The 72,089-nt window shown below is 39.8% G+C and overlaps 1 protein-coding gene across 3 annotated transcripts; it reads left to right on the top strand.

Moving 5' to 3' along the window:
* The first annotated feature begins 18,408 nt into the window (after positions 1-18,408).
* uacab (uveal autoantigen with coiled-coil domains and ankyrin repeats b) lies at positions 18,409-68,033 on the top strand. Of its 3 annotated transcripts, none has more exons than XM_077519015.1 (19): positions 18,409-18,538; positions 43,242-43,372; positions 47,912-48,000; positions 48,558-48,622; positions 54,021-54,078; positions 54,165-54,235; positions 54,817-54,923; positions 55,564-55,745; positions 56,030-56,067; positions 56,493-56,546; positions 56,720-56,827; positions 58,434-58,466; positions 60,131-60,220; positions 60,365-60,395; positions 60,507-60,556; positions 60,793-63,483; positions 64,165-64,317; positions 64,552-64,617; positions 65,934-68,033. In XM_077519015.1, exons 1-19 carry the CDS (start codon positions 18,458-18,460, stop codon positions 66,003-66,005), a joined length of 4,170 nt encoding a protein of 1,389 aa, XP_077375141.1. In that variant the 5' UTR covers positions 18,409-18,457; the 3' UTR covers positions 66,006-68,033. The 3 variants fall into 3 exon arrangements, with proteins under 3 accessions (XP_077375141.1, XP_077375143.1, XP_077375142.1); XM_077519016.1 differs by lacking the exon at positions 18,409-18,538 and adding an exon at positions 20,069-20,288; XM_077519017.1 differs by lacking the exon at positions 60,131-60,220.
* Positions 68,034-72,089: the final 4,056 nt, after the last annotated feature.

Genomic DNA, 72,089 nt, shown 5'->3' with positions numbered 1-72,089 from the left:
CATCGGTGTTCTGAAGCATTTGACCCGAAGTTAACATATACAGACTGAACAACAGGGGTCCAAGGACTGACCCTTGAGGGACCCCACATATCATGGCCTTTCGATCAGATTCAAAATTTCCAATAGTCACAAAGTAACTCCTTTCCTCCAAATAGGACCTGAACCATTTAAGAACTGTTCCATTTAATCCCACCCAAGTTTCCAGCCTGTCTAACAGTAGATTATGATCAATCGTGTCAAATGCTGCACTGAGGTCCAACAAGACGAGCACTGATACCTTCCCTGCATCAGTGCTCAATCTTATATCATTCAGTACTTTAATCAGAGCTGTTTCTGTACTGTGATGAGGTCGGAAACCTGACTGGAATTTATCCAAAAGTCCGTTTAAGCTCAAAAAATTGCTGAGTTGATTAAAAACCACTTTTTCAACTATTTTAGTTACGAAGGGAAGGTTTGCGATTGGTCTATAATTTGCTAGCAGGGAGACATCCAGTGTTCTCTTTTTTAGAATGGGCTTGACGGCGGCTACTTTCAGACATTTAGGAAGTTCACCTGATTGAAGTGAGCAATTAATTATTTGCTGTAAATCGATCTGAACAGATTTCACAATGGTTTTGAAAAAGCCAGATGGAATTGTGTCAAGACAACTCGTGGAAGGTTTCAATTGCTGAACCAAGTCTACTACAGTATTTTGATCCACTGAGTCAAATTCTGTCATGGTAATTAAATTATTTCTAGGTGATTTTAAGTGCAGCATCGTTTTGTTATTTTGCTGGTTTGTAACAATGTTTGACCTGATGGCTTGTACTTTTTCACTAAAGTAGCAGGCAAATTCATTGCATTTATCTGTTGAGAGGAGTTCTGGCGCTGTTTGATTTGGGGGATTTGTAAGTTTGTCAACCACGCCAAATAGAGTGCGTGTATTGTTGAGGTTCCTACTAATAATTTCAGAAAAGTGTTGTTGTCTAGCTATTACTAACTCTTGGTTAAAATGACAAAGACATTGTCTGTACAGGTCAAAATGAACTTGGAGTTTAGTTTTTCTCCACTTTCGCTCTGCTTTTCTGCATTTAGATTTCAAAGTCATTATGTTGGTAGTACACCTCCAAGGTGTTTTAGTTCGGGATGAAATGGTCTTAGTTTTAATAGGAGCAACAGCATCCAAAACATTTGAGATTTTTGAGGTGAATTCATCCAGAAGTTCATCAACGGTCTCTGCATTTACAGTTGGTGATGCAGCCATTAATTCCATAAACATGTTGCTTGTATCCTCATTTATGTACCTTTTTTTAATCGAGACAGTAGTTGTTTGAACTTCTGGGATTGTTTGTAATTCAAAAAACACACAGGAATGATCTGAAATAGCCAGATCTTTCACCTCAACAGATAAAATGTCAACACCTTTAGAGATGACGAGATCAAGAATGTGACCTTGATTGTGTGTTGGACCTTTTACATGTTGTGAGAGACCAAAAGTATCAAGTATATTACAAAATTCTTTGGTAGTTTTATCCAAGTTGTTGTCAACATGAATGTTAAAGTCTCCAGTTAAGACCAGATAATCATAGTCGGTACAAATTACTGACAGCATTTCTTCAAATTCCTCCATGAATCTGCCTTTTTGTTTTGGAGGTCTATAAATTATGACAATGACGATGTTTGGTTCACCTTTTACCAAAAGACTAAGATATTCAAATGAATTAAAGCTTCCCAATGAAATTTCTTTACACTGAAATAGAGATTTAAAAATGGCAGCAAGTCCACCACCTTTTTTGCCATTACGACATTTGTTCATGAAACTAAAATTTGTTGGTGTTGCCTCATTGAGAACCGTGTTGCAGGAACCTTCTGTTAGCCATGTTTCACTGAGGAGAAATAAGTCAAGATCATATGTCATAATAATGTCATGAATCAACAATGATTTGTTAACTAGTGATCTTGTATTTAGTAGCGCTAGTCTCACAGTGGCAATCGGAGACGCTGGTTTAGTCAGAGGTTCACAAGCTATACTGACTAGGTTTGTAGCTTCTGACTTATTTCTTCTCATTTCTTTTGCCAACTTTCTATTTCTTGTAATCACAGGAATGCTACAAGCTTCCTTGGGTCCTGACTTATTCTGGGAACACACGTTTTTTATATTGTATATGTAGTCTGGACCCAAAACATATCAGACCGAGCTGTAGTTGAGATTCTCCATAGCCAAAGATGGAGGTCGGCGGGTGGGGAGCTGTATGCTGAGGCTTGGTGGAGTCAGACGATTAGTGGATAGCTGAATGTCAAAAGTACTATTGGTATAGGTACTTGAGTATCGGTGACTACTCAAGAGTTGAGCACCTGTACAGGTATCTGATCTGGTTGGTCTGAAAAAGATGGTATTGAATAAACATCCTTACTTTTGATACATAAAATTTCCTCCCAAAACAATGACAGATGATTTCAAAGAAAGAAAGGAAATACATCTATCCTAATATAGCGGTTCCTTAAAATTGCATAAAAATGTCAAAAAAGAAATGTCATTTTTTATTTTTCTAATATCTTATCCCTGTTTATAAAATGACAAGAGGGCACTGTTGATACCTTGAAATAAGTGCCACCTAATACGACACCCGTTATTGCCCATCTTGAAATAATGCCAAATGTATGATACATACTACATGAAATCTTAGCCCTGTACTTCATGAGTATAATATTTTTTTTTTTTTTCCCAAAAGCCCGAGGTTTTGGATCAAATGCATGCATTGTACGGAAAATCCATTAGAGGGCAGTAATTTTCCATCAGAACTAGTGACCTTGTAAGCTGGCCATGTTTGAGAAAAGAGAGAAACCGGATTTTGAATAAGAGGTTAAAGTAAGAATTTTTATTTATTTATTTATTTTTAATCTGAGACAACATTATAAACAGTTCATGGGTATATACAATTATTAATATTACTCAATGTTTTATAATACGTGTTTTAGTGAAACGATGTTAAAAGTCTATAAAATTTGAAAGAGCACATGCAAGATCATGAAACACTGGATCAGTCAGATGTCATTTTCTTTACTTTTTGGCATTTAACATGTTTTCAAGTCTTCATTGTTCAACTCAACGATTAAAATTCATTACATAAACTGCATGTTAACATTACATAAAAAGACAATTTGTTGTTTTATGTTAGTGTTGCTATGGAGATGCTTTGAAACTGATTAAAGATGGCATTTCAAGCGATAGGAGCTATAGGAAGATGAAGGGGAGGAAGACCCAGAAGAGGACACAAATCAACCAAAAGATACAACACAGAAGCAGCCATCAAGGAGCCAAGTGAAAAGGAAGGACTAACGGTGGAAACGTAAAGAAGACTGAGGAATGGCTTGATTGGACACGTACATCTATTTTAAAATGCTACATGACATTGCAGAGGAAACACACTTGCAGCATGCAAAACACATGCAAAAAGATGGAAATTCAGTTTATTCAGTCAGTCAGTTCATTACTCTCCAATTGATTGATTGATTGACGACAAGTGACAAAGACAGTAAATTCTGGGCATGTTCATGCACAAGGTGCGAGTACAAAAACCCAACACATGAGACAATTAGGAGATTTCTGGCCTTCCACCATCCAAAATAAAATGTTTGCGAACCACAAAATTAAATAAATAAATTAAGCAGAAATGCTCCACCTCCACTGCTAATGTCAGTTCTGTTGGTGGAGTTCTCAATGCTGCGATTAGCAGTTATACTAGTGGGAAACGTTATTTCTGATGTTTGGAAATATAAAAATTGTTGTATATGTCTGTGTATTAATATGTTTTAGTTTGTCTTGAAATTAAGAATTTTTAAGCCTGGTTGTGCTTAAGGTTTTGTTCCTTAGGGATTTATTTATTTATTTATTTATTATTATTTTATTTCTTTATTGTTGCCAAGCGTTTGCTCATGTGGCCTACTTGACTTGAATTAGCAGTAAATGTACATTGAGTTAAGATATTGATTTTGTATGAAATTCAGTTTGTTGGCTTTGAATACAGTGATTTTGTGTGCAACAGTAATACAGTGTTCATTTTTGTGATACAGTACATAAAAAGGAAAAAGTCCAATTTTGGAGGGCTTGGCGAATGCTTGCATAAAACTTGTCGGGTTCATTTCCTCCAGCAAGGTAAAGAACCCCATTAGCGGCTCATGAGAACAAACATGCCTGCCATTATTAGTAGTCTGACTGTGAGGCTTTATTACTTACTGCGATTACTTTGAAATGTGACTGAAATGAAATGGAACTGGCCATTACTGACAGTGCAGCTCAATAATGCACATTCAATATACACAAGAATAGAGGCAGGTGAACTTCATGAGCTGACTTTATTATGTGCTACCGCTGTCTCACTATGCAGGTAATCATCCATAAAATGATGACATTTCATTCATTTATTTCAAGTGGTCTATTCTCTTTATTTCATTTATGTGGGTGTTAGATTATTATTTTTTTCAGCCTTTATGCGCTGCTATGTCTATCTACCATGCCCAGAGCCTCCAGAATCAATAATTCCTGGCCAATTAGCATGGGACTATTCCTTTAATAATTACATATCAAATCTACTTCAGAGTACAAATTAGTGTCAGTAATTTCCTATTCTCTGATTGGCATCTCTTGTGAATGATGCAATTTATTCCAATTTTTTTTTTTTCTCATATTAGTAAATAGTGATTCTGTACTGCTCAGTGGTGTGCTCTAATGTTGCATTTTTATGTTTTATATGTATTGGTAGTTTTGGCAATTGTGACATGATAGCGCTTGTGTTTAGAGGTAAATCCACGAACACTCGTAGGCCCAGGTATCAAATGCACAGCTCACATATTGATGGATTTGTATGTTCTGTTATGGGTGTCACTGTCAGTTCAAAATAATAACACAACAACCTCAAAGCTATATTAAGATTGTGCTGTTTTGATTTGTTTGTAAAATAATAAATCAACATTCAAATAAAATGGTTGGTACATATTTTTTTAAAAGACTTGAGTCCAGTCAAGTTAGTGCTTCATATTCGTAACCAATAGGGGGTGATAACATACTAGAAAGTGGGATGCACTTGATTGTTTGATAAAAAAAAGAAAACAAGAGAAATGCTGAAATTGATTGTTGTGGTTTTGTGCAAGCAGCACCTTTCATTTGCAATCTGGAAATGTTGAACAGTATTTATTTGTGATTGGTGACTGGTCGTCTAGTCGATCCACAGAGTCATTGGAAGGGCAATTTAGCAGCTTGGTGTGAGCGCCACGAGTGAAAATCGAGTCCGTGCTGTCTTTTTGGAGGCTCGAGTTTGCTTTCGCAATTTGTCGTCACTTGTGTAGAAGGAGATTGAGCAGGTGAACAATTCTGATTACAAAATCAATACTACACATCGATCTGACTGCTTACAATCAATTCTCATTGTGTGGGGGAATTTATCAATACAAATGGATTAAACATTTAATACATTCAACTTTGGAGAAGATTCAGTAAATCCAATCTGCAGTCATAATGTCATGTATCTTTGTATGGAAAAATGAAACGTAGGTGACAAATTCTCAAAGTTTGTCAACAGATCAAAAACCTCAATTGACGCCATTGGCAAAGTGTGCCTTTTCATTCAGTACCAGAGGGTGGCGCTGTCTTTGGTTAAGTTACAAGAAAGATTTGTTGAGCTATCCACTCTGACAGACGCCTGCTGCTGCTGCACAAAGAGAAGCTCACTGCCCTGACCTTCCCAAGGGGGGCGCGAGGCTCCATCAAGGGGGAGGCGTTAAACCTCGGGGAACATGCTTTGTTATTTTTTGATTTAGATTTTTTTTTATTGTCCTAGAATAAAGTGCAATTGCACCTCCACTACAGTAGGGGGCAGTGGCGCTCTCATTATTGGCAGAGTGTACGCAGGGAGCATTCGCTCGGTGGTGTAGGGGTTTTGTTTGCACTGAGCATGCGCGCTTTGCACACAGCAAAAAAAAAAAAAACAATAAAAAAAAACAGTACAAATTATTTTATATTTTTGTTTTGCAGGTTAAAGTTTGTTTGTTTGGTTTTTTTTAAATATTGTGCTCCTGAGTTAATGTTGATGATCATTTTGAATGCATTATTATTTATTGATTTTATGTAATTTTATTTTTCCGTATCATATGGTTTGACATGGTCAGTCAAAAAATGTTTACAGTTTAATTAAGGATTTAATTTTATTTTTGAATTTCAGATGCACTTTAAACCTTTTCTGTTACAGTTAATAAAGCTATTCTTTGTTGTAAGTTGGTCCATATTTCTTTTCGTTTTTTATTCTCGTTAATGCAGATACAGTGTTATGCAGAGGTGTGCTTATAATAATTTTATAGACAAATGATACTATTTATAGTCGCGAGGGGGTGGGGTGGGGGCGCAAGAGGTTTTCTTCTTGCTAGGGGGGGCATGGCAGAAAATAATTGAGAAGCACTGCCATAGAGGAAGGCGGCGTGGAAGAACATTGCTGCTCGGGTCAATGCGTAAATTTAAATGTATAGTCCTTTGCAATCACAATATTACAGGGGAAACCTGTTGAATGATAGCTAGTTAATTCATTTCATTTAGGTGCAATCCTGCGAGGGAGAGGCGTACTTGATGAAAGATGAAATATAAAACACTTACTTGAAATATAAAAACATTATTCAAACGGAATATAAGAAAAAAATGGAGCGCAATACTGCTCCGATGTGAGCGCAGATGACTGCGTCTGGTAATGTTGCAAATGTAAGTTGTGCATGGACTGTGGCTTAAACTACTGGCAATATACCAAATACCTATTTGTGCTGTGACTTTCAAGATTGTCAGACCATTTTTTAAGCCACTGGATGGCAGCATCGTGCTATAGCGCCCAATATGAACAAAAGAAGAAGTAAGAACACTGGCCATGAGGCTCTTACCAGAAGGGAGAAGGAAGAAATGGAAAATAGTGACGAAAGGAGTTGACCGTGTTCACGCCCACAACAGTGCAAACGGTAAATTTTTAAATATGCAAACATGTCTGAAAATTACCAACACCCGGTCTAACACACTCCCACAAGCTTCGCTGGATTTGTGCCAGCCACGAAAATACAGCCAATTTTTTAGTTTTAGATTGTAGTAAAAAGTATAATACTTTGTACATCTGCTTTACAATGCATGAATGGTGCGACATTTTCAAGTACCACAGGCCAAATAAGTCGTATTGTGTGTACATGCTAAGGGTGAAGGCAAAGTGTTCCTTTTCTTTTCTTTAATTTTTTTCTTGCCTCAAATTGATAAGTTGGATAACAGCGGGGGTTGAATCATTATTTCAAAAGTGGCAGTGGACATTTTCTCAAGGGTATAACAACTTTTATGAGCAAGCAGTCGTTCTCTCACATTCTACGTCTCTCCTCTGTAGTGGCCAAATAACATAATCAAACTGTAAAACTTTGCTTGAGACAAAATACAATAATTAACAGTGAAGCATAATACTAATTAAATGCCGACTGGCGACACTGAACACATACACACACACACACACAAAAAAATATCACAACGTTCTTGCCAGCAAGCTTATTGCACACAAAAGTGTAAGGGTTTTGAAACATTTGAAAAAAATTGAAACTCCTCCCTCCAAAATGTAAATGCATTTTGGTTCCCTTAGCCCATCATGAAAGCAGACAAACTGCCTTTGTACTTCAAGCGAAGCAAGCTTGTTTTCAATCAAAACAAGACATGGTGGTGAGCGGTTAGCACGTCCGCCTCCCTTATTACCAATTACTGTAAAAGTATTGTCATGCTTCACTTGTTAGATAATTCTGAAGAAGGATTTTAAGAACTTAACCCTGTAAACATCAGAATTTCCTCAAATTCACACTCTTCAGATGATACTAAACATTAATATGTAAAGTGTTTTGGTGGCAAATATTAGTAGACTTACTTAAATTTTGAGATTATTGTAACAGATTTAAAAAGGCAGGACAAAGTGGCCAATATTTCACAGCTCACATTTGGTCAAAAATGAGCAAAAGTAGGCTGAGAACTCTGACTGTGTTTGCCCGAGGCATCCAAATGACAAACTATGGCCCTGGACTGTGCCAGCCAAAATGTGCTAATTTATGGTTCATGCAAGAAGTCATGTGACTTGCACATGTGGCATGACACAGTGGCATGACACTTCATTCGTACGTCGTGATAATATGCTTTAATTGTGTAGAGAGATTCCCTCTCAGCATCTGAATTATTTTCCTCAATCGGTTATTTGGGGATTGTTGAGATGGTGAGTGGAAAGCACAGACCTGGACAAAACCATGATGTGATGTCAAATACATCACAATTGTTGCTCATTTTTAACATTTGAGCAATCTGACCAATGTTTGTTGATGTTTTTTTTGTTTTTTGTTTTTTAACAGTATCTGGAATACGGACATAATGAGTGAGCGGAAAGCTGTACTTGTCACGATGACAGTAGCCATAATTAGCAGTACAAGCCCTCCGCAGGGATAACGTCATGCTAGTAAGGTACATAAACATTAATATTAACTTTTTCTGTGGGGGTGGGGAGGTCACATTTTTCTTCTAGCTCCATTGATCACGTACCAAGCAAACTTTTCAATTTCTTTGCATGAGATTAATCCGAAAATGCAAAATCACAATGCAGCTCAAGTTTGATTTTTTTTTTTTTAATACGCTGTGAACATTAGCTGTGCGCTGAGAAGGTGAGAGCAAAAAAAAAAAAAAAGAAGGTAAGAGCAGTGCAGCTTAAGAGGGAACATTGATCCTATGTCTGGTCCTGCATTTTGAACAAAGCAATTCAATGCTCATGATTATCTGACATGACACTCGATATTTGTGCACTTCTTCCACTCTATAAATGTCCTTGTACCTTTTGTAGTGTAGTCAATACCTGTGTATGGTTATTCTCAGAAGACCCACGTCATAACATAAATTTCATTTAAATTACATTCGGAAAATGGATGGATGGTTAGATGGAGTGCTCCTCTTGGTTCAAACCTTCAAACTTTCATGGTCACTCATGACCATAATGTGGATTATAAAAGAGGTCATATCTGGTAAGAATTATAGAATCACCAGTCTCGCAGGATGTTCATTCTGTTGTTTAATCTTGTCGAACAAAGCAGATCACAGATATGACACAAAACTAACTTTCTGGCTTGAAGAAAGATGGAAAGAAATCAAGAAAAATAAAATGCTGTCGTCAGTAACACTTATTTGGTTAGACCAAGCTGAGGAAACAAATATGGAATCATGAATAAATTAACACAATAATACTTACTTTGTTGCAACACCTCTGGCTTTCATAACCACTGGACATAATGAGTCATAAACAGCACTTTCCATCAATCTGGCTCCGACTTTCCCTGTTTGGAGCTTTGCCATGGACCATTTTCTTCAACAAACATTTTCACTTCCAGACTCTCTGCAGGCCATGATGGCATTGACCTCATGTGTGTTTCCTCAACAAATGTTTTCACACAATATTCCAGCATCATCACCTTGCCCAATGCAGATTCACTATTCATGACTTCAAAGGTTACCATCAGTAACTACGCCAACAGGAAACAAATCCTGCAGTGCCAGATGTGTTCCTCTGCTTCAGCCAATTCATGGCCAGGATCATCTGAATTTTGCCAGAGAGCATATTGATGATCCAAAAGATGATTGGAAGAATGTCATGTGGTCTGATGAAATCAAAACAGAACGTTTTGGTACAAACTCAACATTGTGCATGTTGAGTTGCAACCCAAGATTGATCTGTGTTAAGGAAAGATTGAATGGGGTCATGTCTTGTGCGATTTGGAGCCAAAATATCGTTCCATCAGTGACAGATGAAACGTGGCTGCATCGTCCAGCATGACAATGATCCCAAACACGCTGCTTGGCCAACGAAGTACAAAGTATTGAGTTGAACTTTTATTGTTAACCAAATACTTATTTTCTACCTTACAACTAAATTATTTGAAAATTCTACAATGTCATTTCCATCTCCACTATTAAAGTGTACCTATGATTAAAAATTACAGACGTACTTCATCACTTGTGAGAGAGAGCAAAAATTAATTCCATGGCACTGACACTGTACATGGTTTTCATCAGAGAGCAGCAGTATTGATTGGTAATGTACCATGAGAGATGATAACATGCATTATCCCACTCATAATAGCAGATGATGACAGTAACTGACAAAATTGGCTGCAAACGCATTTCAGCTTGTTAGGTCTGTTCTCTGGTGTGCTTTGTCTCCCCCTAGTGCAGTGTACTAGTGAGCAGTAGGAGGTGCCCTGGAATCACACCTGTCACCTATCAGCAATCAGCAATTATTTAAGGCTGGCTGCAGCAGTCTGCTGGTGCCAACGGATTGTTTGCTTTCTCCCATGTGCCCATCAACTGCCTGTGCTTAGTGTTTGAGTACTTTATGTACTTACGGGTTGTGTCCTTCGCGTTTACCCCTGCTAGAGTAAGTACATTGTTTTGTGTACATTGTATCGAGGTTATTTTGCGTTGTACCTTAAGGCCTACCTAGTAGTGATGGCAAAATGAAGCCCCGTAAAGCAGTGAAGCCCTGCAGTGAAATGCCTCACACACCCGTAGGGGCTTCAAGATGATTCATTTCCTCGACTACGCCATCATGTGGGCAGAAAAATGTATAACATGCTTGGTGCATGCAATAAAATGGTGGGGTGTAAATCATGCTCTAAATACAAAAGAATATATATTTGAAGAGTGTTTTAACATGAATTGTTCGGTGTTACTTTGTCTATGTTTGTGCTTATGCAACAAGTGAAAATGTGAAATAAGGAGGTAAAATAAAGTGCTTATTCATTTTTATTTAAAAACTATTTTTTCCGAAGTTTTTGGACTCGGGCGGTTTCTTTTTTTGCAGAGAATTTCACCTGCTTTGGAAAAAAAACTCGCATGGTACTGATGAAGCAGGGGTGCATCGATATGAGATAGTGTATATTTCTGTGATTCCCAGTACTGAAGGGGACTTTCAACTGTGAACAGAAAAATGTGAATTTTATGTGTTGTCACATTTTATTTTATTTTATTATTGGAATCTGTTAAAATAGTACCGTAATTGCAGTGCATTACCTTCTGATGTGAGATCTGCTCAAAGTGCTCCTAAACATGGGAAAATCTCTTTCTTGCTGGTTCCATCGCAAAAAGAAGCTCGTCAAATCGAATGCCAAAAGCAAAAAAAGTAGCGCAATAAGGGACCCGAAAACACAAAAAGTGAAGGGGAATCCATAGCGTTTCTTTGCCGCTTTTATTTCGAACTACACTCAAACCGAGCGAATCATTTCCTGAATCAGTCACGTGGTACACCTGCTTCGTGGGGCTTCAAACGTCACCACGTACGTCATCAACACACGCATTGACACGCCGTTCATGAACCACTCATCTGCATTACTCGGCACACGCTTCAGGGATTCGACCCGAGAAGCACATCACTACTACCTAGTGTCGAGCAGTTGTGCTGCTTTTTCTCCTTCGCGTTGTGTGAGCGGCTTTTGATTTATTCCACGTGTTGCGTGCGCTTTGTGTTTAATAAACCTTTGTTTGTCTGCTTTTGGGATCCAGTTTACTCCTAAAACAGCTATCCAGTGTGGGCTGTATGGTGAAATTAAAGGGGAAGACAACCCAAAAATTCTTTACAATAATGTTCTATACAGTCCACATTCTGATTTAAAATAGCATTTGTGAAATATGGGTTAAACAGCAAAATCTTTTTTTTTTTTTTTTTTTTTTTTTTGGGCACTTGCTGTCACCTGAAAATGACATCACAATTTCTCATGTTTCACCTGTTTTCTGAAGCTGAACCATGATTTTATTGTGACGTGAGCCCCAAGCAACTGTAATGTCATTTTCAGTTGTCACAAAGTGGCAAAATGTCTGAAAACAGATGGGTTTTTGCTGCTTTACTCAGATTCTACTAACGTAATATTAATCAGCATGCCACGTTTAAAATGGTTAGGTGCACATAGGACTAATGCATATCGTTAAAAAAAACAAACAAACATTTTTTTGGTTGACTTGTCCACATATTCTGATCCCCACGGCAGAAGACCGTAATGTTAAATCTAAGAATAGTTTTCCCTTGCTATAACGCGGTTCACTTTTCACAGCCTTGCTGTATTGCGCTGCTTTTTTTTTTAAGTGCAATTTCACATGCACTTTTTTTTTTACTTTTTTTTTTTTAACAGTAATATGCTTTTTTTTTTTTTTTTTATGTATATATAAAGTTTATGAAGGTTTGACATTGAAAATGCTTAAACAAGAGCAATGTAAGAAAATGTAAATGCCTCGATGAGAAAAGTATATAAACTGTGGTGAGGGGTTTTAAAGCCTTAAAACATTTAAAATAAATGTAAAACATGAAGCTAACTGCTTTGCACATTTCATTTATTGCGGGTATTTTTTTGGAACCTAACCCCAGTGGAAAACAAGGCAACGCTATACTGTGAAATATTTTTTGCCAATTCATCTGATGAGTTATGTTGGTAAAGGCTGAAGAAAAGCGCAACTGTCTGCTTCAATGAGAACGAAGCAAAGTTTAAAAAGACTGCTCCCCACTCACTGCATATAACACATTTCTTTGCACTTCATTTACACATGTGGACATCAGTTAAAAGAAAAACCCACAGTGGCCAATGAAAAGAAACTTGCAAAGGTAAAAGAAAAAAATCATGAAAATTAGTCAGTGAAAATCAGCCATTGCTTGTTTTCCAACAGCGGTCACCGGGGGGGGGGGGGGGGGGGGGACTCATGACACAGGCCTGGACAAAAATTATGGCACAGCTAGAAAAGTTTGATAATTTAAGCGTGGGAACATGTTCTTCCAAGGTGTGTCCTCTGTTTAGCGTCACACAGTCGGAGAGTTGTCTCAGAAGATTAGAAAAGATATAGATGAGCATTTTAAGGGTAAAGGTTACTATAAGACCATCTCCAATATTATACATGATACATTGAATTGTTTTGTGTCGAGACTAAAGCACTAATCTGGACCTCCTTTTTATAATTTGTATATTCTTGTTACGTGGTAAATTGTTGGAACTTGTGAATGCGAAAATCTCCTTTTTCGGAACCTGACAGTGTGGAAGCCTTGGAAACAAATGTGCAGCTTGAGTACCAATCCATGTTGTTAAAACCTCAAGAGGTAGTGGCATGGATTTATTTTATTTGTTGGAGCAAGAAAAGCAATTTGGTCAAGGTCTGTCCTAAAATAGAAACAGTCCATACGTGCCCCTGGGAACCCAGTGATGTTTGAGGTGGAAAACAACATGATAGGACGTGAATGTATTTTGACTCTTTCCTCCGCCAAACGTAATCGCAAGATACCGACATTCAAACATTCTGTACAATTCACTCAAACACATTTTAAGTTGATTGCTGTATGAAGGGAAGTGACTAAAACATAACACCTGAGGATTTAACCTGATTATTGAAGTAATACACACATTAACTCACTAATCAGAAAAGCTCTTGTTTTTTTTTCTGCCTGGATTTTGACAAAATGTTGCAGCAACATCTTATTCAACACTTGCAACACATTTGTTATCCTTTTCCTTATCGTTTTCCCTTACCCGGATGGACAAACATAGTATGTAAATATCATTTAGAGTGAGTTGATTTTTGTGAAAAAAATGTGCAAAATGAGTTCTTGCACTTCATATGGGTTTGTTATTAGCAGTTTTGCACTGTCCTTGAACGTCAGCTTTTATGCATGAGTGCCCTTTGTAGTGGGGACAAAAAGCATGATATATTTTTTGATTTTTTAAGCCCTTTGTTTTTGTTCAAGGATCAATCTTTTATGTATTGATAGACATATGACAAAATATTATGATGTATCAGTCCAGGAAAGAACATACATTATTGTCATAGATTTGTTAAGGAAGTACGTGGTCCTATGTTGCCCCCCTAGTAGCACTGATGAAAAATTGTGTCGACGCCATGATTTAATTTTCTGCTCATCCCTCAGTTAACAGTTAAATAATAATTGCAATGATTATGTGTCACTGATGATGTGGTAAGGGTTTGCTCAATTAAGCATGATTAAAACCTTGAGGGATGGACGTGAATCTTTGTCAAAATAATCTTGAATCATGATAAACTTGTACATAAAAAATAAATACATAAAAAACAAAGGGGCCAGAAATATGATTGGACTCTGGAGTACAGAAAAAGCGTCATGTGGTCCACTGAGTCCAGATTGATGCATAAAAATGTTATGTGCTAAAAAAAAAAAAAAAATTAGGTCAACTGAATCTAGCTCCCCCCCTCCTTGATCGCACATGATGATGATCAGATGGGCTAAAATTGGGAAAGACCGATTGAGTGAGCATAATCGTTTTCACTCATGAATTATCCAAAACAGAGTCCAGACTTCATTATGAATCTTCTTTCTTTTGTATTTTCCCAGTTAAATGGTATCCACGCAGCTCCCATAATACACTGTCACTGTGGCAAGTCACGTAGCAGCTTCCAAATGAGACATGCTTGCATGTGAAGATCTTAAAATGTCATCTAAAATTGTCTTCTTTTGTCCCTGCTAGTTGTAATTGGAGCCATGCTGGCTTATACTCCACTCGATGCGAAAAGTCTGGCTTTGCTGCTTGGTTCCCGCTAGGACTTCCTTAAAGCGATGAAAGACTTATAAAGATAACTAATTTTCCAGTATTGGATTAGGCATTGTGTACAAAGAATAAAAGACTTATTCCCTGAATTTTCTTTTAAACCGATTAAGTATCAAAATAATAAAACACGGTGGAGAACGCCATTATCCTGGTCACGTGATCGGGGTGACGTATCACGTGCGTAAACGAAAGTAGACTTCGGTCATTTCAATGAGAGCTCGCTGACGTAATGGGCAAGAAAAAAAAAACCTCTTCGATCCTAAATACTGCGCCAATTCTGTTCAGAGTAAAATCCTCAGCATGTCGGGTTCCATGTGGGGTTGGGGCGGTGGGTGTTGGACGCTCCTAATGTGGGCTAAAGCATGCTTAACACACATGTAGCATGGCCTGGAAGAGTCAGTTATCCGGATGATTACCGTCCACTTAGACTCGCCGACGGCTGGATCTGCCAGTTTCATCCGGCTTCCGGTTGGAAACAAATCTTTGGCGAGCCCTCCGTGGCTGTACTGCTTTTGAAGAAGTGCTTCTTTACTGTAAGGCGTAAAACCACCTTTGATGTCTGCTTTGGTATGCGATAATTCCTCGTGAGTCTCTTTTTGTCATTTATTCCATATTATTCAATGTGCATTTTACGCACGCGATACATCACGATGATCACGTGACTGTCCAAAATGCCCAATACATAGGCCAACTTAATGCAAAAATATTCATAAAATCAGTGCTATAAAATCATAAACGCACAACGTAAATTGAAAATTTTTTCAGGGAATAGTTTTTCTTAAATCTTGTGTTCCTTTAAGCCAGGTTTGACGCTCACTATACTGTAGTACTAATAATATTTATTTAATGGTGTGTGTCTGTATGTGTGTTGCTTATAAAGTGTGCTGGTTAAACAGCTCAGAGTTTGACCTAAAATTTAATGAACAAAGAAGACATTATTGACAAACAAATTCAAACATGAACCCAAGATGTCCAAACTCCCCTCGCATTGTCATGCTTTACACATGTTACTTCAATAATGTTTACACAAGTGGAAAAGATTTGTTTTCCCCAAGGCCTCTCATTTTGCATTTGCCTCCTCCTCGCCACACAAACGACAGTCATCCTAACGGGTATCCTGCGGCTCCTTAAAAAGTCTTGGCAATGAATCTTCGTCAAGGGGCTCTTAAAGCAGATGCATGTCATTTATGTAAGCAACTTTGGACAATGTGGGCTATTGAGAAAATTGTAAGGTTGGTCTTAAATTTAATTTCTAATGGAGTTAAAACGTCTCCAATTTAACTTGCCTTAAGCTGTAGGAAATCTGCTTCCGCACAGCAGGGCCAATCTGCTTTTCAAATGCGGGAATTAAAGACAGAATCTGCCACCAAAATTAGTTTCACGTTTGATGAATCACATTGCATGTTTTTAATTCATCAACAGTATTTGGATCTACTTCTCCCAGAACACACAAAATGAACTGCACATCAATTTTGTCCATATGGAAGCCGATAAGCTTTCATGTGTTTGCATGGGCAATCATGTGCCCATTATTAGATTTACAATTGCAACCCTTTAGTAAATCAGGGTGGTGAAGGTGAGTTGAATAACAGTTTGTACCTCTCATTTCGTATAATTAAAAATAATAATAATAAAAAAAAGAAGTAAATGTCAATAGTCAAAATGTGTAACTAACACATGAGGCTGAGTCTTAGCTACTGTTGCCACTTCTGTCATATATTCTTAACTCTTTGACTGCCTAAAACATTTAATGAAGTACTCTAAAATCCTAATAAATGCTGCCAAAAACGTAAATTTACGTTTTACTTTTTTTTTTTTTTTTCTCTCTCAATGGGCAGCGTCTTGTGCTGCGCTGCCTTGTCACTAAACAAAAAAATATTAGTGTCAAAGTCACTGTTGTGCGAAAAAATGTATCTTTTCACAAAAAGCTTGTTTTTCTCTTAATGTTTTTGTATTTTCGCTTATGTCACTCCAATGACCTAATTTCAAATGTTGATTACTAACGAACGGAATAAGGTCGAAACATACTTTTTTTTCCCTCATGAAAGAATGGAATCCAATCTTTCATATGGTATCCACCATATTTATGTCATCATACAGCAAAATATTCTGTTTGCTTTGAAAGATGAGTGAAAATGCTCCAAATCGGCTGCCACCGTTGAGGTTTTTTGGATAACGTTTGCCAGTCAAAGAGTTAATGCCCTTTGTTGGTTCTTGTTCTTTGGAAAGAAAAAAAACTAAAGTAAAAGCAAAACATACACGCAGAGCAGGTATTCCTAAGCCCATAACTCACTGAAGGTTGCAAATCAAAATTATGGTAAATACCACTGACCGAGTTAAAAAAAAAAAATGCACGTGAATTCTCCCTCATGTCGTATTTTCGACTGGACAACTGGGAATTTATTTTGGTGCCCGAGTTTACGAGTTGAAGAGAACCTTTCAAGTTTCAACATGGCGGAGAGTGCCTCGGGATTCGTGAATGGCAAGAAATATTAACACTTATCAGGGAGTTGTCATCCACTAAGCAGGTTGTTTTTAGAATCTACACTATTACACACGCATTTCAATGTCCTGTCCTTTACGAATGATTCTTTGCCGTAATTGTTTGGTTTTACGAGCAGATACGACGTCAGCTGCCCTGGCTATTTTGTTGCTATAACAACAAAAGCACATGAACAGAACTCAGTCGTAATTTGGAGTGTCCATCTTTCCTATAGCACATGAAGGCAGGGTTAGTCAAGGTGGATGAACAGTTTAAAATAAGTCCTTGTTGGCATTTTATCAGTTGTTTATTTTCATGTTCCCTGTCTAAAAGATTTTTTTTTTTTATGAATTGTAAAGATTGAGTTATAAATATTGGAAATAAAAATTAAATGATTTGTCTTGGTCTCATGTTTTTATATCATATATTTGGGGAATTTGAGGTCTTTTGGTTTTTCAGTAGGTTGTAGTCTTGTAGATAAATAAGACTAAATATTGATTCTTGTCGTATCTGATTTTCTCCCTGCAGGTTTCTTAAGAATGCATCCGCACTCTGTCATGCAAGGTGACATACCTCCGCAAGGCTGTGTGAGTGCTCGCTGGACACATTCACCCGTCTCCCAGGCCACCTACATTATTACCATTACCACCATCCCGAGTGCACACTTGGATGACATTTTCTCTAGTACTAAGGCCTAAAGTGTTTATCACAGATAAGAGATAAATTTTGAGGGACCCTTTTGAAGCTTAAAGGTCATCCTGAATTTCCTTTTTTGGTTTTGTCCTTTTACAAAGCACACGAAAACGAATTTCACTGATTTTATAAGCTTCCTATAATGTAATGCATTTACTCTTTGTTGTACAGGTCTAAAAAAAATAAAAATTGCACAGGACGTTGTTTGATGTCTTAAGTGTTGTTCCTAAATGAACACAATTCTTATATTTGCATCAAGTGTGTTACACAAAGTTACTGTTGTCAGACACACTTAATGTTACAGACATAAGGCAACATATATAGGCAATGTAGATATAAAGGCTCTGGCCGGAACAACAATGTTGGGCAGATCAGTCTGTTATTTATGACGCCGTCCAAAAACGAGGGCCGTCTTACTCCGCATCCCTCTTTCTTCATTTCCATGGTAACACTGTTGCCATGGAGTTAGCGACGCATTGCACAGCTGGCAGCATTTGGTGGCACATTGGTAAAGATCCAAATCCCGCTGGTTACGACTACTGAGTGACGTCAATATGCATACACTGTTTGCACATTCTATTGGGCATGCTTGTTCATTACTGTGCTTGGCAATACACTGATAGTTACCATCATAAAACAATTGTGAATATTGATCAAAAAGGCAGCATGATGGAATACACGTTACCATGTCTGCTAAATCAGCTAATCTGGATTCAATCGGCATTGGAGCATCCCTGCGTGGAGTTTGTATGTTCTCCCTATTCTTGTGTGGATTTTACTTCCTTTTCCTGCTTTCACTGAAATGTGCTGCTTAAGTTAATTGACTTTGATAGTTTGTTTTACTTGAATATTAACCTTTTCTCCTTTACGCTGAGGTACATTTTGCTTGCATTTTGTATGTATTTATTGCATGTTTATCAGAGACTTCTGTCACATGCCAATACCAGCGCCATTTGACTCCATTTGACCAATCAGAGGGAGCCAGCAGGTAGTCACATGACCACAGACAGTCTTTGTGAAGCCCCACAAAGACGCAGTTATCAAAGTAACTTGTTTATGAAACATGTGTGCTGTCATCGGTGCCTAAGATATTGGCATTTCAGCTTATAAGAACCCTGCTTTGAACTTGTGAGCGATACGAGGCGCTGTCTCTTCCTGTTTGGAAAATGTAATGCTATGTGGAATAAAACCAGCAGGTCAATGATACAGCACGTGAACGCAAAATGCATTTATGCACAATCAAAAGGAGCAGTGAGAAAGAAGAATCTGCAACGTATGCATATCACTGAGGATAAAGATAAAAGAACTTGGTGCTTTTGAGTAATCTAATTAATTGTGTGTCAACATGCCTGGTAATTATTGTGCCATTTCATGTGAGTAAACTTAATTCCAGACCATTTATTATGGTCAAAATTGCCCTGGTTCATGTTATTATTTTTAGCTGATGTAGAAATTTGCCCAAAAATACCTTTCCATGACTCAAACATCTTCTAATTAGCACATTAACACCTTAGCTTTTCACAAGGGATAATATCTTGTCTATAATTAATGTGAGAACGTCATTATTTTACATGAACACTTTACCTTTAAAAACAAATGTTTCCACTTTCTGTGGACTGAAGATGACATCCCCTGTGCTGAGGAAAGAGATAACAACTAATCATGGCTCAGTTTGTTGACCAAACGCAAAAAACAGGTGAGCCGTGATTGGTTCTTACCGATTTCCTCAGCACAGATGATGTCATCTTCGGTCGACAGCAAGTGGACACATTATTTTTATAGGTATTAAGTAATTATTCCTGAAAATATGAAGTCAAGTATACATTTAAAAAAAATATTGACTTCAAGTCACATTGCTGGGAAATTGACTTTTTTTTTTAAATTTTATTTATTTTTTAATTACATTTAGCTGACTCATTCTAAAGTAACAATAATGAGGAAAATCTTGGGCAAATCTGCCATCTCACATTTACCTTAGCTCACAGTAGTTGTGACAAAAGGTACATACAAGCAGCAAAGTAACAAATTCATTCATTACTTTTCACTTCGTGCTGTGATATCCACATAAAACTTGTTTTTAAAAGTTACGGTGTTTTTTTTTGTTTTTGTTTTTTTTCCTTCTGGTGTTTAGGTTTCAGGTAAGTGACGTCACCCTGCATTGTCCCAGGATGTCTCCAACTTCTCCCATCGATACTACAAGGAAGTCCCACCCTTTAACGCAACCGATTGGATGAAAATTAAACCAGCCCGCAAATACTCGCCTCTGATTGGCTGTAGGGGCTGCTCTCTACTGTGATCTGGCTTTGCGGTTTGGAGTCAGGTGGAACTCACCCCGTGGGAGAACAGGATAAAACTTCGTGTTGCCCCACGGGAAGTTGGTTTATTATTTTCTTGTACTGTTGATGATTTTATCAAAGAAAGGAGGAATTTGACAAGCCATTAATTCGAAATGAAGAGTCTCAAGTACAGGCTGAAAAAGCATGAAGTTAACATCACTGTAAGTGGACTTTTTGTTGTTGTTTCTGACGATAGCGACTCTTTTTGTGATAGCTGATTTAGCTTTAGCTTTGTATTCGTGAGCGATGTTCCACCTTCTTGTGGTTTGCGATGTAGTTTGACCTCTGCTGCCAGTCTTCGTCTTGTTCTCACTTTGTTGTTCAAGTAAAATCAGCCTGTGGAGCACCTGCGGTTGTTTCAAGCCAGTCACCTGTTGTGTACGCTCAATATATAGCCTACAACCAAACTTGACTCGACTGGTGTTTCTCTTTCTGAATGATTCTAAGCACCTATTTTGTTTTCTTTTCACCGGGGACATGCTAGCCCGGCTAGTATGCACGTTCTTCACAATGTCCTGCTGTTCGGCCCAGATTCAATGTTCTGACAGACAGGAGGGTGCGTCTGTCAACTACGCCAGAAATGACGAGATTTGCATTACAAAATAGGCCCCTACAACAGTACACTGTATGTTGATTGTTGAATGAATCCTAACCTGACATGAAGGAATGTTGTTCTTGTTCAGGCCAAGGCATCTACATCAAAGACATCAATGTCTACTTATATATCTAAGTCTTGTGATACTTCAAGAGCATGTAAACCAGGGGTGTCAAACTTGTTTTCATCATATGGGTCACATTGCATTTATGCTCGCCCTCAGTGGGCTGGTTATAACGTGAAAACACATGTATACTTAGTTGGGTACATACTTTGCTTTTAAAGTGATTTCACAGTGCTTACAGAGAACAAAATGAAAAACAAGCTGCTTTATGTTTTTGGACACAGGAACACATTCACTAACATTTAAAATGAAACCACAACAGAAAATATCAACATAAACGTTTTCTTTTTAGGAAAGTGAAACAATACATCAATAACTTGGTTGCAAGGGTCAGCATTAATGGTGGTCTGAACAGCCAGTGAAAACTACAGCGGCGGTAGGGCCAACTTATTAATCGGCCAATTTGACAAATTACTTAACTTTACATTTTCTATTTACAACAGCTGCTGCAGTCTGTAAATAATTGCCTAAGTTGTGAATTAATAACAATCTAATACAGCTATCAACATTGTTTACAGTATAAAATCAAGTTTCCCCCCACCATTTTATTAGCCCGGCGGCCTGCCATGCTTTCCTTCTCCTTCTTTTACACACTTAAAGAGAAAACCCACTTCGGTTAATACTAAATTCGTCAATTTTTCAAAGTTTCCCTTCAATCGTCAACAAAACGGCGTCCGTCAACTGATGGATTGACAGACCTTGACGGAATGCCCACCTCTGGTATTTACTTTGTAAAATTCATTTTATTGTGTATTCTACAGGGTCTCCAACATTCCATATAGTCTGGACACGGAAGTAAAAATACAAATGGCCCGATAATCCCATGCATTTATAAAGTTTAAATCAACACTTTCTACATATAATATACAATATTTGATAGTTGTCTTTTATTAACATTTACTTTATCATTTATGAATCATATTTTATTACATCATCTTTTATTACTTTTATATAGTTATCTTTTTGTGCCACCGTACTTGTGGTGATGCAGTGACGAGTTCTGTTGATGTGCTGTGTTATTATCCCTTTTCAGGAGACCTAAAAAAAAAAACCCCGCTGTTTATCGCTGACATTGCATCATCAAAGAAAATAAGCCATTTTTAACACTCAAGATTATTGAATAATCTGTGTAAAAAAAAAATTCTAATAATACTAAAATGACACACAATTACCGTAGTAATAAATAAATAAATAAATACGTAAATAAATAAATTAACACACGTGGGGACTGTCACATAGTAAAGATTTTTTTTAATTGACCAAATTCTGACTTGAGGTATCGATCGGCCAAACGCCAGTGATATGTGGACACCCAAAAAGGCTTAACATTGAGACCTGGGCTGTTTGAATGACATATATGTCGGACAATAATTCATTATCAGTATGTATTCTGATAAACGTGATCAGTATCAGTACAAAATGCATGATAAAATGTTGGGGGAAAGAAAGAAAACCCTGACCTCAGTGTTGTGTAGGCAGTGGGTACAGTGTAGCGTTAGATTTGTGCCATAATTACAAACACATAAGAGAACATTTTGAGCACAAAAGAAATGTTTTTAAATGTCTAGTTGGTCCTCGACTACCGAGCCCAAGAAGGAGCCGTTGAGGCAAGTAAATCATTCATGGACTATGGTAGTCATGAGCCTGCTAAAAATGTAGAGTAGTCCAAAGACGGTGGTTGGTAAGATAAAGTAGTCGAATGGCGGTTTGTCAACTGAAATGCATGCACTCCAACAGAGTAGGTATTTTAATTAGGTTTTTTTGATATGCTACTCTAAAAATTGTAGTATGAACATTCAGTAAAGATTAATGTAACTGAATCAACAATACTGCTTTGTGGTAGTGTCTTCTACAAATAAACAGTAGGTGCACTGCTGGAGGAGCATGGATGTAAACATTACACAACAATACTATGTATACAAACACATCGTACATTTCTTAAAAACATACTACCAGATACTTTGATTGGTATTTTCCAATTGATAGTTGTTTTATTTCATTTGATCCTACATACATAATCATACATAATTTCCATCCATCCATTTTCTTCACCGCTTATTCCTCACATGGGTCGCCGGGAGTGCTGGAGCCTATCTCAGCTGGCTTTGGGCAGTAGGCGGGGTACACCCTGAACTGGGTGCCAGCCAATCGCAACATACATAATTTGATATTTTTTATTTTATCTTTGGCTCTTTCACTGCCATTGACGACTGTATTCGTCAGACAAAAAAGAAAGGCCCACTGCCATTGACAAATAAATTTGTCAAACCCATTTTTAACGGGGAATGCGTTGCTTACAGTCTTTCTCATTTATACTGTGACTTTCAAGGTTGCAGGACATTTTTATTATGCCGCTGGATGGCATCATCGCGGTGGATCATCCAGTTATCCTGTTTTAAAACACGTCTTAAAACACATCTCTATTCTTTGGCTTTTGGTGAACTTTGAGACTTGTTCTTGGTGTTTTGTGGTGTGTATGAGTTTGATGTGCAGTCTACTTATTTATGTATTTATTTATCTCTTTATTCACTACCTCTTATTTACTGATGTAAAATGTATTTACTTGTAAAAAAAAAAAAAACTGTATTCGCACTTCAAAATGTTTGCTTTGTTCTTGTTTACCGCAAAACTGATGTTTGTTTATGTACAGCACTTTGTATACAGCAACACCTGTTCTTAAAGCGCTTTATAAATAAAGTTGAGTTGAGTTGAGTTTAACAAAAGAAGTAGAAGACTGGAGGTGATGCTCTTACCAAATGAGGGAAGGGGAGAAGGAAAAGTCGCCCGACATGACAATTACAGTCAGATGACGCTTGAAGAGTGTCACGTTTCAGTTGGTTTGGGTTTTTGTTTTATTTTGGTGAGTGTTGGTTGTCTGGTGTTCCTGTCTTCTTCCCCAGTCTCGTTATGGTTAACCTTGTCCACCTGCTTGTGTCTTCCCTTCCTGGTGTGTATTGCTGATTGGTTCCTCCTCCCTGCTGTGTCTCCCAGGTGTGTCCTGTTATTGTCATTAGTGTTTGTATAAGGGAGTGGCGTTTGTCTCACGCGGGTGTGGGAGCATTGTTTGATGTTTGTTGTTTGCGGTTTGAAGGTCTGAATGTTTTGTCACAGTGGTGTCTTTATTGCCATAGTCTACCAAGTCTTTATTGCCAAGTCTACCAAGTCCTTATTGCCAAGTCTGCTAAGTCTTCCACGCCAAGTCTTCCACGCCAAGTCTTCCACGCCAAGTCTTCCACGCCAAGTCTTCCACGCCAAGTCTTCCACGCCAAGTCTTCCACGCCAAGTCAGCCACGCCAAGTCAGCCACGCCAAGTCAGCCACGCCAAGTCTTCAAAGTCAGCCATGCCAAGTCTTCAAAGTCAGCCACGCCAAGTCTCTGCCTCACGCCACGCCAAGTCTCTGCCTCACGCCACGCCAAGTCTCTGCCTCACGCCACGCCAAGTCTCTGCCTCACGCCACGCCAAGTCTCTGCCTCACGCCACGCCAATCTCTGCCTCACGCCACGCCAAGTCTCCGCCTCACGCCACGCCAAGTCTCCGCCTCACGCCACGCCAAGTCTCCGCCTCACGCCACGCCAAGTCTCCGCCTCACGCCACGCCAAGTCTCCGCCTCACGCCACGCCAAGTCTCCGCATCACGCCACGCCAAGTCTCCGCATCACGCCACGCCAAGTCTCCGCCATGATCTGTGTCCACGTCCAGCCCAGTCTACTCCCCTTCCGTCTCGTCCAGTCATTCCCCGTCAGAGTTAATAAAGTTCCTTACATCATTCTTCCACTTGGTTTTCCTGTCTGTTTCCTCCCATTTTGGGTCCATCCATACCCCGCACGTAACAGAATGCTCCCACCAACCCGGACCCAGCGGAGGTTCCAAGTCCCCGTTCCGGCTCTGCGCCGGATTCAAGTCCCCGTTCCGGCTCTGCGCCGGATTCAAGTCCCCTTTCCGGCTCCGCGCCGGCCTCAGGACCCCGTTCCGGCACCGCGCCGGCCTCAGGACCCCGTTCCGGCGCCCCGCCGGCTCCAGGCCCTCGTCCCGGCACCTCGGCAGCCCATGAATGCCACGCCTGTGCCGCTGCTGCCGCTTCAGCCCCTGGCCGCTTCGCCTGTGCCGCTGCCGCCGCAGCCCCTGGCCGCTTCGCCTGTGCCGCTGCTGCCGCAGCCCCTGGCCGCTTCGCCTGTGCCGCTGCCGCCGCAGCCCCTGGCCGCTTCGCCTGTGCCGCCTAAGCCCCTGGCGTCTCAGGTCCCCTTGTCGCGGCCAATTGGCATCTCAGGTCCCCTCGTCACGGCAGAGTTGCCGCTTTCTCCAGTTTCCTCGTCTCTGCCCCAGCCAAAGTCCCCAGCTTCCTCGTCTCTGCCCCAGCCAGAGTCCCCAGCTTCCTCATCTCCGCCCCAGCCAGAGTCCCCAGCTTCCTCATCTCCGCCCCTGCCAAAGTCTCCGGTCTTGGGATCCGCCCCGGATAGCGCGGTAATGGCGGCCGACCCGGGACCCAGCGCCAGGCGGCGCAAGAGAAGGGCCCACCGCGGGAACCGGCCCTTGGCGGCGCCACCCCTGTTTTCGCCCCTTGAGCCCGCAATAATGCCGCCTCCTGGGCCGCCTCCCGATCCAGAATTCATGGAGTTTTGTAAGGCAGTTTTCCGCCCCTTGATAGATTCATATTCGTACCCTGATTAGGGGCAGGGTTTAGCTCCCTTCCCGTCCCCGCCCTCCCCGTTTTGGCTTGTTTTTGTTTTAGGGACGTCTGGGAGCCGTCCCTTGGTGGGGGGGTACTGTCACGTTTCAGTTGGTTTGGGTTTTTGTTTTATTTTGGTGAGTGCTGGTTGTCTGGTGTTCCTGTCTTCTTCCCCAGTCTCGTTATGGTTAACCTTGTCCACCTGCTTGTGTCTTCCCTTCCTGGTGTGTATTGCTGATTGGTTCCCCCTCCCTGCTGTGTCTCCCAGGTGTGTCCTGTTATTGTCATTAGTGTTTGTACAAGGGAGTGGTGTTTGTCTCACGCGGGTGTGGGAGCATTGTTTGATGTTTGTTGTTTGCGGTTTGAAGGTCTGAATGTTTTGTCACAGTGGTGTCTTTATTGCCAAAGTCTACCAAGTCTTTATTGCCAAGTCTGCTGTCTTCCACGCCAAGTCTTGCACGCCAAGTCTTGCACGCCAAGTCTTGCACGCCAAGTCTTGCACGCCAAGTCTTGCACGCCAAGTCTTGCACGCCAAGTCTTGCACGCCAAGTCTTCAAAGTCAGCCACGCCAAGTCTTCAAAGTCAGCCACGCCAAGTCTTCAAAGTCAGCCACGCCAAGTCTCTGCCTCACGCCACGCCAAGTCTCTGCCTCACGCCACGCCAAGTCTCTGCCTCACGCCACGCCATGTCTCTGGCTCACGCCACGCCATGTCTCTGGCTCACGCCACGCCATGTCTCTGGCTCACGCCACGCCATGTCTCTGCATCACGCCACGCCATGTCTCTGCATCACGCCACGCCATGTCTCTGCATCACGCCACGACATGTCTCTGCATCACGCCACGCCAATTCTCTGCATCACGCCACGCCAAGTCTCTGCATCACGCCACGCCAAGTCTCTGCATCACGCCACGCCAAGTCTCTGCATCACGCCACGCCAAGTCTCTGCATTACGCCACGCCAAGTCTCTGCATCACGCCACGCCAAGTCTCTGCATCATGCCACGCCAAGTCTCTGCATCACGCCACGCCAAGTCTCCGCCATGATCTGTATCCACGTCCAGCCCAGTCTACTCCCCTTCCGTCTCATCCAGTCCTTCCCCGTCAGAGTTAATAAAGTTCCTTACATCATTCTTCCACTTGGTTTTCCTGTCTGTTTCCTCCCATTTTGGGTCCATCCATTTTGGGTTACCCCGCACGTAACAAAGAGTACTTTTGTCGTACAAAAAAGACAAAGAAGTTGTCATCATTGAGTGATGATGGCGAGTGCAGAGAAAAAGCAAAGATGGTGGTCAAGTGGACAAGCAGCCTGATTTTTTTTTTTCCCCTAACATTTTTTACGGAATAAATAACAGCGGCCGAATCAGCAGATGCTAAGTTGCTAATATACCTAAATAACACTGCAAGGCTTGCATGAAACTGCTGACTTAGATGGTATTTTACACATAAAGGGGAAATAATTAAATAAATCAGAATTATACAAACTTGTAAAGCTTTGTATGATTTACATTTGCAAGCACTTACCAGTGTAAGTGAGGGGGTATTCCGTGTACCAGTGTCACAGAGTTGAAAATAAGCACACCTGAAACGGTAATATCATCTAACCTGTCCGTCTTGCTCATATCATGCCCATTTCATAAAAGTGAGTGTGACATCAAAGTGAGTGTGACTTCTTTTGGACAGAAAGTGGTGGTGGCGGTGGCGGTGGCGGTAGTGGTAGTAGTGATAGTAGTGATCGCTTGGCCAGTTAGATGGCCGTTGCGACCCGTCGTCTGAAGTTGTCTCTATCCTGGGCTTGAAGTAGAAGGTCGGAAAGAGGACTGGTGGCAGCCACTTGTGCTACCCAGGTGAGTTTTGGGCATCCAGGGGGGCGGCGCCAGCCACGAGGAGGAGGGAGAGATGAGTCAGTGAGGAGTTGTTTTGCCGGTATCGAGTTATCCAGGCAGGCCACGTGACCGAGCAGATGAAGTCGCTGCTTATTGATGAGGGTGGAGACCGGTGTTGGATTTCCTGCCCTGGCGTAGATAGTTGCGTTGTCATTGCAGACAAAATCGTACCAGCAGACACGTAGAATACTCTGCAAGCAATGCCTGTGAAATGCGTCCAGGCGGCGTTGCATAACTGCAGAGAGTTGTTGAAATGTTTCGCTAGCGTAGAGTAGGACTGGGATGATGACGGAGTCGAATATGCGGAGTTTGGTGGCCAAGCAGATAGAGGGGCTTGACCACATCCGAGGGAGCCTGCCAAAGGTGTTGCGAGCCAGCTGGAGTCGCCGCAGGATCTCGGGATCGCAGGAACCACTTGTGGCAAACTTTGACCCAAGGTAGTTGAACTCCTCAACGACCCCTACCTCTGACCACGACCAAGTGGTACCAAAGAAGGGACCATCAGCATATCCATCAGCGACTGTAACTTGGTCTTGATCCAGTTGATTTCCAGTCTGAGTGGGACAGCCTCTTCAGAGAAAATCAGCAGAGCATCCGAGAGGGCATCCAGGAAGTGGTGCGCAGGCTGCCGTCGTCGGCGTAGTCAAGGTCAGTCTGCGTGGAGTGGAGACTAGCACCCACCTCTGGGCAGTGAGCGAGGGACGAGGAAACGCAGTAGTCAACAGCAACGTTGAACAAGTTGGGGGCAGCCGCACAGCCCTGCCGCACGCCGAGCTGGTGCGAAACAGCTGTGAGACCATCCCGTCTGCTCGGACTGAACAGACAGACAGAAAGTGGACAGATAAATGTGAGTCCGCCCATTGCAATAGGCTTCTGTCCTGCCAGAGGGGAGCGTGTTCGGGGAATATTCACTTGACATCTTTCTATACTGTTGCAATTAATCCATTCTTATTAATTGCTGCTATGTGGATACAATTAATCAAGCACTCTTATAGATGGACAGTAGCGTGTTCTAATTGCTTGGTCAAGTGGATTTTTTATTTATTTATTTTTTTTAACAGTTGGCCATTTGTAAGTAAAGGGTGAACAATACCCATTCTGGGATACTGTGTCGAATCAGTTCAACCATATTAGTCCATGTACTAATCATCAGTCATTACTCATTCTCCATGGTTCAAGATGTCAAGATGGAGTGTTTTTTTTCCATTCTTGCAAATTACCATGACAAAAGGCGCACAAAGATCTGTGTGGGAAGCTGGTCTGTATTTAAGGACTTAAAAAAAACAACCTTTGAGAAGTAGAGCACAATTATATTCACACTGGGAGTTGAGCCCCCATTTTCTGAAGTGATTTTCAATGAAGGGTTCAAGCAAAATTCTTCCTCTTTTTGTCCTGTGCATTAATTTAAAATCTGTCAGGCTTGATATGAAATACAGGTTTGTTTGTTTTTTTTGTTTGTTTTTTTGTACTGGATAAGTTGTACTGGATACTGCAACTGAAAAACAAGACATGTTTAAATCGCATCCCTTAAAAAAAAAAAAAATAATAATAATAATCTGATGAGAGAGACTGAGAGAGACAGAGAGATATAGAGGCAGAAGGTAGCCCGATAACTTTCCAGGTAGCCTCACCCTTTGATATGAAATACAGGTTGTTTTTTTGTTGTTGTTTTTTTTGTTTTTTGTTTTGTACTGGCTAAGTTGTACTAGATACTGCAACTGAAAAACAAGACATGTTTAAATTACATCCCTTAAAAAAAAATAAAAAAAAAATCTGATGAGAGAGACAGAGACAGACAGTCACTCTAAATCAGCGTATGCCTACACCTCTTTTTGCCAATGCATGTAGCATCTGAAAGAGTCCTTTCCTTTGCTCCCGTTGACAATCTCTTCCAACCCGGCAACCACTTTCTCTCTCTCTTCTCCTCCTCATACTCTTTGTTCTCCTTTTTTTTAAATTTTTTTTTTTATTTTATTTTTTTTTTTAAATCAGTTCACTTGGATTTCTTTTGTGGACCCTCAGAAATTCCACTCTGATTGGGTTTTAAAGAGTTAAGAATGATGGATGTGAAATCACTGTGTTTGTTTTTTCTTTAAACTTAATTACAATCAATGGTAAATTAATTAGAAACCATGGTAAAATGAAAAAAGTAACACATTTCTTAACTAGCGTTGCATTTCGGCTGATTTAAATGAAAAAGCAGGCAAGCCGAGCCATTGGAGCCAAAAGTCATTGGAACCAAAAGTCAAGCAGGCAAAATTGTCACCTTGGAGCGACATCATCTGAAGGTGCTTTTATATTGGTTGCTGCCAGGTGACATCACTCCTGCGTGACACACTTTCAAACGTCATTATTCCAGTTAATAACAAAATAAAATATACTTAAAATCATATTTAAAATCATTCACAAAGGTTCATGACGTATTAAATTAACAAAGACTAAAACAAAAGGACATTTTTGCTATAATTCTAGTTGATTTTAGTTTGATTTTAGTTTTGTAAACATAAAATGTAGTTTCAGTTAATTTTCATTTTTTAAAAAGCATTTTTGTTTTATTTCGTTTGAGTTTTAGTTTTTTCCGTTAGTTTTTGTTAACAAAAATAACCTTGGTGTAGAGCCCTGGAAACATTTCAGTTCAAAAAGTTTGAAGGTCTTGGCCTTAATATGAGGTGCAGGTTGATTTAATGTCCAACGGGGGGGGTGTCTTAGTCCTAAAGTCCTTAAGTCCTAAGAGTGTCTGAAGTAAGCTGGTAAAAGCCAGCCAAATTAAATGTGTAGCACTGAATGTGGGTGTATTTAATTTGAAGCAAGTGGTTTTTTATTTATTTATATATTAACTAACTAACTTCTGTAACTACTGATTTGTAACAAGTGTTTAGCAGTGATAGTTCACACTTGTCTTTACTTACATTTGATAAGATCATAAACTCTCGTAAAACATCCGGGCAACATCCGAGGTTTAGGATACTGTGTAACTTGGGTATAGAATGTGTGTTAGGGTGACAGTCTGTGTTTTTAGGATTAATGTCTGGCTCCACAGGGGCTAACCATGAGGTCATCTCCGGTTTTATGCGTCTGTGTTGCCATGCTGTGCAGGCTAGGAGTGGCATGTTTGCCGCTTTGTGCTATACCAACCATTTACTGTATGTAGATGTGTTTTCATATTCTACACATGATGTATCTTGTCATGTGTGGATGTTTGTAAACAGTAATGAAGACTTGAGATTGAGACTCCACCACTGCTTATGAATGTAGGTACTGAATATTTGAGGCTTTAATACTATTGAGTCGACCCACTTTGGGTGGGCTGCGGATAATATCTCTGCGCACGCATGCACGCGCGCACACACACACACACACACACACACACACGCCCTCTGATGCCCACATACTATATGTCGGCATGCTCAGCAGCAGGGACACACAGGTTCTGCTGATGGAGCAGCAAACTGTTGTGACTTGGCTCAGACTAAGCCTAATCAAGCTGTGCTCTGGGCGTTGTTGTTTTTCTGTCTTTATGGATTAAACATACAGGACAAGTGTTGTTTTTTTTTTCTTTCACCTCACATTTGTGGCAAGTTTGGGCCTTGCTCATACTTGACATGGGCAAATCTTTGTTGCTCCGCGAAGGCATTAGAAAGAAATGAAGTGGTGTATTGTAGACAATTTCTGCAGTTTTTGTTCTATTAGTGTAGTTGAATCTTATTTGGCCTTGAATCCAGTCAGAATGTGTCCTGCAAATATATTGGGCCAAAACCTCATAAGTCACATTTTAATTAGATAATTATTTAAATTTCATTTATCCCCCCCCAAAAAACAAAAAAACAAAAAAAACAAACAAATCTATGCTATTCAGGGCTCCAGACTAACTTTTATTTATTTATTTATTTATTTAGTTTTTAAACTAGGAGCACAGTGGTAAAATTTTAGGGGCAAAAGTAGAAGATTTAGGGGAACACAATATAAATGAACTTGCAAAGTAAATATTCATGCTACTCATTTTCACAATATAACTGATAAATAGGCTGAACTGTGGAGCACTGGAGCAGAAGTACGACTGCAGCAAAAAATATTCATAATAAATAATAACATTTATTATTAAAAAGTAAAAAAATAAAAATCTGGAAACTTACTGGTTTGCGCTAGAGCGAGTAGATGAAAATTTTAGTTGCGCGATGTCAAATTTTAGGGGCAAAATGACCCATTTAGGGGCAGTGCTATTGGTCAGTCCACACGTGTGGGTGTTATTTTTACAAATGATTAACCAATCTAATGTGTTGAAAATGGCCTTTTCTTTTTGATGATGCAATGTTAATAGTTGAGCAAACATGATATTTTTGGGGTCTCCTGAAAAGTGACTATTTTGGAGGTGCAAAGTTTCTGCCCAGCCAGCGATATACATTAATAGGAGATAACAAAACAATGGTATCCCTGGTGCAACATGAAACCTAGTTGCAATCTATTATGGCTTTTCGGGGGTGTAAGTGCTCTAAACTGTCGGAAAATTTAAATGTATAAATGGCAAATCTATTACTTATTGTATCATTCATTTTCCCTCACTGTTAAAATGAACAATTATCCCTTCAAACAGTTCAAGTTCCCACTGAACTTTGAAGTTTGTAATCCTTGCGGAGTTATTTTTATTGCTGAGATGTTTATTGTACCACATAGCTTCTCTAATAACTTGGTGGCGTATATACTACTATGTTACGTAAAACAGGGTGGAGACTTCTCATAAATGTTGTTAGTCACAGGTCCCTTGTTTTGAGTTAGGCAGGTTAGTACATGCTTGACCTCAACTGATCTTTATCTGGTGTCACAGGAATGTAGTAAAATGACTTAAGGGCTTTCCCACCTTATTTCGCATGTATTTCTATGCAGTTTATGTTAAATGCTTAACCCCTCTATGCAGGGCTCGACACTGACCAATTTACCCGCAAATGTGGCCAACTTCACAGTGTGTGCTTACTGTGCTGGTAAAAATTTCATCCGGTCGCACGGCTGAGTACAGCGTTTCCGTTGTATTCATGCAGCAGCGGCGCAGCGCCGCTCCTTCAATCCGACCTGCCGTTCCTTCGAGCCAACTAAAAACAAAACAAAAGAACAAAAAGTGCGCATTTTGTGTGCGCCAGTTCTGAAGACGTTATCCTTCCAGTCAAGAATTGGGGCAAATTTTGCTGTGCCACCACGAGTTTCTGATTGGAGGGTGCTCGTTCCTGGTTGGCTGCTTCCTCGAGCCACTGTAATTGACTTCTTATGAAGTGTGACTTTGGAGCGCGCGTGCAGAAATAACGTGGAAGAGAGTTGACGCTGTATGTACTTGAATGTGGAGATTAAACAAGAAAGTTAATAAAAAGTGAGATGAAATAAAACACCAGACTTCAGTGTGACATCCTGTCTCCTGTAGTTCATTTCGTCTACCCTTTTGGAGCCCACCTTTTTGGGGACGTGCGGCCGTGAGACCGAGCAGGAACGGATAACAAAATAATGCCGTTATTTGCACTGTTAAACATCGGTTTGGCCAAGGAATCCGGAGAATGGGATCAGCGAAACACATGCTTATGAGGCACAATTTAAACTGCCATCAGTTACGCATTTGTACATGGCGGCACGAGATAATTCCACATTGATGGAGGAAGCAAGAAAAAGAACTCAAAATTGATGTGACCGCCGAGCACGCAGTCAAGACGGAGCGGATCCACAACGCTCACGCGCGGTGTAATCCCGGGGGGAGTTTGTCATCATTTTGGGAGGATTAACGAAGGAATTTCAAGTCTCCAACTGCTGTACATTGGTGTAAACTTGGCATTCAAATTAAAGTTCCGAGCAGGCTTTGTGCGCTGGATGAGAGACGGCGAACACACTTTCACCAAACGGGGAGTCAGCGTTGGGCGAGGAAGCCACTGTATATGAATAGATTGTGGACGTATGGGCTCGCGAAAGCCGGCATCATTGCTAAACGAGACTGACTCCCATAATGATGAGCGTGAACCTGGCCTGTTTGAAGGAGAAATTGCTCAGCTGTTCAATTCAGATACAGAAGATGAGGACGTTGATTGATTTGTGAATGAAGACTGATCAAAAAAATAACGTGAGTACGTTGTTAAATCGTTGAATAAAGTAAAACCGAAGTCACTGCTTTGCTCCTGCAACCCGTTTGTTTTAGCAAGCATACGGCAATAACGTGGTGCACTTTTATGTAAAGCGCAAAGTTATTGTATCCCCAGTCTCAGTGTCTTTTTCGCTATCTATCACTGCGTAACACTGCATGGCTGCACTCCTCTCCAGCCCCCAATTGCTTTAATTGGAAAGTTGAGGGAGCTGCAGCTATGATTTAGGAATGGCAGGGCGCCACCGCTGAATGAATACAGCTGCAACGGTGAACTAATACATTGATGTCAATGTAATTGCCATGATAGACTTAGCATTTTGAAGTTGACCCTTGCAGCGTGTGGTGGCGTTGCGGCTCAAGACACCTAGCTTGACCTGGCTAGCACCATCCCGAAATCATATTCAGTCACTAATTAAAGGCGATAAGAAACCGCCAGTTTATTAGTCTGTCATTGTATGATACGGTACAAGTCTCCGGCGTTAGTAACTAGCCACTAATGGGAGTGTAAACACTGACAGAGTTAGGTGAGACGCAAGGTGCATTCAAATGCAGTCAGACGTTAAACCTTAATTGCAAATATTTAAACTAGAGCTCTCAAAAGTAATTGATTAATCGACAAGTAGTCGATTATCAAATGAATCAACTATTTCAATAATTGAATAATGGAGCCATTTTTTAATTTAAAATTGTCCATATCCTCTGATTTCAGCATATCAACAGTAATTGTTCACTGATTTCTGTCATCCTTCATGAAAGAAGACGGCATTTACAAACATCTGTCTTTACTTTGGGGAAACAATGACAGAACTGCTAACAGTACAGTACAATACATAATCACTGGTTACTAAACAGTAATCAAGGGAAAATGCTTTTGTAATACACTTTTTGACATTTTGATTAAAAAAGACCCACCCGAAAATTTAATAAATCTCCATTAATGTAGGAAGGTATTACATTAATGGTAAAAATATTATTACAATATCAGCAAAGTCAAGATTTTTTTCTTGCATTATTCGTTAAATTATTACATTATCGGGTTTTATTATATTTTTTTATTTGAGTTAAGTGCAAACTATATTACATTTTCAGGCGTTTAATTACATTATTAGTAAATTATTACATTATAGCGTGCTACAAGGCTGCTCCAGCCGCTGAGAGTTGAGCAAGGTTTGTTGGAAGTGTCGATTGTCAATGTGTCCTGTAATAATTACTTTGCATTACGGTAGTTCTTTCAGTTAGTTTCTTTATCGGTGCATGAGCAGAGATCCACTCACTGCCAACGAGTTGTTAGGGCACTACAACATATATCACACAGATCTTGCTGAGCTTTTGTCTTGAGAAGAATTGTTAACTGATCAGTGTCTGCCTTTGCTACATGTCAAAGGAAACATGTTAATTTTAGGGGGCTGTGATTTTACTATTTACCACTAGAGGGTACATTAGTCTGACCAGCCAGCAGCAATGCTCTGACCACCAGTAAGCCCCGCCTTGCTTATCCCACTTTGTGTGTACCACACTGTACCCAGAAACATCTGTCCTGAAAAATTTGCAGAAACTCAAAGTAGAGTATGTCGGAAACTATATTATTAACCTCAAGCTTCGATTTATGCAAGAGATGCCCCTACATCGTTTTTTTTTTTTTTTCGATACAGCTAGATTGAGGGGCAATGGCGAGCTGGAGCCTGTCCCATCTGACTTTGGGCAAAAAGTAGACCACACCATAGACTAGTTGCCCTACCCGAGCAGAGTAGTTGATGCAAAACTTATTTTGGGGTACATTTTGTGAGGCTTTTATAACATTTCGGTGATCTGTTTTTATAGCCGCATGACCAAGTGCAGTTAAGATCCTGAATTCAGTTTAATCTGGACTTGCAAGGCAATATAACTGTAGTATGACCTTAAGAAAAACAAGTTTCAGTTGAAAAACGTGCTGAGAAACACTATGGAATAAAACTACCGGTATTTCTTTTTTGTATTTGTTATTACCGTAATGTACTTGATTTACAGCATACATACCTGGCCACCCTGGCAAACAACTACTAGGACTCGCATAGTTTTTGGATATTGTAGTGAACGGATTACAGTTTTATTATGTTATTGTCAAGTCTCTGATCTAGCCAGGGAATTGAGCTCTCAGCGCCCAAGTATATTGCACTAATAAATCAGCATGTCACATTGATTTTCAAGAGCACACAGCTATGTTAATGCAATAGATCACTGGTCCCAGTGATGATAGAATGTACCAACTGGTGATTAGGGTCTAATTTGGGTCTCATCACACACACCAAATGTCATCATATGTGCTGAGTGGAGTAATGTGATACCTTACTGTGATATTGATATCCAAGTTAGTAGGCATAAGATTTGTTAATTTTCCTAAATATTCATCCAATTTATATTTTATTTATCATGAGCAATTAGTGTGTTGTATTCTATAAATCATTTTTTCCAGATTTTTCAGAAAACAAAAAAATCGAACCATTGGCATCATGAGGAGATGATTTAGGCAAAAAAAAAAAAAAAAAAAAAACCTGAAAAAAAAATACCTTAGGCAATTATTTTATGAGGGTGATGATATACAAATTTAACAAAATTATTATTATTGTTATTATTATTATTATTAATAATAATAATAATAATAATAATAGTGTTTTAACTTTATATATTTTTGCAGGGCAAAATTATACATTGTCTTGCCTGAGGTTATTTCACTTTGATAAGCAAATTAAGCATGTTCTTGTTTTGATACGATGGCAGTGAATCCACACATTTTATTTACATAGGTCTTTTTGACACCTTTCAGGTACCCCAAAGGGAACCACCATCTCTGATCCGATTACAAGATGGAGCTATATATCTATACTGTACAAGTATACTTGTGTACTACTGTTTGCTAAGCAACAGAAGTATTCTCAAGCATTTTGCCAAATGTTTACCAATTTTTGCAATGCTCCACCAAGGAAGGAAAGGAGGGGCTAAAAATAGTGTGTGATTTGAATATAACATTTATTTGTGAAAAAAAGAACTTCATTTTTAGTAACAATGTAACACTGCTTTAAACACATGAAATAAAACAAATTAAATAGTTGATATACTGTCCCCTGATTTGCTGGTATCATTTATTGTCAGAGTGAATAATATGAATGAATATGAATAAAGATTAAAAACATGCAAGTAAGGTATAAATGCTTTTAAATCCAGGTTTAAAAACTATGCTCTTTGCATAGTTCATAGCTCGTTGCATCAAGCAGAATTAAAGCGGAAATTAACCACCGGTTCCCAAAACTCGAAATTGCTGATACTTTCCGGTCGTCTGTTTGTCTATCCATCCCGCGTACCCCTCCCTGCGTGCTGCACTCCCCTCCTTTCCAGCCTTGAAGGAGAGGCACCTAAGATTTAGGAGTGGCTTACCACCGCTATAAAATTAATGTAGAGGAAACGCTGAATATGTTTTCATAATTCTTAAATCCTCCCACCAAAATGAATGTGGTGTATTTGATAGTGATTGATAGGGCTGCTCGATTATGGAAAAAATAATAATCACGATTATTGTTGTAATAATTGAAATCACGATTATTAAAAACGATTATGTTTTTGTTCAAAGCAAAAAAAATGTTTAAACATTTGAAAATATTAAGACAAATGAAAAAAAAAATATGTAAGCTCATTTTGGACCAAACAGACTTTATAATGATAAATTATTATTTATGTTAGCAAAAATTTAAAGTTGGGGTGAAGCGTGTGCAATATGACTTGTGAGGTGCTAACAACTTCACAAATTTCAGGTATTTTTTGGAACCTAACCCCAGCGGAAAACGAGGGAACACTGTACATCAGACTCGAGGTGTATTTTCATCAACAATAAAGTTTTGCATGGTTTATTGATCATGTTTGTGTAACTAATTGGTAAAAAATATACCATTAAAAACTCAAACTTCTTTTTGACTATTTATTTACTGTCGACTGTCGCCGTAGTTGTTGTTTTTCACTTCTGCCATGCGTGACACGCGCAGCGAGCAGTGTTTTTTAAAACATTTGTTTTTGCTTGTTTCAGACCTTAACGAGCCACTTAATTGTCTGATTGACGGTGATGTGCGAAGACGCCGCTCCCTCCTAAAGTGAATGCTCGGCACATTATAGTGGGAAAGGGGGGGAGGGGCGGCTTGTCGTTACCGGCTGTCAATAAAGACTCGGTTCCTATCGTTCACATTCAAATGACTCGATTCGTTCATCATTAATCAACTCAACGCAGCTGAAAAGGCGGACAAACCAGCGTCCGGTTTCGGGTTGCGCATGACGGCTAACACTGCTGTTAGTCGCTGTTAGCTAGCAGTCACGGCTAAACTCTGGCAACGGGCGCCAAACAATACAACGTCAGCATAATTATGTCTTAGCCTCTTACCTGGGGCTTGAACGTAACTTCAGGACTAAATTGTGTTACTGACGTCTGGCCCAACAGTGTGGTTCATTTTCATTGCCATTGTTCACAAACTCCAAAAAGAGGCGCACATCTTAAGCCCCGATGACACGCTTCCAGTAACAACTTCAAAATAAAAGTGATACAATGCATCCATCCATCCATCCATTTTCTTGACCGCTTATTCCTCACAAGGGTCGCGGTGGGTGCTGGCGCCTATCTCAGCTGGCTCTGGGCAGTAGTCAGGGGACACCCTGGACTGGTTGCCAGCCAATCGCAGGGCACACAGAGACGAACAACCAACCACACTCACAAGCACACCTAGGGACAATTTGGAGCGCCCGATTAACCTGCCATGCATGTCTTTGGAATGTGGGAGGAGACCGGAGTACCCGGAGAAGACCCACGCGGGCACGGGGAGAACATGCAAACTCCGCCCAGGAAGGTCCGAGCCTGGACTCGAACCGGAGTCCTCAGAACTGGGAGGCGGACGTGCTAACCACTCGCCCATACAATGCATTGATCTACATATACTACTTGGTAATGTAAGGTTTATTTTGAAATTTGAAAGGTTTATTTTGAAGTTTCTCACAGCCCCGTGTACTGTCATGCATACTGCCGTTAGCTTGACTACGACTATCTCAGCCGAGGCAGAAATGTCGTTTCAGCCCTAGTATTAATAATCGTTTTTGTACGATTATGCCTATTTTGTAATCGTGGAGGGTAATAATCTAAATCGTAATTGAATTTCGATTAATTGCGCAGCCCTAGTGATTGATTTAATATAAACCATATATCTATTTGAAAAGGTATTATTACTAACACTTTTAACAAGCTGCCTCGCTCTTCCCCATCAAACTTTGACATTTCATACCATAATGTCATAGATCATAAATAGATATATACAGTATGCCTACTATGACCATTTTCAACACTATCGTCATAACCTTGTGAAACCACATCTGTAACATCAGTAGTTTGGCAGTGTCAGTTTACATATTAGTCTTCAGCTTTATGCTTGTGTCCTGGCAGGGGGCTGTTATTAGATTACTGTCTTTCTATTTGTTGCCAGTGATTTCATCCATCAGGACATGAGAGACCTGTTAGTCCAGCTCAGAGAGAGGCAGGAAACCAAAGTGTCAGGAAGAATTACAGCCTGCACCGAGGGGTTGATAGCACGAGTAAAGGATGACAGAGACCTCACGCTGAAATATTTCCGGGCAAAAAGAATGTGTGAATAGTTAAACACCTTGGATGTGTCAGGTGATGTTATGTTGCCAAGGTCACTGTGTTTAAATAGTAATTTGATATGGTGAAATGCTCCCTTTTTTGATGGAAACAAGGCATATATAATGATGTCTTTCAAACAAGAACATGCAACAGTGTTATTACTTGTCCCTTCAAAAACAAAGGTGTGAGCAGTATTTAATTATTTTGGTGATTGTTGAAATAATAATAATAATAATAATAATAATAATAATAATTGATTAACTAAACTTTATATCTGAACCATCATAATAGAACCTCGAGCAAAAAGTATGGAATCACCAGTCTTGGACGAGCACTCACTCAGACATTTTATTCTGCAGATCAAACTCGGATAAAAAGCATGAAACAGTCGTTAGGCCATTCCAAAGTGCAACATCTTGGCTTTCAGAAACACTAAAAGAAATGAACATAAAAACAAACAAAAAACAAACATTGTGCTGGTCAGTAAATGTTACTTTTTATAGAGCAAGTGCAGGGAAATGAATATGGAATCACTCCATTCTGAGGGAAAAAATTATGAAATCATGAAAAACAGACAAAGAAAAAAACAATCAAAACACATCACTAGTATTTAGTTGCACCACCTCTTGCAGTCTCTTGAGGCATGGACTTGATGAGTGACAAACAGTATTCGTCATCAATCTGGTGCCAACTCTCTTTGATTGCATTTACACCAGATCATCTTTGCAGGTCGGAGCCTTGCTGTGGACCATTTATTTCAATTTCCACCACAGGTTTTCAATTGGGTTGAGATCTGGGCTATTTGCAGGCCATGACATTGACTGGATGCGTCTTTCTCCAAGGAATGCTTTCACAGTTTTTGCTCTGTGGCTTGATGCATTGTTATCTTGGAAAATGATTTCATCACCAAACATTTTTCTCTTGAAGGGATAAGAAAGCTGTCCAAAATGTCAATGTAAACTTGTGCAATTTTAGAAAATTTAACCACAGCCATCTCCCCAGTGCCTTTGCCTGGCATGCAGCCCCATACAATCAAGGACTGTGGGAATTTTGATGTTTTATTTAGGCAGTCCTCTGTAAATCTCACTGGAACGGCACCAAACAAAAGTTCCAGCGTTATCACCATGTCCAATGCAGATTTGTGACTCATCACTGGTGATTCCATACTTTATGCTTGGGGTTGTGTAAAAAGCTTTTCCTTCACAGTTGAGGAGGCAATATCCTTTTTATCGTGTTTTGCTAAAATGTTGTTACTCAGGATGGGCATAACAATTGTTAAGAAGTCATATGATTGTGTGTTGTGTCTTGAAGCAATACAAATGTAACAAATACAAAACTCTAAGTTGAAATATTTACTTGTTTGAACACATTTGAGTCTTGGTGAGAGAAATATCCGAAATGCATTGTAGGACGTGCACCACCTTCACTAAAACAAGCACCAAGGAAAAACACACGAATGAAGTTTCTTAATGTTGTTGCTCTGACACCCCATCCGCCACCAGTACAAGTACGTTGATTTACAAGGATGTGGTAGTGAGGAACTGCTTTGACATTACTAGTTTGTGTGCTTGTAATCCACAATGGATGGATATTATATGGTACAAGTTTACTGAAAATGTGTGTTGTATTTGTCTATATTGCAGCTAAGCTCTCCTCAAAAGTAACAAGGTTGTTTTTTTGGTTGCTAACAGTCCTATTATAACTAGTACATAAACAGACTGACTAACAAATACACACACAATCAACTCGCCTGAGATATTTACGTGATGTGCTCTACTGTATGTTGTGTGACTAGGTGCCATTTTGGCACCTTTGTCTCCATGCTAGGCTGAGCAGCTTTCGTAAATTGACACCCACTTCTTCATATGTCATTGCATGTGTTGTTGAGGAGGATTGTACATGTTTGTGGATCTGATGGCCACTCGGTTTACACCACTTCTGAGCAGAAGCCAGTAACACGAGTCGGCTCTGACGACCTGAAAATTTTGTCAGTTAACTATCCTCCTCATCTCTTTCACTCTTATTTTTACATGACTTTTCACGTAATTAGGGATGCACGATAATGCTATTTTCAACCGATACCGATAAACCAATAATTTAGAGGTGCCGATGTCGATAACCGATAAGTGAGCAAAATTGTTTGCAAAATTAATTTGTATACAAATATGCTTTCAAGTGCTACTATAAGTCTAACAAATACATTGAAACATTGTATAAACTTTGTACAATGTTTCATTGTATGTAAAGCACCATGAAGCTTAATTTTATTGATATGAGCCACAAACATAACAGATGGACCAACGTTGCATGTCTATAATTATTGATGGATTTCTTTATTATCTGGTTTATCTGTATGAAATCAAATTGCCGATAATTATCAGCAGATTTCTCTATTATCTGGTTTATCTGTTTGACGTCAAAATGGTCGATAAGTGCCGATAATTATCGACCACCGATATCGTGCATCACTACATGTAATCAAGTGAACTCTGAACTCTGTCTGTGACGTTATTAGTTTGTAACTGAGCTGCAGTCTCAGACAGCTGGTTGTAAAAAGGTTGACTTTTAACCTTGCTACCGTGGAACTCTGATCGCGGGGCTTTGCAAAAGCACCTCCCTCTCTCTCTCGTTGGAGGGTCAACAGCAGCCTTTGCCCAGCTAATATGCTATGAGTGTCAATGCCAGGACCCTTTTCAAATGTGCAAACCCTAATCCCCCTCTGACATTATTTGCAGATGAAAACAAGTAAGGGATACGGTGGGGGCTGTAATGTAAGCAGTGTCTTTTGACGGCCTTCTTTCGTGCTGGGAGTGGAGACTATATAGCCATTACTCACAGTGCAGTAATGTGCAGAATGTATTCTTGGCTCCTGTCTTCCAATCAGTCACTATAGAAAGGTTTGCAAGTCAAAAAAAGAGGTAGCCAGTCTGCTTGCTGTCTGCACCACTGCTATTTACTAGGGAGGGGGTGATATTTTAAACTGTAGAGCCCACATATTTACCCCATTGAGCTTGACTGACCTTGCCATTTGTTGAGGGTTAAGGCTGACAGTGAAAAGAAGCTGGGAAAGAGAGAGGCTCTCTTAATAAGCAGTCTGCTTCCAGGGTCTGCAGGCAGACTGAAAGCAGTCCAGAGAAGAGGAGGAAGACTGTCAAAAAGAAAACTGAGTAAGGCAACTCGTGTAAGATTTTGACGAGCGTGGCGGAAGACATTTGGTGGAGTTGAGAAGTAGCCAAGCTGAGCTGACTTTCCCCCCCGAGGAGGAGTTGCAGTTGCCGGCCAGGGCAGGTCCCAAGGCTGGCAGGGGCTGGCCCTACTGCTTCTCCACCTCCATTTCTTTCCTCCTCTTCCACTCTTCCTTATCCTCCCTTTAAGAATCGACTGCTGTGCAGTGCTGAACTTACAGGTAGAGCCTGTAAGGAACCCAGGAATGCTTGAATATTCCTCAAATGAAGAACACTCCAGAGGATGAGCCTTTCATAAGAGGACCTCTGCTCCAAACTTTTTTTTTTCTTGCACTCACTGGTTGAGTGCATGTACGAGAATTTTATACTTTTTTTTTGCCCTCAATTTTTGTTTTTGTTTTTTTAAACCGGAACGCTGGCAACCTTTTCGGTAGCACGGTGCAAGGACCAGCTCCACTCACCCAAGATGAGCCGCTGGCTGAAATGCACCTCCATGCACTTTGTAGGTACTCCTTTCTAAAAACAACTAATAAATGCTGCTTGTTTCATCCCTGTATAAAAGAAAAATGCTGTGATTGACCTAATGATGGTAAATGGCAAAATGATTCTAAATGTTAATATGTTTTGGTGGTTGGCAGCCAAATCCAACAAACAAGTTTCCATTCTCACTCGCCGTAATTTACTTAATATACAAAGTGTATCACAGTGTTATATTTCACCTGGCTTTGTATGTGTTTGTGCCTCTACAACATTGTTCATTTATTTTAAACTACGCAATTACAAAAAAAGGTTTGTAGCTCCCAATCACTGATACGTTTACGCTGTTAAACTATTTTCTAAACAATCATTGTCCAATACTACATCTCCGATAGCTGTGTGTTGTTTTTGTTGTTGTTGTTAGAACACAGACTGGAACAAGTACGATGATCGGCTGATGAAGGCAGTGGAACGAGGTGAAGTGGACAAGACGGCTGCTGTTTTGAACAAGAAGGGTATCATCCCAACAAAGCTTGACGTGGAGGGACGCTCTGCGTAAGTAAACAGACACGCACATTTCCATACTCAAGACAAGCTCACGCCCAGTCAGTCTGTTGACATACAGAAATAGTTCCTTTACAAAACACTTCCAATGTTCAATGCCAAAACAGTAACAACAACATTTTCTTGCTCCATCTCTTATATAGATGGTATTTTTTTTTAAACTGTTAGCTCAGCTCTGAACTGCTTACTCAGAAATAGTTTGATACCTTTGTTTATGACCTCAAGGCTTCATCTCCCGATTTGACCCCCTAAAAATTGCAATAAAATCCTCATGGTGATGTAGGTTTCACATTTCATATTTAAACCTTCATCCAACTGTTTTAGATTCTTGCATCTCAGTTGAACACTACAACAGTGCTTTATATATAACGTGTCCCATTAAATGGCCATCTGCCTCTGGAGGTCAGTGTTGGAGTTGGTTTAAAGAATGTTTGTGGCCTCTCGAGGCTTGACCACACTGGCTATGCACTGTTTGGATAGTTCTCACAGGAAATGACTGCCCAAAAATTCATCTTAGATCTATTGTGGTGTTCACTACATCAAGCCAGACAGATGTTTTTGCTCAGATGAACTCTCTTACTGGAATCAGTTGACATCGTGAATGGCCATATTTTTCATGGTTAAATTTTTGTCAGGGAACCTCCCAGTTTTCTGCAAGCAAAGCTAGGAAAACTTAACTCCATGTCTCATGAAATGAATGCAGTATAATCCTCAATATATTGTGTCAGTCACTGGCCTCTTTTAGATTCAATGTGAAAAAGATTTATAATATCTTAACACTTTAGAAGCTCTCAATCCCACAATCATTTTCAGCCATCTATGTAACTTGCTTTTTTGGAACTGCTGCATAAAATGGCAAAATATTCAGTATGATGTTATTGTCATTTCTCATAACAATGTGCTGGAAGTACTGATACTGATGAGTACTGTAATGTGGGTGCTGGGTTGGAATACAGTATAAGAAAAGAGTTCATCATACTGTTGCCAGGTCTGCCTAAAACAAAAATCAACCACAACTGCTACTCAGCAAGTCTACATTTAGTTCAGTGGGCCACACAGACAAACACTTGTCTATGGCAATCTGGCTGCTGCAGAAGCCGTGAAAGAATGTTGAATGGTGACCGGTGGCACTGGTTATTAAAGACTACTCTGTAGGGGAAATTAATTACATATTGCTAACTCATCAATTAAATTTTATTCGTGCTGCATTAGTATTATGTAGAAGTAATTCATTTAGGCATCCAGCTGGGTAAACACAGTTAATGCCTGCTTTGGCATTAGTAGACTAATTCGCCACACCTGCTTAAAAAGTGTTGATGTGATCGCATGCTAACAAGGAGTCAGTTGCTAAAATCAATTTGATAGCACTTTAACAGTTTAACAGTTTAACAATATTTATTCAATTTATAAAAAGATGCGAACCTGCACAATGTCTTGTGGCAGTAAGATGCTTTCATACAGCATCATCTCATGGCCCATTCTCCTGTCAATATTCTCAAAATAATAACAAATGAAAACAGCCATATGTCGACTGTTCGTTTTGTGCATTTTCACCTAATTCCCCTAAAAAATTCAAAACATTTGGATGGAAACCCCAATAATGTCAAGCCACATTTTGCACTTTAAAATAGCTTGATCTCATATTAAAAGTGTGCAAGTACTAGACTGGCCTGCCAAGCAGTCCAGACATGTCTCCCATTGAAAATATGTGGCACAATATAAAGTGCAAAATATGACAATGGAGAACCCCGGACTATTGAGCAAATTAAGCAAGAATGGGAAAGAATTTCGCCTGCAAGGCTTCAACTGTCCTCAGTTTCCACATGTGTATTGAGTGTTGATAAAAGGAAAGATGATGCAACACAGGGCTAAACATCCCTATGACCCATTTTTTTGGAATGTATTGCAGGCACCAAATCCATCCATCCATCCATCCATCCTGCGCCAAGGAATTCTGTCCCCAAACGTTCTGAACAGAATCAGTGACAAAGGGCAACCTTGGCGGAGTCCAACTCTCACTGAAAACGAATCTGACTTACAATGCGGACCAAACTCTGACATCGGTCATACAGGGACCGAACAGCCTGATTTAGGGGGTTCGGTACCCCGTACTCCCGAAACACCCCCCCACAGGGCTCCCCGAGGGACACGGTCGAACGCCTTCTCCAAGTCCACAAAACGCATGTAGACTGTTTGCGCTAACTCCCATGCACCCTTGAGGACCCTGCCGAGGGTGTAGAGCTGGTCCATTGTTCCACGGCCATGACGAAAACCACACTGCTCCTCCTGAATCCGACATTTGACTTCCCAACTGACCCTCCTCCCCAGCACCCCTGAATAGACCTGACCAGGGAGACTGAGGAGTGTGATCCCTCTATACTTGGAACACACCCTCCGGTCCCCCTTTATAAAAAGGGGGACCACCACCCCGGTCTGCCAATCCAGAGGTACTGTCCCCGACGTCCATGCGATGTTGTAGAGGTGTCAACCACCACAGCCCCACAACATCCAGGGCCTTTAGGAACTCCGGGTGGATCTCATCTACCCCTGGGGCCTTCCCACCGAGGAGCTTTCCTGACACCTCAGAAACTTCGACCCCAGAGATAAGAGATCCCACCTCATAGGCCCCAGTCTCTGCTTCCTCAAAGGAAGGCGTATTGGTGTAATTGAGGAGGTTGTCGAAGTATTCTTCCTACCGACTAATGACGTCCCGAGTCGAGGTCAACAGCTGTCATTGTCCACTTGAGTGTTGAAGTCCCCCAGCAGAACGACGTCCCCAGGGGAAGCGCTCTCAAGCACACCCTCCAAGGACTCCAAAATGGATGGGTACTCAGAACTGCTGTTTGGTGCATAGGCACACATAACAGTCAGGAATGGTCCCCCCCCACCCGAAGGTGGAGTTAAACTACCCTCTCGTCTACCAGGGTGAACCCCAACGTACAGGCGCCAACACGGGGGGCAATAAGTCTGCCTTGGGCTCATTCCCCGCCAGAGAGGTGACATTCCTTGTCCCAAGAGGCAGCTTCTGTAGTTGGGGATCGGTCCGCCAAGGCCCCTGATACACCCGATCCCTTTTGGCCAATCTCACTGGTGGTGAGCCCATGGGAAGGAGCACCCATGTTGTCTCTTCGGACTGTGACCGGCCAGGCCCCATGGGTACAAGCCCGACCAGCAGGCGCTCGCCAATGAGCCCCACCTCCAGGCCTGGCTCCAGAGGGGGACCCCGGTGACCCGCATCCGGGCAAGGAAAGCGTCTGTCCATATATTTTTATTATCTTAAGAGGTCTATGAGCCGTGCGTTGTCTAGTCCCTCACCTAGGACCTGTTTGCCATGGGTATAAAGCCCCAGACAATTTTGCACCTATTTGCCTGGTGGTGGTTTGTATGGAAGTCACAAGCAAACGCAATATAATATGCCGTTTGTTTACACCTTGTAAAGGAAGCATTTGCATTGTGTTGTACTGGGGAAACATCCGAAATGACCAGATGTTCGGAATTGTCAATTAACTTTGGTGTCTTAAGAGAAAAAAGTGTTTTGACATTGCATACAGGACTTTGCCAGGGTTATGCGAAGGAAATATGGGCGTTACCAAATCAAATTTAATACACACCTTTTGAGACATTTTTTAAGTTGGTGTATCGGCGTACATATCATGTTATTGAAGGAGCCTCCCCATTCTCTAGAGGTTAAGCTACAGTATTTACTCTGGTTAACCAATCTCTGTCCACAGTCTAAAAATAGCCACCATATCCTGTAGACTACCAACCATAAAGCTGCCCAAATAGCATGTGGGACAACAAAATGACATCACTGACTGTGTGGTCTTAAAGCTCAGAATTATGTTTAGCCTTTTTACGAAGCAGGTTTGTTGAGTAGCAGCAGGCATCTATTTTAACTTTTATCTATATCTTTATGTTCAGATATTAACATTCTTGGCAGCCATAAGGTGCCTTAACATTCTTTGTGTGGAGTCAAATGACTTGCGTCCCTCCTCAAACTAGTTTCTGCTTCTGAGGTGTTTACTTGGTGAGGTAGAGACCCTCCAGTGCTCCTCCAAGAAGCAGCCTCTCTGGGCCATCATCACTGCTTTTAATACTCAGATGGGTGTTGAGGTGACAGCCATGCTGTCGCCTTGGCAGATACCTTGGGGTTAGTGTATAAACAGATTCATGTGACTAGATGTGTTATGGACTGAGGTCAGTTTACACACCACAAATGCTTTATTGAGCAGCCAGTGGGCTCTCTTTACTACTTTGGGTTAAGTCATTGCAGAGAGTCACAAATCTTTACTGTCCATAGTGGTCATTAAATGCATGTATATAAGACTGCATTTGATCTCATCTTTTTGGAATCATTACGACTGTATTCCTCCAGAATAATTTCATACCACAATAAAAGAAACAAATTAAAACAAAGGTAAGTTCAAACGCTTGTGAACGTACAGGAAATTATGCAAAGAAGTGTACGCACATTGACATTGGCCCTTGTTGCCATGGCTTTATAAAGTATCATATCTCTGTATTTCCAAGGTTTCATCTGGCCGCAACACGAGGACACTTGGACTGTCTTAATCTCATCCTGTCACACAGTGCAGATGTCACTGCAACTGATGCCACTGGTGAGTATCTGTATACTACTACTGTGCAGTGTTTTACTTGACTTGCACCTTTGAGATGTGCAGTATTTCACAATCAAGTTCAAATGGCTGTCTCCTTATACATTATATAACTTGACTAGGGCAATTACAGGGTCTGTGGAGCTTTGGCTGATGGGTATGTCAGCTTTCCAGACGGTTAATGCATGCAGCTGTCTTCGTAATGGGTCTTTCATGACCTCAGCACATCTACAGTATTATTTTCCACTCTCAACCTTGTTCATGCATACCTGCTGTGACAGTTAACAATATAACCAACAATTGTTAAGTATTAATATACACTATACATTGCTCTCACAGAGCTTCCTGTTCTTTTCTTCTATATTACATATTATCAACCTCAAATTTATGAAAGGAACGTCTGCTCATAACATCGTAGTTTGCTTTTAGACACAACTCATACAACTGTGAACCAAAGCAATGGCTGCTGCTCAGAAAATATTTTTATGAATAATTTTTATTTTGTTCCCAGTCAATTCCTGATGTTGGTTAATTTTTTTTATTATTATTTTTTTCTATAGGTAAAAATGCTCTTCATCTGGCTTCAAGAAATGGCCATTCGCTGTGTGTGCAAAAACTCCTTCAGGTAGAGTGATTTGGTATTTTAAGGTTCTAATTTTTTATCATGTGATGGCAAGATTGTTTTTGTCATTCCATTCTATTTCCTTTTGATGAAACAAAAAATAAACATGAGCAATTGCATGTTAATGCTAATTAGCTGAGGTCATAGTTCAAATAGGACAGGTAACGTTAATCTCATGTATGTACATTAACAACCTATCACAATATTGAGGCACTTACTTAATGCATGTCCACATTAATTCAATTTGTGGAGGAACTCTAACATATATCAACCTTTTATTTAACCAGATAAAAACCCTTTGCGATCAAAATCTCTTTTACAAGGGTTACCTGGCCAAGAGGTGAACAGCACACATCATTAAAACTGAGGCTATACATACAATACATTTCAATTAGTGCTGTTAGGCGATTAAAAAAAATAATGTAATTAATTACAGGATTTTTAATTAATCTAATCTATTTTAATCTCATGTCTGCTAAAGTTACCCAAATAAAGAATTTGAATTCTAGGACATTATAAAATTGTAGTGCATGACTAATACATTGAATACACCAAGAAGAGAGGATTTGAAATCCACATTTCTATGGTTTAAGTGCACTTCATAAATGAAATTCAAATGAAAATGTTTAAGCACATCAACAAACCAATTAGGTCATGTATTATTTAAAAAATTAATCTAAACTTCAATTTTGTTCAAAATTTTTTTGAACCAAGTTCAATCTGAACTTCCACAAGCTGATGTTCCTTGTATGGATGGCATGAGATGAACTGATAATAGGCCTGGTGGTTTTTGAACTAAACTAACAAACTGGTAATCAGGAAAAGTTAGAGGTTAGAAGGAGAGGTTAACAAAAATCTAAAGCTACAATATTGGGTCATAACAACTCAAACCCAAAAGAGGAACGGGGGCTACAGTATCAACTCCTCTATATATACTGTAAAGTTTTGCTATACCTTGAACTGCCAGGGGTGGGCTGCTCTTGTTCGGACTTGCTGTTTAGAACTTCAGAGTGGTCGAGCGAACACTAATCGTGATTCGTCAGACTCCCTGTCAGTTTCATCTCAGAATGTAGCTCTACAGTCTCATCGGTTCAGGCGGGGGGAAATTAAGACTGATCCCGAGGTTTGATAGTGGCCCCGGAGCCGCTTGGGGCCCGCATAACCCAAAAGCTCTGGGACCGAAAGCTTTTCAACGGTGTATGTCCTGTCGCTCCATGACGTTACGTTCCGGAGATAGAGGGCCGACAAACCCGCTATTTACACTGAATAGGAATCACAGGCGGGGTAAATTTTTATCATCGGTCTACTGGAGGTCTTTGAGCGCCCGTATCTTCCGAACTGTACATCCTACCGGGGACATAAAGGCATCCCCAGACAGACTCGTCTCGGTGATAGCTTTCCAACAATGTCGTGGAGCGATAGCGGTCCACCATGTTGATCTAGCTTGTAGACTCCGTGCTTAAAGGGATCGTTCGGATTTTTTAACATGAATCTCAATTTCATTCTCACCTCCAGTGTGTGCGATCAGCACTGACTTACCCCTGACAGCGTTCTGTGACACGAGTTCTGGTCTGGTGTTGGACGAGAGGAAAATAGTCCAGCAAGCTGCCTGGGGTCTTGGAAATAAAGCGTTTTTCTTCTAAAAACGATTTGTGTTCAAAAGCGTGATACATTTCCATCACAATGCTCCTTTTCTGAAAAAAGTCAGACACCATTACCGCTAGCCACTAATTTTCTGTTCGTTCGTATCACTGCGCGTCGCCCTGTAGACGGCTAACCGACCGCGCGTAATTAATCTAGATTAACGGTTTAAACTCACAGCCTTAATTTCACTCCATTTAGCAAATGTTGATTTACTGATATAAAATTTGTTTACTTGTAAAAAAAAAAAAAAAAAAAAAAAAAACTAAACAAAAACTTGTATACGTACTTCAAAATGTTTGCTTTGTTGTCATTTTGTTACCTTGTTCTTTACTGCACAACTGATTTATGTTTCATGTACAGCACTTTGTATACAGCAATGCCTGTTCTTAAAGCTCTTTATAAATAAAGTTGAGTTGAGTATGTCTTAAAATAAAGTGCATACATGTTATAGAACAGATAACAAATCATAAACACAGGCACTGCTGAGTGGTCTCAGTTATTGATCGGAAGGCTAGTGTAAAGTGTAATAGGCTCTGAGAGCTTTACTTCAGTCTGTTAGGAGTTCCAGGCTGTGGGGGCAGCAAAACTGAATGCTCTCTTCCCCAGTTCAGTTCTGACATGAGGAACAAAAACCTGGCAGAGAATGTCACAGGACTGTAATGCATAATATCCTGCAGTTCTCTGTATAAAAGTCCTTAAATAAAACTGAGCCATATCAAGAAGGGCCTTTTAAATAAGTCAGCCAGTGAGTTTACCTACGTGCATTTAAGGAAGGTAAACCCGGTTAACGTGTTGCATTCCCCTTCGTCTGTCCATTAGCGTGCGTCTTAAATGTAGGTGGCCAAAACATGCCTGATTACAATTAAACTGCACTAAAATGCTAATCACCATAGGGTGCTGGGACTGCATAAATGAAATACAACCTTGTCTTTTTAACAGATGTGTTGATTGATCTGTGGCGAGTGTGTCTCAGACGGTAGAGCCAGTCGCCCAGTGACTGGAAGGTCCGATGTTCGATTGCCGCTCTCTCCAAGTTGTGCATTGTGTCCTTGGGCAAGACACTTCACACACGTTTCCTCCAGTGCCACTCACACTGATGTGTGAACGGTGCAAATGTTTGGTGGTGCACACACTGGCAGGCTCGCTTTCTTCAAGCCTGTCCTAGGGCACTGTGGCTACTAACGTAGTTTGCCACCACCAGGGTTTGGATTGTTCACTTTGAGCAGCTGTATGGTAGTACAACTAATGTTTGTTGCGGCTTCTCACATCATTTGTGTTATTATGCATTTGTGCATTATTGACCTTGAGGCCTTACACTCATAGCATTTTTCCTTTCAATTCCTTGAAATAATTCTTGCAAAATAACTCAATTTGTGGCTACTGCCTACTGTGTGCATTTACTTGTGTGTTTACAAAGAGGCTGTAGTCTTGTTCCCTCATTTATATGTAGCCCTCTTCTCCTAAATATCCCTTTCCCACGTGGCAGTGATTTAACAGAGGTCATGCCTGTCCTGTAGATTTCCAAAGTGTTGACAAGCCTTACAGCCCTGCTGTCCATTCTGGGTATCGTCAGCGCTCCAGACATAGCAGCACGATGCCAGCAATCTCAGTCTCAACCACCACGGTCTAACTTCATCATTGTCGTGTAGGATATCCCCCCCTCAAACGTCAGCTCCCCCTGCTAACCTGCTCACGCTATCTCCCCCTCCCCCATGGTCATTTGAGCATGATGCTCAATTTTGACCCTTGTTACCAGAGAGAAGTGGATTTTTATAGTGCATATGGGATAGGGGAGTGTCAGTGCTCACTGGCGAACTACCCAGCAACATCGGGACTGCTTCTGACCTGATGGCTGTCAAAGCAAGTCCTCTTCACCACAGTGAAACAGTGTCTTGCGGTGACTAAATGAAAAGTCTTACTCATTGTGTCATAGCCCCATTTACCCTGACTTGACATGCTAGCTGCCTCACATTTCACCACCACCCTCCCCAAATAATTGCTTTTGGCAAATCGTCTGGAACACGCTTTATTTACAATGTTAGTAGTAGTAGGCTACGTGAACTAATTTATTTAAAGTTTTTTATTAATTACAAATATATCTTTTTTTTTTTTTTTGCCAGCAATTTCGCATGACAGGAAGAGCAATTATATGGGCTTCCTTTATAATGCAGAAGTTACAGTAAACCTGTGTATCCATCCATAGTGAGTCATACAGCTTAATGAGTCATGGCCAGAAGAGCGCATCATTATTTCAGTCTTCATACTTTTTGTGACATTTTTGTTTGGTGGTGAGATGTGAGATTTTTGTAATGTAAAATGCTTTCACATTAATAATATACAACCGTTTTACGTTTATGTATTTTGAACAATCCCATATCTCATATTGCTTGTCTGTCTTCATTATTTAGCTGCTGTTTCAAAATACAGTAATGCATGGAGATAGAATGTGCCACTTCTTTTTAATGCATTTCTACCACCTGCAGATATTGTTGGGAAATGAATAAAAATACTTTATTTCTTCTTAGTTACCAATTTTTATTTTTCTATTTTATAGAAACATTTTTTATTGCCTTGTGTGCCAAAAAATAAACAAGCGACATTGCACTTTCCTAAGAATGTTGATATTTTTAATGGTGCAATGATTAATCAATACCTAGGTGCTAATTGTTTCTTATAATCGATTAATCATATCGAAACATGTTTAATTTAACATTGTCCAAAAGCTTGTAATTTCAGCCTCACAGCAGTAAATATGTTCAGATTTCTGTCGACTTCCAAGAAAGCAGACTTATTATCTTTGTGCTGAATCAAAATGTTTATAAACACCTGTTTTTATTTTGGAAAACAATTAGCATTTATGTGTATTATTTATTTTACATGTCATGGGCCAAACAAGTAACTGAATCATAATTTTTTATTTCTATACTGTCAATTTGAAATAATGTGCTCTTTTTCAGTTAAGGGTATTTATCCGATTAATCACCCAAAATAATGGTAATCATTGCCCATTTTATAAGAGCTAAACACAGTTTGAGAGTCCATGGGAGAAATGGCTGCATTTTGTGCAACCTACATTTTTGTACTGTTGATTATAAAAGAACGGAAAAAGGCAGAAAGGAGAGTCTATTTGATCATTTGGCGGATTCTGTGTTTAATTATATTTATGTGAGAACAGAGTTTGAAAGTCAGTGGTCATATGACCCTGGTCTGATTTGAGATTCAACTATAGGATAGTGGGTCAAAAGCAGGACCTCAGACATGGAATCAAGAAGTCTTAGTCATTGACACTGTGCAATTTTAATTTCTATTTTTTGTAATTTTGCTTTTCTTTTATCTGTATTTATATTTTTTTAAATGTATTAAATGTAGACATCGGTACGAATCAAGGCTTAATCATTGTAGCTTCATTGGTACCTCTTTGCATTATTCAGTACGCAAGCTGTAGCTCTAATTTTCAAAAAGGTTGGTGACCCCTTCTGTACAGACAGATGCTACTATGATTGCAGTAGTTCATATGCAAGGACCCAGACTTTGTAATGTTCTGCAGCGGGGGGGCAATAGTTATTAGAGAAATGCGAGTCTGCTTCCTGACTACAACCAAGGAGCTCCTGGTAGTATAATGAAGTCAATTTCATTTTTACACAGTACAGTAAACCTGATCATTAATGTCAATTCTCCAATGTTTTAAAGTGCAACATGAAGTGCTATTGCCGTAGTGTGTTACTGTCTCTAGTAAGCTTTTGTTTTACTTTTCTAGCATAACTGTCCAGTTGGAAACGTGGACCTTCAAGGAAGAACAGCTCTACATGATGCTGGTAAGGGTCTTCATGTACAGTATGTATGTTTTTTAGTAAGTAGTGTCTAGCTGACTGAGTGGATGGCAATATTGTTTTCTCCACAGTTATGGCAGGTTGCTCATCCAGTGTGAAACTACTCTGCGACAGTGGTGCTTCTGTCAATGCCAGTGATTTTGTAAGAAATTATCATTATTATTATTAATCTAGCCACCACTTATCCTCACAAGTGTCATTGCCTTTTTATTTAAATGTGTCTGACAGTTTGATACAACATTTTCTAATGGTGAATGTTATTTTGAATTTGTTTATGATGATTGTTTCCTACCACTTGGTAAGGTGGCTTCAGTTCAGAAAACTTTGACAAACTGACATTTATTGCCTAACATAGACTAATAAAAAAAGACCAACAGCAACAACCAGTACGACACTGAACATTTATAAAAACGGGGAAAATCTCAAATATAGAAATGAAATTCAAAAAAGATGTTCTAGCAACGTAGGAATGATATAAAACATGCATATGAAAATTACAAATGACGGTACGTATAACTTTAAGAACATAAACAAATAATTGCTTCTTCAAAAGCTTGTTGCTTGTTTATCCCTGTTTCCAAATACTGCCACCAGCACAAAGCATTGCAAAAATGTACTCTTGGAATTGATGAGCCTTTTGTGTTTTAAAATGAAAGAGTGTATTGTTGCTGTCCATTTAAGTGATTGGTTGGTGTGAATGTGTGTGTCATGTCTATTCTGTAGGATGGCAGAACTCCTCTGGTGCTTGCAACCCAAATGTGTCATCCACGCATCTGTCAGCTACTTGTAGAGCGAGGGGCTGATATCTCTGTGCGGGACAAACAAAAAAAGTAGGAGTCACAGTTGTCTGCATGAATAGCCATTTTGTGAGAGCCTGAGCTCACACTGATATGCAAAATAATACTTGTTGAAATGTTCATGTTCTCTACCCATAATCTGTGTCAACAACACATTTCCAATGATGATAGTAAAAAGGGTCTTGATTTGTGGGTCAGGCAATCACATATTAACACAAATATCGCTGGCAACGTTGTGCTGAAACCTTATACCTCCAAAATCGTCACTTTTCAGGAGACCCGAAAAACAGCATGCTTGTTCAACCATTAACATTGCATCATCAAAGAGAGCAAGCAATTTTCAACACTTTTTAGATTGGTCACTAATTCGTAAAAATGTCCCCCACATGTGTGGGACTATAGACCAGTAGTCTAGATTTTTGAGAAATTATGGAATTTGTCAAATTGGGATTTATGAGATTTTGGTCCGACACCAGCGATATTTAGGTTATTGTTACTGCCGAATAGTCTACAATACAACAAAGCTGATGTATTTTTGGCGAAGGCCACATGTCACTTCCCACTAAAATTTGCTTAGTTTAATATTATAGTCATTTTGTAATTAAATTGTATGTATGATGCTTGTTACCTTAGGGTAGTAATGGCTAAAGCTATTTTTTCCCATCAACCTTAGAACAGCACTCATTCTGGGTTGCGAGTATGGCTGCAAAGATGCTGTGGAGGTGTTGTTAAAGAGTGGAGCTGATGTGATGGACGTGGACAGCTTGGGTCATGATGCTTTCCATTACGCTCGGCTCAGCAAGAACCCAGAGCTTGTTTCATTGGTCAAAGGCTACCTGGAGAAAGCTAGCAAAGGTGAGAATATGTGAGCGTCACTGGATGTATGCAAAAAGCACAGCACATGTGTCCATCGAGACATTCTAAGGATATTTAGGAGGGTAATTTGAGGAATTCCATGCCCGAATCAGGGGTGGCGAAAAACAACAATTACTATTCGCCCTTCATTGATGGGAGAAGTCAGTGCACACAACTTTGAAAGTATGTGGTTTTATAACGCTGGTATCTTTTACTGTTTACCACTTAAATTATTTTACTTTTTGGACAAAGATTAATTCTGAAATGTGTTTGACTCTTCACAGAAAAAGAAGCAGCAAAAGTAGAACAGTGGAGGAGACAGGTAATGTGGCATGCAAGGAATTGGCTTAAACAAAAAAAAAAAAATCAAACGCATTTCACTCATGATTCTTTTATACTACTGATGGGTACCTATAATATACATAGTACTCACTACTACGCACACGTTTCAAAGGCTCTTCAAGGGGTTTCTTTCCTTTTTTTCCCCCCAATATTTACCAATATTTTGTAATTGCTTTCTCACAAATCTCAATTAACGCACCCTTCCTTTTAATAGCCGTTACTGCTATATCATAAACTGGATCATTGTTTTTGATGTGTTGCATAATGTTTGCACATTTCTGCAATCACTTCACATTTCAAATAATCTTGAAGCCTTTTGAAAGATTGTGTACATTTTCTTTCTGATTTAGTGAAGCTCGTTATTGCTGATTAAATAATATATAAATATTATTGTCCATTCCTCAGTCGATGGAGCGCTCTGACGCCATGGAGGTTAACAGAAGGGATCATATTATACTTGTAAGCAAAATCTTTTCTCATTCATTTTATTGCAATAACAGATGCAAATTAATAATATATCTCATGTTAGTCGTGTCTGTCACATTGTGGTAATTTTTCTTTAATCTTTGAGCGACCAATATTTGGTTTGGTTTAAGTTGTTGGAGGTGCTTATTTCTGGCTTTGTATTTCAGGACCTGGAGAGGCAGAACGAGTCCCTGCAGGAAACTCTCAGGAAGTACCATTTGGAGCAGAGGGCCCTGTTAGATAAGGTCAATCTGTTACAACAGCAGCTCACACAGGTAAATGCTTGTCATAGCATCCACCTAAGTTTTGTAGGACCAAGAGTTCAAAACTAAAAACAACAATATGTGTATGCAATTATTGATGTACAAACCTTAATTACCCTTAAGTTGGAATGTAGAGCAAAAAAAAGAAGGAAAAAAAGGAATATAATTTGTAAATCCTTTTCAAGCTATATTCAGTGGAATATTATTTGATGGTGGCCATTTTGCATCTTGCTGTCGACTGAAAATGACGTCACAGTTGCCTTAGGGCTCAGTTTGTGAATGTCACATGACCAAACCCAGAGAGCAGGTGATTGGTCATTGCAAGCATTAAATTCAAAATGAGAGAATATTTACAAACAAAAAATATGTGAATCAGTTTGAACAATAAATATCCTGTCTTAAGGTTTTTATCCCCCCCCCTGTTGAGCAGTTATGTTAATCAATTACTTAATTTGAGGAGCAAATCTCTAATTTGGAGAATTTTTATAATAAACAGTTGTTTTCCTTTTTCGTTATAATCAAGGTTTTTTATTAAATTCACAGAGTAGAGCAGCGAATTGTCTGTTCTTGTGTATAAACTTTCTATGGGGCAATTTCAAACACAAATGTAAATAATTTACAGTTTAAACTTAGTAGTCTCAATGGTTTGTATAGTATTTTAGTAAAACAAAATTGATTAAAAAAATAAAGTAATATCTACTGTAATTTTGAGAACATTTATTCTGCGGTCCTCAAAAGTCAAAATCAAAACTCAGGACTCTATTGTGAAAGCAAACAAATGACGCTACTTATATTATTTTTTTTTTAGCCTTTGTTTGTTTGTTTTGTTTTCTGTTTTTTTAACTTTGTAGGCCACTCTTCTTGGCTGGCATATGCTGTAGCAGAATTAAATTCATTTCCAGTTCCGTTTAGCAACTATGATTTTCTATCCAGTGGCCAGACACTTAGTCAATTAAATTACCTGCTATTATACTCTTCAAAGTTGGATATTCTCCGCTTTAACGCGCTACCAGCCAGACGTCTATGAAAAGTGTACTCAATGACCCAAACACGTACTTAATTATGGTCTTAAACGATTGTGCGTTAATCTTAGGTTAGCTTAGCAATTAGGACAATACTTACCTAAAGTGTAGCCAATTATGTCCTTTAGCAAGCCTTTTTGCATCAACTGATATGCCTTCTCTCAAATAAGAGATGAAATGTCTTCTAAGACAAACAGAGCACTCCAGTTGCAATGGATTCAATGCCCTGAGAAAGCTTTGAGAGACCGTTTCGATGGTTCAGATATCAAAAAACATAAAAGTACGTTTTGCTATTAAATCTTTTAAGATGAGGAGCAAAATGCAAATTTTGACTTTCAAACAGCAATGAAAAACTGCTTATTTCGAACTTCTTTTTTTTTTTTTTAGTAGTGTATATGCTACCAGTATGTATATAGATGTGTGATAAAATGTATTCATTTTGCGTGAAGAAACGGAACAGCATTTTCTAGATTTGTAGATCAGGGGAAAAATATTTTGCTGATAGTAAGATGTGGAGAAAATAGCTTTAAACTACTTTGACATTTTGAGAGAGCACTCCTTCATTTGGCTCTGGCTAATTCCTTTTCTATTTACAGGAAAAGAAGACAGTAGAAGACTCCCACAGAGAGGTACAGTGTGAACAAAAATGAGCATTTGGCTATTTAGGCTTTTTTTTTTTTTAACACGTTATGCTAGATGACATCTTAATAAGTTTCCTAAAGAGATACTTGTTCGTGTTTTTTGTTTTGTTTTTTTGGTTGTTTTTTTTTTGTATAGCACACTGTCATATTTTGTTTGTAATGAATTTAAAAATGTGGTTAATTTTCATTCTCATTTAGTAATTTTAAAGGAGCATTGTGGACTTTTTTACTTGCGACTGCCACAGGTGCAGTCTATGTTAAAAAGTCAGGGCTATTTGTACTCATCCGTGCATTAGTGGAACATACATGATGTAGACAAAGCTTTAACATTAATATTTTCAACTCCACATTGCACCTTTAAAGATAATTGTTTTGTTTTGTTTTGAATTGTACATGTATTAATTAAGCATGTGATGTGATAACCCAGATAGAGATGTCACATGAGTGCAGCATGCCGTGTTTTCTGGCTCGAAATAAGTCTTAAGTCAAGCCCCAGCAGCCACAATGATTATTCATACTTTGCATTGCGGAATCTTGCCGCCAACATACTAACGGACAACTTCCAAATAAAAGCTTAATCAATGACGACATGGAAATCCATACTTTGTCAGGGTTTTATTTATTAGTGTGTGCCGCAGCGTGTTGGAGGCATGTTTCCGTAAATCAAAGTATGTCCAGTTGTTGTAGCGGTTGGCTTTACTTCAATCTTTTCAGCTGGAATTGCTAAATCAAATAAATAAATATTTACAGACCGAGAGTTTAACTGTGAATGTGGCCATACCATGACTTTCTTCATCTTCGTTTTAGTTTCTCTTTTCTTGAAACATGCATTTGGGATTGTCAACAAATGCCAGGAATAAGTTGCCACTAGTATTACATGTGTTTAAAATGATTAAGTGACCAGCAATATGACACACTTACAACATTTCCGTGATTAGTGCCAAATTGCCAATATGGGGATGCATCCATTCAATTGAAAATTCCGCTATAAAAGTGAAATAAATCAATATAGATATATGTATTTGTATGTGTTTTTCAGGTTTTGGTGGTTTTCCAAGCTAAAATTATTGCTTCTATACTCATGTTAGTTTGCCCAGTGTCCCTTTAAATTCAGTATAGAACATCTTATTGGTACACATCAAAGCAGGTGGATTAGCCTATGAAATATGATTTAATCCTGACTTTGATGTGCCCCCTGCGTGTGTCTATTTGATTAAAAAGCCTATAAATATTGTTTGAACCGGACAGGCACCAAAACGATTAAGAATTGGTGTTGTACAAACATCTTGGCTGTCACATCTATCACAGTCCACCCACATCAACTATCAGGAGTCAGACATACGCCTAAAATGACAGTTTCTTGTTCCAAGCCAGATGTGAAAAAATATGGATATTCTTCCTATCAAATCCTGTTCTTTTTCCTCTTCTTTTATTCATGACATGTCCAGTTCTGATAAAAAAAAATACACTTATTGTAGCTGGCAGAGTCAGCATTTTTTAAAAGGTGTTGATGGTAGTTTAATTAATTTGCATTAACCCATGCACTGAGTTTAATTATTTTTGCATTAACCCATGCAAAAGTCAGTGCTAATCTGAAAATGGTCGCTGCTAAACTTAATTGTTCTTTTTTGTTGTTTTTTTCATTGTATCAGAAGGAGCAATTAAAGGTGTTACTTAGTGCCAACGAACGAGAAGGGTCACGAGGCTTGGAGACTGTCAAGGTCCAGCTCAAAAGCACTATGGTCTGTGAATGTATACAGATCATTTAATAATATCTCCTAAAAGGAAACTGTTAAAGTGTATTTTGCTCAGATATTCCTTTTTTGTGTAATATTTTTTTTACATGTCGTTCACATATTCAAATATATTGTTCTTTGTATTTGCAGGGGGACTACTCTGGACAGTCAGTGATCAAAGGTTGAGTTGAATTATCTTTCATGAAAATAGGCTCTTACTGATATTGATATAGTTCTCTGAATTGAGATTCACTTGTTTTAAATTGTTAATTAAATGTGTGCTATTTTACAGGAAAAGAGAACATTCTGGTTAAGCAAGCTTATAGCCTGGATTCGGATCAGGTAAGCCAAGTTATTTAAACAACTGTCCGTGAGTCTTCAGTGTGGTGGTTGCCTTTAGGTCTCAGTGAGGAGAATTTATTTTCACAAGATAATTGAAAATATTAATCAGTTTGAAAACAAGTCCAAATCTGTTACTTAGAATTGATGTGTGGGTTTTATTACCTGTCCCAAAATCAGAGATTGCCTCCTTAGTTTGGCTAACTCTTATATCATGCGTTTATCACTTCTCCTGCCAGAAACTCCAGAATCCAGCAATTTCACGCTCACTGTCCAAACCATTCGAGAAAGGTCTCTCTGGTGAAATTGATGTCATCCGTCATGAGTTGGAGATGCTCAGAAGAAAACAACAAGCAACCGAGGAAGAGGGGGTGCGACTTCACTCGGCTCTGAGCCGAAAAAATCGCGAGTGTCAAGAACTGGTTCAGAACAGAGATCTCATCCAGAAACAGGCTGACCAGCAAGTTCAAGAACTCGAGGATGCCTTGGGAGATGTCCAGAAGAGGATGCTTGATTCAGAATGCAAGGTTAAACAGCTGCAGGCCCATGTGGTTGCAGTGAAGGAACACTTTGGAGGCCAGGCCACAGAAGAGCTTCGTGCTCAACTTCAGGATATCAAAGCCAAGTATGAAGGGGCTTCAGCTGAGGTGGGTCGGGTTCGTAATCGTCTTAAACAGAGTGAGAAGGCATTGGAGGAGTACAAAAACAGTGAAAGCCAGCTGGCAACTGAATCTGAACGGTTAAAGGAAGAGCTCGGAGCTGTGACTGCAGAGAGAGATGAACTTTCAGAAACTGTCCTTGCAGTGGAAACTCAGTTAAAGGGAGCGCAGTCTAAGCAGAGCAACATGGTTCCAGCTGAGAAATTTGACAACATGAAAAACCTATTGACCAATGCAGTCGATGAAAAGGAACGGCAGCTTGCTGAGCTGAGAGACGACTATGATCGTGTCCTCGAGGAGGTGGCGGAGCTCCATCGAAAGCTCGATAATCCGACCCAGGGAGGAGCAGGTGCAGTGTCCTCTGAGGAACAACAAAGGATTCAGACTGCCCTGGAAGAGCAGAACATCTCACTGAAAAGGAAACTACATGATGTCACTGCAAAAAGCCAGACACTTATTCATGAGATGGAGGAGAGTGAGGAAGAGCGGGAGATACTGCAAGAGAAGCTAGAGGAGCTGAATAGCAGGCTTGAGGCTGACTTCATCCCGATCAAGGAACATGAGGAGGTTCGAGTGAGAATGGTATCCGCTGTGGAGGAGCTGGAAGACAAACTCGTGGAAGCCAGCGAGCGTTTTGGCAAAGCGGAGGCACAAGTCCAACTGCTTCAAACTGAGAGGGGGATGCTTCAGGAGAATATTAACAATCTGCAAGGTACCAAAGAAAAACAGCAGAGTGAAATGGAAGCCCTGAAGACTCGGAATGTTGAAGTGATGAAGAAATTTGAACTTTTACAGTCAAGGTGTGACGACAGAGACCAGCGGTGTGCACAGTTGACAGCACAGAGTCAGACTTTGAAACAGAGCTTAGAAGGAGACTATGTCCTGAGACAACAGTATGAGCAACTGAGGATAGAGTTAACCTCTACTATAGAGAGTGTCAAGGTTGAGAAATTAAATTTGGAGTCCACTGGTAAAGAATGTAGAGAGGAATTAATGAATGTGAAAGAAGGAAACGCCAAGTTACAGGAAAAGTTAGAAAAGGTTCTGTTAGAGATGAAAAATGACTATATAAGTGTGAAGGATCACAAATGTATCACAGAAAAGATGAGTGCTGCTGTGGTGCAGGCAGAGAATAGAGCAAACCAACTGTCAGCGGTGCATGTATCCGCCCAGGAGGAAAATGTGAAGCTGACACAAGAACTGGAAGCTCAAAAGATAGAACTTGATACCATAATGGAGGCTATTCAGTCCAAGTTCGTCCCAATGACAGCCGTTGAGGAAAAAGAAAACTCCTACAACACCCAAATCAAGGAGTTGAAGGTTAAACTGTTGGAATTGGAGGAGAAGTATAACAAAGAGAAGTCTGAAAGAGAGAATAACAAACTGGAGAAAGAGAAACTGAAAGTTGAGATTGAATCTGTTCAACAAAGACTTGACACTGCACTTGTCACTGGTGAGAAACGCAAGGGATATGAGGAAGAGTTCAAGGGCCGGTATGAGGCGATGTCTCTGAAGTTAACCAGTCTGGAGAAGAAGCACAATGAGGTCAATCTTGAGAAAAGTGAGCTTGAAAACAAGAATGTCCTGTGCAGCGCTCAAATCCAGAATCTCCAGGACCGCCTAAAATCGGAGCTGACACGCATTGCAACCTATGACACTGAACTGAAGGCTCTTCATGATGCTATGCAGCACACCCAGGCGGATTGCAAGAAAGCACGAGAGGCTCAGCAGGTGGAGGCCCAGAAGGTTTGTGCTCTGCAGAAGGAAGTTCAGGAACTCCACAGAGAACAGGCATCTCTGCTGCAGGAGCACGCCAAGGCCAGTGAAACCCTGGAGACTGAAGTCACTCGGCTTCGAATGGCGCTTCGAGAAGAGGAAGAGAACAGTGGCCAGAGGGCTGAAGATGTTTCAGCCCTACAGTCTGAACTTCTCCAAGCCACTCAAGCTCTCGAAGAACTTCGCTTCAAGGAAAGTCATTTGACCCAAATGAAGAAGGAGAAGCAGCACCTGGAGGAGGAAGCTACCAACTTGACAAACAAGCTGTTGAGTTTAACAGAAGAATGTAAAGCGGTCCACCGGGAGGCAACTCAGGCAAGGGAGGGTGAGAGCAAGGCCAGGAAAGAGATGGATGCCGTTCATGAGAAGGGACAGGCCATTGAACGAGAAATTAGGGAGCTGAAAGAACGCTATGATGAGTCACTCAGCACCATTGGTGATCTTCAAAGAAGGATTCAGACCTCATCGCAGCTGACTGAAGCCAAAGACAAGAAGGTAAACATTAAGTCACAATGAGCATTACTCAACTGCAGTGCTTCATGTATGCTTATTTTAAAGACATAATCAGATTCTCAAAATTGTTGCGTTCATATCATGACAAGTAAGTAACATGTCTGGGAGATCATTGTTGTGTAGTTCAAATTCATGGTTTCATTAGGTGAAATGCATGCACACAATCTTTCTCAACACAGTCATGATGTAGTCGGGAACAATCATAAAATACAAAAGCAGTGAACATAAGTATTACGAGATTTTTCTGTCATTTTGCTTTTTATGCAAATTGATGTTGGTGAAAATCGCTCTGATTGGCTGTTGGCCATGCAATGCAAATCAGTTGTTACTTTTCTTCGTCCATCCATCCAGTAATGTCCAACCCTAGTACAGATGCTTAACAGGTGTTGTCTTAATACACAAACGTTTCTCATGTGTGCGTGCATGCAGCAATGTGATTCGCTGGTTAAAATGTCAGTGACACAGACACCAGAAAAATATCAGTTATTTTAGTTACTTTGTTGAGTAATTAGTTTTACAAAGCAGTAACTCGGTTGCTATTTGAATTACTTTTTATAAGTAATTTGTAACTGTAACTAATTTTGTAGTGTAATGTGCCCAACGCTGGTTCTGTGTTGTTATTGTGTAATCAATCCATTTTCTTAATACTTCTGCTTGTGTCAGATCACAGAGTTGCTAAGTGACGTGGAGCGACTGAAACAAGCACTGAATGGTTTGTCCCAGCTGGCGTACACAAGCAACACCCCAAATAAAAGGCAGATGCAACACATCGATACTCTCCAAGGCCAAATCAAGAATCTTCAGCAACAGCTGGCTGTGAGTGCATCCACATCACACACTTTGTCTTGGGACATATTTGAATAAGCTCATTTTTCTTATTGAAAGGGGACTTAATGACTTAATGTTGACTTAATGTTTAACCCCAGTCTGTATTATCTAATAACTTGGACTGACAACATGGCTGAAGTTCAAATTGGATGATGCTGTATACTAACAGCCCTAATGTATTGAAGTACTAATCTTGTGTTTTCTCTGTGTCTGTTTATTTAGGATGCTGAGAGGCAACACAGAGAGGTGGTTTCCATTTATCGAACACACCTCCTCAGTGCAGCGCAGGTTAGTGGTCTTTAAGTAAAATATACTGTACCTTATTAAACATTTGATATGGTGATAAACCAAAGTAATGTATATTTATCTAAAATGATTTTAGTTAAAATTGTCTTGTGTTATTCAGTCCTTTTGACTGAGTGCACCTTTTTGGTAGTGCCAGTATGCATCAAGCTTTTGTCTTGTTCAAATGTGTTTAGTTTGCTCCAGTAGCATTTCTGACATGTTTTATTGCATGATGTGCTTTTGCAGCTAAATATCCATCCAGCTATCCATTTTCTATAGTGTTTGTCCTTGTTAGAGTCTTGGGTTAGTTGGACTCTATCCCGGCTGACTTACAGGCGGGTTACACAATGGAGTCATTGTCTGTCATTTCCACAGAGCATCCAGACAAACAACCATTCACACCCAGATTCCTCTACTAAGTAGAATGTAGTCTCCAATTAACCTAACATTCATGGTTTTGGAGTGATCCAGAGTGCTCAGTGAGAACCCATGCAGGCCAGAAAAGAAATATGCAAACTCCAAGATTCAATCCTGAACCTTAGAACTCTGAGACAGGGATATGGACCATTAGGTGCTTGTGCTGGCCCAGTCAAATATAATTATTTATTTTATCAATTAGCTAAAAAATAAATAAAATAAGAAAAATGATAAATTTCAATGGAATTCTATATTATCATAATCATAATTATTTGTTTGTCAAGCAGCATTCTAGTTCATTTTCTCGAAGTGAGGCACAGCACTGTTTGTGTGGCTCTTTCACGCTGACATCACTCCTTGCGTGCCTGCAAGTGAATGTAGTGTGTTTCTCTGCATGATGTGCAACAGAAATATACAGCAGAGTGGGTTGAATTTCCACTTGAGTGTAACAAGTAAGTCATGTGTAAAATAAATAAGTTTGATGCTGTAGCGCAAATCATAATCTGATAGACAGAGGCTGACTATAACAAAGCGAGCCTATTTTCCCTGTTCTTGCTGAACTATTGTATCTACCATTTGATAGAAACACATTTCTTCATGAACAGTAAAACGGCTGCATTCTTGCTTGTTTGTCCACATTTTCATTTACAGGCTACTTTCAAGTTCATGACAAATTATATAATATTTTAGGAACCTTTCACATTCTGGGGCAGGAAAAGGTGTGGTTCTGTTACGTTTGATGGAAAAAGTAGCTCCAAGTGGTAGAAAAAATACATATAACATTAAGACAATGGTTCAAATTCACAATTGATGATTATTCAATGTATAATAGTGCATTAGTATTAATGTGAAGTCTCAATAAGTATTCGTCTGAAAGTGTATTTTATTTTTTATTTGTATAGGGCCACATGGATGAGGACGTCCAAGCTGCCTTGCTACAGATCATCCGCATGAGACAAGAGTTTGTGTGTTAAAGTTTTCTTCAGCATAATGTGACACTACTACCTGCAGACTCAAATTCAGCATTCTCACACCCCCACAACAGTGTCACGCTTCACACTGCATTATGTCATCCAGATGAGAGCTCTGCAAATGGACTGTTATTAAATCCTCTTTTATGTGAAGTATGCTGAAAACCAACCATTTACACATACATCTTCTACAGATGGTTAAAAAGGGTACACACATACCATCTTAAAGGATTTTTTTTGTTTGTGACTTGACAAATAACCAGCAAAAAAAGGCAAATGTATGCTTAATTCTCATATAGTGTGTAGTGTACTCAAGATCACACACCAATATCACGACTGACAAGTGCAAATCTCAGCACCAAATTTAGACGCTGTTGTAGTACTGAGGCTGACCTGTAGAGGCAGTATCGTTATAAAGGGTGTCCAGGCTGGCAGAAAATACAAAGAGTAGCAGTAGAACAAGAAATGTAAGAATATAGGTTCATACTATTATCGTATCTGATAATCCCGGTTGCAGTGCGTTCTAGATATTGTTGTGATGGAGGAACTTACAGATGCATTGTACAGTAAAAACGCCCAACACGAACAGTTGTTTCTCTTTTTGTGTCGGGCAATGGTATGAAATTCTAGTTGCTTCCTTAGTGTCACATTCTTGTCTGTGCATTGGCCCTGTCAGTCAATTGGACCTCTGCATATATTTTTCTTTTCCTCAGAAGAGAAAAAAAGATTTTTGAATTGGGCCTGATAATTCGTATGTGTTTACCTTGACAATCAAATAACACAGGACTAGTTTAAGATGGCCACTATGAAAAATTAACTAAGAGATACAATTTAATAGATTTTGATAGATCTTATATTTACTGTACAGTTCACCCCTCAAACACATTGATCACTTCCCACATTCCTCCCTAACACTCAGTCATGAGCCCTGTGACATGATGTTGTGTGCTCAGTCAACATTTCAAGGACTCACAGTTAGAACATTACAAATACAGATATATTCAAATTATATGTGTAGGTTTGGATCCTCGTATCTCAATATGTGCTTGTCTCTCCTTCAACAACAGCGCTAAAGAGTGGCAAAATGTGTTTTTGTGATTAAAAAAAAATAATAACAGCGAGGACAAGCAAAATGCTTCCCATCACCTGTTAAGCATTTCTTGCTGTTTCAGGTCATTTCAGGCATAACGCTAAAGAAGTCATCCAACCTGAAAATGACTCACCATTCTAGTAGATCGACTACTGGGCTCATTTAGCAATTGCAGTGGTTTGTTGTTTTGGGTAATGCTGCATTTGAGTCATGGAGGTGAGTGTGTGAGAGAAAATCTTTCTTGCTGTGTAGTTATTGCGGTGGCTGGTCATCTCCTTATTGAAACCTGAGTGCCCTCTAGTGGTCAGACTTGGCAGGCCAAGTTAATAGAATGTTGACTCCGTGTGTGGGAGGGGGACACTTTTTGCCTTGGAAGCTGCTTATATCGGAAACCTTGAGATTTTGTCAATAAAATATTGCAAGAGGAAAATTCTGGCAAATCCCAAGGACAACGGCTACAGCGCCTTCCTCCACTGAAGCGGCTGCGTGTGCCCCCTCTGGGTGTTGTGTGTTGTGATTGTTGAGCGAGTCTCTTGTGCCTTTTCACTGACTTTTTCATTGCTTTGTACTACTTTGATGAGTGTACTAAAATGTGACAGTTGCAACGTTCAGCAGGTCTGGAAGTAGAATGGCGCAACACAATTGTTGAGCAGCATGTACTGAATAATAGGATGACATTCTAATACATTAGAACAAATCCATGACGAGATACAGTAAGTTAACCTCCTAAAACTGAATTATTTGAAGCACTCCTGTCTTTTCCTGTGAGCTTAACACTCTCAACAAGTTACTCACTCTGTTTTTATACTTTGGCCTAATTTCTTCAGATTTTTAGGATGATTTTTTACTCCCTCAACCATCAACCAAGGCTATATTAAATGTGTTAATACAACTATTTGTGTTTGTGAGTAAATCAATAAAAGTGCCTAACATAGAAACTATGTTATTGTTTGGTCTATTTTTATTGCCTGGCTAGTTCCTCAAGACACACGAGCTTCTAACCATGAGTTATCATGTACAGTTGCCCTTAAATGCAGATTTAAATCACATCTGTCTATTTTTATTGCCTGTTCCATCCATCCATCCCTCCATCTTCATCAATAGCAAATGGAACCTATCTCAGCAGAGAGATACCCTGGACTTGATGCAAGCAAATCACACATAAATGCTGACTTGTTTCCCCAACTTACTTGCTGGGTCGGTGTGGATTTTGAGCAGATTGGGTTACATTTTGCCCAAGCTTGGGTTAATTATTTTGACCCAAGTTTTCGGTGGGCTGAAGAGCTGTAGCTAGTTGCCATTTGTGAGTTTTTTGTTTTTTTTGTACTGAAATGGAAAGTGGGAGAACTCAACACAGGAGGATCTGAGGGCTGAGATTTTAACCTTTGACCTCCTGACTATAAAAGGCTGATGTGCTCACCACAACCTGCCAGTTACCGTCCCAAACTGTTTATTGTTACAGTATTTTTTTTATTACCTGTTTTTGTAGTGTTCTCGTCACTAGTTTTCTTTGAATAGGAAATCTGATAGTCACCCACGGGACTCAGCAGCCTTAAACATTCAACTCACCTTGTTGTAGAGCAATGACTTTTTTTGCTATCAAAGGTTATCAATGTGGAGAAACGTCAATGATTTCACTTCAAGTCTCTAAAATTAACTTGTTACTTTCAACTACATGCAGGCACCGATGCACACAGAAGGCCTGTGGGAAAATGGATTTCATATGGTTTCACTTTCAATGTAATCAAGCCAGGAATGAGAGTGAGTCGCTCTCTGGCATGCTGCGCTTACTTTTTCTCTTTCAGTTTGCCTTTTTATTGCTTTGTCTCCTGCATGCTCTGTCTCATCTCAAGGTTTATTTTTCATCAAAGTGCTCCCATGCTCACGTGTTCATTGCTTATTTCAACCAATTCCTATCTTGCATACACATAAAGCTGGCTTTTGTAAACTATTACAAACAGATCTTTGTGGCTCAAAAAAATAACCAAGACTGCTTGACAGTGCAAGTACACACTCATCAGCTGGAGTGTTGTACAAGTACCTGTCCACTAAACATGTGCACAGTTTCTGTCTGAAGTAATACTTCTCCCGGTTTTGTCTTGCCGGTTATGTCAAATTTTGGCACAAAGCAAATTATCGACAACAGGTGAGGTCCCACTCCTATTCATTTTGGTACCTAATTGGTGAGACAGTCTTCCAATTAATACAACCAACATAGGTCGTTTTGAAATGTGCCAAATTACGACCAAGTGTTACTACAGGGGTAGTTTACCTAGCCCTATCGGCCATGTAAATAGCGCAAAAATAGTAAAGTGAACCATAAGTGTAGTTACTGGGACTCGAACCTGGGTGGTGTGGTCGCGAAGCAAGTGTCTATCCGACTGAGCTAACAGGCCTGTAATTTTATGTGTTGACTATATTTTTTTGTAACGTCAACCATACTACAACAGCCTCTTAAAATTAGTGTTCTATGTAAAGACGTAACGTGTGCGACCTCACTGAAAGCCTAATACTAATGACGATTTGACATACATGTCAACAATTCCTGCTTTCACATCTGAATATCATAGGAAATGTAGTCCAACTATCCACTGCCGTCACCAGTTGTTAGAAAACGCAAGATGAGCTTTAAAAGCGTTATATTTCCAATGTTAGAATGTGTGACCGGTGTGAAGTAAACGGCACAGACAGCCTCCGTTAGCTGTCATTAGAGACCGAGCAAAAAAATTTGGATATGGGTATGCTCACTCCCAATAATGTGAAGTATGGTCTCTCTGAGGCACTGTAGTGCACATGCTTCAAAATTGTTGCATTTATTAGTTAACCACTGGATGGCACGAAATAATACAAATTGCCTCTACGGGGAACTCGTATGAGGAAAACGCTGAAACAAATGGGGCAACAAACTTCCCGTCCAATGGCAATGTTGTTTGTTACACAGACAACACAATTAGTGTGATTCATTCATAACATTTGATGAAAACGCCAGTGGCCACTAGTTGCTATAGGCAGGGCTGGAGCATAACTAGTGAAGTTCAAATAAATAAATAAAGCATCCGGAAGTCATGCCCACTTACGCTGTCCGAAATGTAAAGCCAGCGTGACGAGGAGGTCGGGAAAGTTGAATCACGAGCCAAGTGAATTCCGATGGTCAGCTCAGTTACAAGGCCGCCTGTGCCTTACTTGTTTTTCTTGTGTAACCGCAAACTGTTTTTTTGTCATTAATAGTCGATTAGTCAGGCAGCACTAGTGGGGGCAGTCGGCATCAGGCCAGCGGCCCCCCTTAGTTTTATTACTTCCCAGACCGATCTTGGACTGGGGCCGAGACAAGCGAGGTCCCTTTAATGTTTTTGCAGGGTTCCAAAGCACTTTGTTGCTTCTATAAAGTTCCTTTATGGGATAATAAGGCTCTGGAGGACACATGGTGCTGATTTGAGGTGAATGTCTTCAACATGGTTCCCATTTCCACAATCAGCTCCCTTGGCTTCCCTTCATCTCTTGGACTTCTGAGCTCATCTGGTTCCTTTTTCTTTCTCCACTTCCTCACCTTTTCTTTTGTTTATTCTTCTTCCGTCATTTATTGTTATTTCCAACACTCTGATGGTGTAACTGGCTGCGCTTGCTTTGACCTGGGATTTGTACACACAGGGAGGGGGTGCAGCGGGAGGAGCCATCTTTTCTCAGGGCTTTGCTTGCATTGCCGATTGTTGTGAGGAAAAAGAAATCCGCAGAATGCACCAAATCATTATTTCACAAAGAATCGTTTATAGATCTACTTAACTGTAGATCACAAAAACTATGGTGCACAAAGATTTAAAATGTAAAGCAACTATCACTTAAATGTTTGTTACACTGACTGGATTTAAAAGTGATGCATGTATTTGACTGTATTTAAAATGATTTCATTTCTGTTCCAATGCTTCGCTTTCCCCTTGTTAATATTTGGTCAAACACTAATACTCATTGTATCTACTTAGCTTGTCTTCATCCCCTCACTTGAGTAAAAAACAGACAGTGCCCAATAGTCACACATGACATGACTATTCCTTGGGCCTCAAATGGAAACTTTCCAGTTTTGTGTAGCCACAATTAAAGATGGTGTTGGTGGTTGGAAAGGAAGCTTGATGACAACCCTTGGTTGTCCTCAACCCAAAGCCAATGTCCTAAACGGCTGACATTGGCTTAGGCCTGAGAGCTTGTTTGTGTGGTTGGAAAAAGGCCCGACATGTTAACCATGAAGAGCGGTGAGTCTGACAGGTTTATTTTCTGCTGACATTTGATTGCCAAAGATGAATAATGTAAGGACCATAGAACCAAAATTGGAGTTTTAATATGTATCTTCTTTTTTTACACTCGTTATGGTTAAAAATAAGTGCACTCCTTGAAATTGCATTTCCCTTACTCGACACCATTGTTTGTTTCCCAACCTGACCTGCACATACCCCTAGTGGTACATTAGCACATTGCAGGGGCTATGTGAAATCGTTTAGCGGTACACACACTTGTAAAGAACATAATGTCATGGCTCTCGTGAGATTCCAGTTATTTCAATAATGCTGATTTTTTCTCTCATAGAGTATTGTCTCAAAAAACATTCATGTAATTTTGTTCTTTTAGGACTTTATTAGGTGTTAACAGAAAAAGTGAACAAATCTGCTGGGTCAAAAATATAGATACAGCTATGCTAATATTTGTTGGCATGTCTCTTGGCCATTTTCACTTCAATTAGGCGCTTTTGGTAGTCATCCACAAGCTTCTGGTAAGCTGTTTGAATCTTTCCTGACAGAATTAGTGCAGTTCACTTAAATTTGTTGACTTTCTTACATGGACTTGTTACTTTCGTATTGTTCATATGTTCTCAATGGGCTTTAAGTCAGGACTTTGGGAATGCTATTGTAAAACCTTAATGCTAGCCTAAATTAGCCATTCCATGTCAGACTTTTGATGTTCGTTTGGGTCATTGTGCTGTTTGAACACTGAACTGTGCCAGAGTCTCA

The sequence above is a fragment of the Festucalex cinctus genome, chromosome 4 (assembly GCF_051991245.1).
Source record: "Festucalex cinctus isolate MCC-2025b chromosome 4, RoL_Fcin_1.0, whole genome shotgun sequence".
Classification (NCBI taxonomy): Eukaryota; Metazoa; Chordata; class Actinopteri; order Syngnathiformes; family Syngnathidae; genus Festucalex; species Festucalex cinctus.
This window is presented reverse-complemented; position numbering and strand designations above follow the sequence as displayed.

What these genes read in the sequence shown, in the direction of transcription:
- uacab (XM_077519015.1), top strand. Translation starts at nt 18,458, where the DNA reads ATGATGGAATACACGTTACCATGTCTGCTAAATCAGCTAATCTGGATT. An exon ending in CCTGGAGAAAGCTAGCAAAG is followed by an intron (nt 55,746 to 56,029) that starts GTGAGAATATGT and finishes GACTCTTCACAG; the next exon opens with AAAAAGAAGCAGCAAAAGTA. An exon ending in ATCTTCAGCAACAGCTGGCT is followed by an intron (nt 64,318 to 64,551) that starts GTGAGTGCATCC and finishes CTGTTTATTTAG; the next exon opens with GATGCTGAGAGGCAACACAG.